The sequence below is a fragment of the Cibotium barometz genome, chromosome 3, assembly GCF_041138505.1.
Source record: "Cibotium barometz isolate CiBa-2024 chromosome 3, ASM4113850v1, whole genome shotgun sequence".
Taxonomy (NCBI): Eukaryota; Viridiplantae; Streptophyta; class Polypodiopsida; order Cyatheales; family Cibotiaceae; genus Cibotium; species Cibotium barometz.
In genome coordinates, this window is record NC_141048.1 from 70112435 (window position 1) to 70184523 (window position 72089).

General features: G+C 40.7%; 1 protein-coding gene across 1 annotated transcript; it reads left to right on the forward strand.

Annotated features, from left to right (window-relative positions):
• Positions 1-5410: 5410 nt before the first annotated feature.
• LOC147640483 (uncharacterized) lies at positions 5411-29687 on the forward strand. Its single transcript, XM_086781199.1, has 7 exons — positions 5411-7225; positions 7350-7506; positions 7595-7671; positions 7758-7797; positions 28947-29010; positions 29101-29170; positions 29255-29687. Exons 1-7 carry the CDS (start codon positions 6509-6511, stop codon positions 29573-29575), a joined length of 1446 nt encoding a protein of 481 aa, XP_086637325.1. The 5' UTR covers positions 5411-6508; the 3' UTR covers positions 29576-29687.
• Positions 29688-72089: the final 42402 nt, after the last annotated feature.

A 72089-nucleotide genomic window follows, 5' to 3' on the forward strand; every position in this document is an offset into this window, starting at 1 on the left:
TAAAGTCACTAAAGAATTAATGTTGAAGCTTATGAAGCTTATAAGATATAAGGTCACCATAGAATATAATTACCCAATTGATTGTATGTGTGTTGGATTTGCAAAGACATATAAGACTACACCAAAATTTTACCTAATCATATTCCCCCCCCTCCCCCCCCCTCTCTCTCTCTCTCTCTCTCTCTCTCTCTCTCTCTCTCATCCTTCTAGCTAATAGTGACTTTGTTTTCTTGAACTCTTTTAGCTCACCCTTGGGAAAATCCACGATCCAAGCTCCATAGTCTATTTTTTCTCCACATTGAGAACTTAAATGAAATGGTGTGTAATGCAATAAGCGATATGCGAGAAGCAGTGTGAAGTGTGTGAAGCATTAAGCAATGTGTGAAAGTGTGAGAAGCATTGAGCGGTGTGTGTGAAGCAATGAATGGTGTGTGAAACGGTGTGTGAAGCATTGAGTGGTGTGTGAAGCAATTAACAGTGTGTGAAATGGTGTGTGAAGCATTGAGTAATGTGTGAAGCAGCGAATAGTGTGTGAAGAATTGTGTAAGAGAAATGTGTAAAAGTGGTATGTGGAGTAGTGAGTTGTATGTGAAGTAGTGTGCAAAGCAATGTGAGTGGTGCATGAAGTGTGTGAAACGTCATGTGTAGTGATGTGTGAAGTGAAATGTGAAGTGTTGTGTGTAGTGATGTGTGAAGTGGATTGTGAAATGTGAAGTGGTGTGTGCAGTTGTGTGTGAAGTGGATTGCGAGGTGCTCACTCAAGATTTGGGTGTGGCCCAAGTCAAGACCATTCCAATCTCTTCCTTTCTTCACCCTCATGTGCCATTCCTTCGTGTACCTATTCCTTCTCCCCAAGCTATAAGCTACTATTATTGCTCACTTCGGCCTCTCCTAGAAACACAATCACAAGAGATTACCTTAGCAAGCTACAATGGGGATCTTTCTAATGGTCGAGCTCATAACCCTTAAGGTCTCCAAGCTCCACACCTCCTTGGGGAGCAGTTTTTATCACCATCTCTCGTGAGGGTGGTCACCATCGTCACGTTGAACTATAGGTCCTCGTCCCTCCTCTCACCTCACAATGCACATATAAGCTCACTAGTATGCATTAGAGCAAGCCGAATCTAAGATGACACATGTGTATATGCCAAACAACTAAAAACGCACATGTGTTCAACCTTAGGTTTTCTTCTGTTGAACCAAGCTTCATAAGGAGTAATGGTTTTCAAAGCTTTAGTGGGGCACTAGGTAGTAGAAAGAACTGATTCTATCTAAAATTTGTGTGGAAGCTCGCTAATCCTTAACCATGCATCTAACCATCTCTATGAGAGTCTTTTTTCTTCTCTGACCAACACCATTTTAATGTGGTGTGTATAAGGAGCTATGCATTGACTTAATGCCTTTTTGTGCTAAAAAATATTTGAAAGCATTAACAAATATTCCCCCCCTCTATATGTATAGAGGGTTTGGACATTTATACTAGTTTCATTCTTAACCAAAGCAAGAAAGTGCTAAAAATGAGAAAATACCTCTGATTTTTCTTTCATAAGGTAAGACCATCCGAATTTGTTGTAATTATCAATGAAGGTCACAAAGTAAAGATTTCCTCCCACAGATAGAGTTCGCATTGGACCACACACATCACTATGTATGTGCTGCAATTTGTGGTCAGCTCTATTCGTTGCATTCTCTGGAAAAGGTTGGTGGGAGAGTTTACCATCCTTCACAAACATATCTAGGTGGGGGGATCAACTTGAGGAAAATCCTCTAACATCCCATGTTTCTGCAAAAGCATTAAACCACCAAATAGATATATGGCCAAACCTAGCATGCTACAATTGGGCATCTTTCATTACATTTGAAGCGTCTGCTAGACAAGCATCATCACACTTATCATTGTTAAATTTATATAAACCATGGCTGAGAGTTCTAGTAAGCACAATTTGCTTGTCATGTTCTCTATCACGAACAATGTATTTATCATTTGCAAATTCAACATAAAGACCCCCCTTTCCAGAGTGGGCACTGAAAGCAGATTCTTCTTTAAACCTAGAACAAAAAGTACACTTTGAAGACAAAAAAAGATCCTCACCACTAGTAGTAGTAAGGTAAATCTCACCAATACCTTTGACTAGATACGAGGCATTTCTGGCACACATAAAAAGTGTGACCATCTTAGAAGCACCGCTATCTAAAGCAGTTAGATATAAATCCTAGTCAAGATAAAAGTGGCACTTAGATATGAATCCTAGTCAGGATAAAAGTTATAAATAATCACAAGTGAGAAGTCTTCAACGATAACATTCATAGAGTCCTCTTTCATGGGACTCTGATTGTTTGGGATAGAAATGGTAGAAACTTTGTTTAGATTCCTTTTTCTTCTTTTTTTAGCATGTAATTTATAGTATAGTTCAAGTGCATGGCATGCTTCTTATAATATCAAAGTAACCATATTTGGCTTATTAGAATTATCCTTACCCTCAAAAGATTGGTTTGAATTGTTCTTTTACTAGAACTTCTAGCCTTTATCCTTGGTGACAAGAGCCTGATCACTACTAGAGAACTAATAGATGCATTCTTTTTGGGCTACTCCTCTTGTAATAATAAGATAACAAGCTCCTAGTAAGTAAGAGGGGATGTATTTCCTCTCAAAGAAAGCATAAGGGAAGTATTGAAACCCAGATAAGATTTATACAAAGAGTTAAGCTGATGTTAGCCATTTCCTCGTCAATGTGTCGGGAAGTTATTCTCTTAAGTCCTGCAACTTGGTTAAGTGCTCATTCATGGACCCATTCTCCTACATTTTCTCATTATCAAGTTTTATTTTAAGAGAAAAGCAACCCATGCATCATTTTTAGCCTGATACATAGTCTCTAAAGTGTCCCATGAAAATTTAGATGTTTTGTAAGAGCAAATGTGCAGAATAACTGACCTTTTGATAAACAAAGGAATTAATGCCAAAGAGTGTGCATCATTAGAATCCCATCTTCTTTAATAACTAGTAATTTTAGGGGCATGTGTTTGGGTCTATTAGCCTTAACTCCATTAAGGAGTTGCAGGAGAAGTTGTGGCCAGCAAGGCGGAGCTCATCACCACTGACAAGACCTCATAAATAAACCCTTGAAATAAGGGAATTTCTAACCAAGGAATTCTAAAGGGAGAAATTTGACCCATCTAACTTGCCTTCTTTGATGAGTTAGTGGCCATACTGTTGAATTTGAGAAAGAGAGATGCTAAAAAAAAGATTGAAATGAAGTCACCAGATGTTGATGACTAACTCGTCAATATGCTAAAATGTGCAGTTCAATTGGACAATTAAAGTCTATAGTTGAATCGAACGATTGAATTCTACAGTTGAATCAAATGATTCAAGTCTTGGATCAGATGTTGTTGAAGAAAAATTGACGAATGATCTAAATGGCAGTAGAATCGGATGGTTAAAGTCTTGGATGGGATGACTATTGAAGTAGAATTGAGTGATAAAAGAAGTCGAATCGCTCGATCGAAAAAGTTAAGTCATCGATCGAAGAAGTTGAATCGTCGATCAAAAGATTAAAATTGAGTGATAAAAGAAGTCGAATCGCTCGATCGAAAAAGTTAAGTCATCGATCGAAGAAGTTGAATCGTCGATCAAAAGATTAAAATTGCATAATTGAAAAAGATTAATCGGGTGATTGAACTGGCTCTGAATCACACGATTAAATCATGTAGAATCCCATAATTTATGCAAGAATTGGGAGATTTTAGAGGTTGGATCACCGATCAAGCCGGTGTAGGAATCGAGCACCCAGTAAGGTTGAAAAAGTTGGATCACTGATTGAACTGGACCTAGTCAATGATTGCAAAGATTACGTGCCACGTGTGAGCACAGGTTATCTTCCATATGCCAACTCGTGGAGAAGTGGTGTCTTGATGGAATGATTGAGGAGATATTAGCTGACAAACTATGGAGATGGAATCGGACGCTGCACAACGACTCAAGATGGTGAAGAAGATACCTTTGTTGGAGACAACTATAACAAATTGCAGAATAAACTTGTCGAACCCATAGTCGTTGGAGACGACTGTAACAAACAATTATCAAAGTCGTTGTTGGAGATGTTGCCGATTACACTATAAAAGATGCACGATAGTTTGCTACCATTGTTAGGTGAAGACGATGGACACGACCGCCTCCTTCAAGCTTTGAGTGAACAAAGTCACCTTTTTCATAGACCAAAGCCATAACCACCATTGTTAGGTGAAGATGATGGAAATGACTGCCTCCTTCAAGCTTTGAGTGAATAAAGACACCTTTTTCATAGACCAAAGCCACAACCACCTGCTCTTCACCAAATTAAACTGAGAGCTCCAATGGAATCTTGAAAAAAAACACCCAAGACTTTATGCCTGCTCTAATACCATTGTTAGCTCACAGTGGAGTTGAACTCTCTCACACACACACACACACACACACATAATGCTCAATGATAAGAACATAAGGGTGTAGAGTGTGAGATAGAATGGTAGCTTAAAGGGGAGAGAGATGAAGCTCTCCACACAAGGAGTACAAATGAACAACAACCCTAAATAATGGATGAGGTTGCTTATATACTAGCTAACCCTAAGTGCCCATTCATACTTGGATTGACTGAAATGTGAAAATTTTAGCCGTCCTTGGATTTTCACTGCCAACTCTACTCACTGTTTTGAAGCCTTTGATTTGATCAATACTCCCCTCCTTAGATGCCTTGGAGTTGCTAAATGTGATGTGGATGTATCATGTGAAGCTCCTTTGTGGTAGATGCGCCCAAGCACCTTGCTTCTTGATGGAGCGAGTAGCCAAAACATCACAGGATCCATTGAACTTATTAATCTTTACGAATCAATTTCACTATAAGGCTCGACAATGGAACTAAATGGAATAGCCTAAGCTCTCAATATGAAACAGAAAAGAAGGGGTGGGGGTGGAAGAGGGCATGTGCAAGTTAGCGAAGTGATGCTACAAAACTAATATGCTACTTTAAAAAAAGCACAACAACCAATGAGAAAATGCAAACATTGTGTTAATATGAGTTTTGCATAAGTTTGAAGCTGCTAGCTAAGCTTCTCACAAGTTCGAAGGTTCACCCCTTAACAAAGAATGCTCAAAGCATTAAAGCATTACTTGTTTTTGCAAGGAGGTTGTGGAAATGTTGGTAACATGATTCTAGGTGGCTACTGTTCTATGGCATAACCACGAAAGCGACTCGTAACTGTATGGCAATTCGATAAGCACATGCCATTTTCAAGCACAAAATTGCACTCCATCCATCAGGCTGCATGCATCGATCAATACTTGCATTGGATGATAGGAAAATTATGTGGGTTGACAATGTTCCCAAAAAGAAAACGCCCATGAGAGAAAAAGGCACCCATGCACTTTTTGCTAATCTGGACAAGCTATGTTGTGCTCATCCTTGTCACCGGGACAGAACAATATGTATAGGCACACTGTGTGTGTGTGTGAGAGAGAGAGAGAGCAGACAAGGTCCTAGTCCTCGGCATTTTTGGCCGGTAGTGGGGGCACGCGAAGGCCGGCTTTATCGTCAATCGCCAAGCTCTAGTCGTCGTCTCGTAGGTGCACATAACCTCGTCTCTTCAAGGCCCTGTAGAGGCGCCCTCCAAACAACAAAACATTTCCATGGCCGCTCCGCCCATTTTGTACAGTAGGCCCGTCGTCCCCCCACGACAGCCACAAGAAAAGAGAGTGATGGGGTTGAGGGCCGTAGTTGGGAGACAACACAGACAAAGTGCGAAAAGCCTACATGAAGAACAATTGCTCTTCATAGCTTTTCCGCCTACAGAATCTCACTGGATTCTCCCCATGCCAGCGCTCTCTCTTTTACCTCCTCCTCCTCCTTCGTTGACTGTTAGAATCTTCCCTCCCTCTCTCCTTTCCGTGGAATCTACGCAATTCCTTGATTTGACCCCCTCAGATTGAGTAAAAGGATGCGCAATTGTTTTAGGGCTGGATAATTTAGAGGGAATAAAGCGGCGCCTCCCCCCCGCCCAATCGATTCTCTAGTAGTGGGCGAAATGCAATGAGTTTTGAGGAACAGTGAGCTCGATTTTGACAGACACATGGGCTGATATGAATGGGGAACCTTTGAAACAAGGAAAAAGGGCGCTCAGCGTCAGAGAAATGCAATAAAAGAAAACCAAGTCTTGAGCAGAAGGGTATTGCTTAGTTTTGGTTATGGGCAATGGCAAAAGTTATGTTCGGCATAATTTTGTGATGGGCGATTAGGTGAAGGGCAGAATTGTTTGATGGGCGATAAGAAAAAACTCAGTTTTGGGCAGAAAGGCAGATGGGCGACCATCAAGAGCTCTACTAGGCTGGTGGGCGACGAGAAAAACCCCGTTTTAGGCCGAACACAGTGGAGCTTGTGATGGGCGATGAGAAAAGTAACCTACAGTGTGTATTGACACTACGACAGTGTAAAAAAGACTCACAGCTTTAAGCAGGAGGACCTGCTGAACAAAGAAAATGAACAGAGTTCCTTCTTCCCAGCAGCACCTGCAGAAGCAGGTAACTTACTTGCCCAAACAGTCTTTCCCCGCTTTTTCTTCTTTCCTCCCCAACATCCCTCCCATAACAGCATCCCTTCCCCCTGACCCTTTCTCCATACCAGCAGCTCCACCCTACACCCAATCACAGCATCAGTACATGCATCCCCATCCCCCTCCTTTTCAACAACTGCAGCAGCAACAGAAGCAGCACCAACAGACCCAGGTCTTGCAACAACACTACCAACAACAACATTATCATCATCATCATCATCAACAACAACAACAACAACAGGAACAACAACAGCATCATCATCACCCCCAGCAGCGGCAATATCGCCCTCAACTACAACTTCAACAGCATCAAGAAGGGCCACCACAACAGCAACAGCTTATGCACCATCGCTATCAACAACAGCATCATACCTTGCAACTCCATACCCAACCCCAGCATCAACAGCAGCAACTGCCTGTGGACCTTCAGGAACTCCTTGACTTTCCCGACAGCTCCTCTCACAACCCTGCTTGTGCATGTCCTCCAGACAAAAATGGCTTTGTTTCATCCCTTGCTGAAGCTGACCATAATTGTTCTAACTTGGAGTGGTCTTGCTGGGGCCAATTGCCCGAAGACGATCCAATTGCCTCGTGGACAGAGGTGCTCATGTCCAGTTCAAACAAGGATCCAACCCTTTCTGCTGTAAGTCCAATAACTCTTAATTTTTCCTGGTACAAGCTTGTCTGTGAATATTTCTACTCTGAAGCATTCATCATACATTCTGGCTGCACGGGTCATGCTCTCTCAACGTGTTTTCTTATGGCAGCAAGAGCAGGCCTCAAGTCAGGTGACACATTGCTCTGCTAATGCATCAGGCAGCCCATCAAATCTGGGCAGTGGAAATCACAAGCAGCGGCTAAGGTGGACACCAGAACTCCACAAATGCTTTGTGGAGGCTGTGAACGAGCTGGGTGGCGCAGAAAGTGAGTGATACAGCAATAGGTTTATGTTGCTGTTTTATTTCAGGCATCATAATTGGTTTTCTAAATAATCTGATGTTTTTAAATGCAGAGGCAACCCCCAAGTGTGTGCTAAAGTTGATGAGTGTTCCTGGGCTACAGTTATCTCATGTCAAAAGCCATTTGCAGGTTGAGAACTTGTCCTTTACATTTCCTAACAAAAGTTGAGAAAAGAAGAGAGGTTTAGCAATAAGAATTTTGGATTGACTGTGCAGAAATATCGAATTACGAAAGACATTCCAGTGCCATATAAAGGTGAAGAAACCTCTCTAACTCCTCTAAATCGTGTTTTACTTCTAAAATCAAACTCTGAATGTGTGCCGTTATAATCTATACACATACAAAGAAAGATGAGAGCATGATTGTTAATGCTTTCTCACCAGGGCCGAATTCATCTTGAACACTATGTTTTCTGGCCATATGCATGAAGAGAAGTGGATCATTCTGTTTGTTTATGCATCAGAGGTGAGATCTCAACCCCGGGGCCCAAGATTTTGCCACAACAGTTTTAGAGGCAGTCACAGTTTGATGTAGGGAATTGTGGTGTAGGGAATGGTCACCTGGCTGCATGGCCTGGAGCCCTTTACCATGGTGATGGTGGAGAGTAGTGTAAGATTCCCTCCTTCCAAAATAGGGGAAACACTTAAGATAGTCTACTAAGTCTTAACTTGGAGAAAATTTCTTACTCGTCGACACCTTGACCATGCAAAGATTCAAGAATATGATTTGTAGGTAAGACCTAGTCCTATCTCGCAAGGGGAGCGTGGTCTTCTAAAAATCAAATCACCCATAGGGTAATTGATCATAATTTGGGCAACTTCTAATCTTGATTCCTAGAGACAACGCTTTTTTCCTCATCCATGCAAGGCACAGCCGCTGGCCTAGTCTTCTAGAATAGAGTTGCCCGAAAACCTATTTATCTAGCGTAGGGCTTTCACTTAATCTGTTGGAAAGCTACCCGACTAATCGGGTCCACCCGTCCGTAGGATGGTGCTGTGGAGGTATTCCATCCTTCCACTTTCCACCCTACTCACGCGTCAATTTGTTTTCTAATTAATCCTACCACACTGTTTGACATAAATAAACATGTTCCTTAATTAGGGCCCTTTTATAAGGTTCGTTAAAATAGTCTCTTTCCACAGCATAATAATGCTAAAGACAAGATATATATATATATATATATATAAAGTTTATACAAGAATCAATTCCATACAAGCCAAACCGGCTCTCTTATTCTTTTTCTATATACTGCCGATGATCTAGAATTCGGCCTTCCAGTCTCTATAGAGTGGGCAAACCCTACGTGACCATACACCTCGTAAAACTGGTGCGAGGACTCAAGCCGGCTTGTCGCTCCCTCGGGCTCCGTCGCTCGATCCTCCCGCCCCTCAGAGAGATGTCTACGCGCTAGGGTGGGCTTATTCACCGCACTAGCCTGGGCCCTCAGAACTAGGCAACATCACAATTACTCGCCTCAATCGGCGAACCTCATTCTCCCAATGGTATAAGAGATACCATGGGCTTAAACTGAATTTGCAGGGAGATGGCTGCAACAAGAGGGAGAAGAGGAGGAGTTCCTAAGTCTATTCACACGCGGGGGGGGAGGTGGGTGGGTTGGGAGACGGGGGGAGGGAGAGCAGTTAAGGACACTCTAGTCTCAAGGATGAGAGGAGGCAAGAAATATCTTACAGAGGTCCTACTTAGAGGTGGTCGAAAATGGCTTGCGAGAAGGCTACCGGGTACAGTATGACGGTTCAATACCGCACAGGGAGCTGGGTGCAGACGCTGGCAGAATGACAAGTATAGACACCGCGGTGGGCTAGGGTCTGTCGGCCACAAGGTACTAGGGGGTTTATATAGGTGCAGGTAGGGGTATGGGTGCAAGGAAAAGGAGAGCAAAGCGTACGTGCAAAGGACGGTGTAACACCGGTCTGCATGAGCCTGGGGAAAGGTACGGTGGTAGTGCACAGGCAAAGGTGTGGTACGCATGCAGCATGGGTGTTCACATAGCGGTACGTGTGGACCATACAATGGGTGGTCGGCCTTTGGTCCTTATGCGACCATTATACGAGCATCATGGTGAGTGTGTACAGATTTTTTGGGCGGGGTTCCCAAATTTGGGACGCTGGCCTCGATTTGTGTGCCGGAGTGTCCGGGGGGCGATTTTGTTTTTTATAGCGAAAATATCCGGGATGTTCTCTTGGTCGCCCGGTCGTGCATTTATTAAGGTTTAAAGGTCGTCGTTTTTAAAACTAAAAATAGCTAAAATTCGTGTATAAGTTTGATCAGGTGTCTGTTTTGTATGTTGTAAAATCCTATATTAGGATAAAATCGCGCGCAGATTCCAAATTTGGACTCATGATTTTAAGATTCTAAGTGGAAATGGCTCATTTAATAAAATCATTGATTTTTACACCATAAAAACTCATAAATTCATCTATTACAGGGATATTTTTTTTAATTAATGAAGATGAGCATGTTATATCCTGTCAAAATACGCAGCGGAGATGATAACCAAATCTGAGACCACAAGAGCAAGTAGAATGCAGAAAATAGACAGCACAAGAGAAGGAGAGAGATAGATGTGTAACTATACTCTATATACACAAGATCCCGGAATGATACAAGATATATGACAAGGGAGCAATGGGGCCATTTTATATGGCCCCCATACTACAGTCGGCGGCCTGCATAAGAAGCAGCCGACAGGCCCTAAATCTCCACGACTTGTTGAAGATACCCAGTCGGCCAGCTACAATGAGTCGGCCAGCTCATGGGTGAAGTCGTGGACCTGATGCACCAGTTGGCCAGAATTTGTGAGCTCCAGTCACCACAGGGCAGCCACCCAAGCCATAGAAAAATAAAAAAAATGGAAAAAAATACGGGGAGTGAGGAAAAATGAGAAAAACACCTACGAGGACGGGCACACCCACAACAGAGGCCCTGGTGTCTCAATAAAGACAGGAAATGACTTCTAACACCCTCTCTCAACTCCTGGCTGTGAAACCAACCCTAGGGAGCGGGAGTGCCGCCTGAGCATAGCCTGAGGTAGAGACTTCATGAAGAGGTCCGCCGCATTGTCTTCCATTGAACAATAAAGTAGCAAGATGTCACCAGCCAAGATCTTCTCACGTACAAAGAGATACTGTATCTCTATGTGCTTGGTCCGGGCATGGAAGACTGGGTTCCGAGCAATAGCTATACAACTCTGGTTATCACACTGGATGACTGTGGGCTCCTTCTGTGGAAACCCAATCTCGCCTAGCAGCCGCCGCAGCCGCACAACCTCACAAGCAGCACCACAAGCAGCCTGGTACTTTGCCTCTGTCGAAGATAAGGCAATAGTTGGCTGCTTCTTACTGCTCCAAGAAACTGCTCCTGAGCCAAGGGTAAAACTGTAACCTGAAGTAGATCTCCTCGTGTCTGGATCTCCTCCCCAATGTGAGTCACTCCAACCTTGGAGTCTGACTCCATCCCCTCCTGTGTAGAAGAGTCCTAGATCCTTCGTACTCTGCAGATACCTCAAGATCCGCAATCCTGCGTCCCAATGAGACTTCAATGGTGTGTGCATAAAAGAGCTCAACAGCCCCACGAAGAAGCTCAAGTCCAATCTGGTGTTCAACAACCAGATCAATGAACCAACCAGCTTCCGATACTACGAGGCATCAACTGGCTCACAAGGATCATTAACAGTTAACTTTGTATTCGAGTCCATCGGCGAAGTAATAGGCTTGCAGTTCTCCATCCCAAAGGCCTCAAGCAACTCATGAACATATCATTGTTGCTGAGAGACGAAAAACCCCCTCTGGGTTTGCCAGATCTCCAATCCCAAAAAGAAGTGGAGTAAGCCTAGGTTGGTCATCTCAAACTCCTTTGACAAGGCAGCCTTCGTCACGCCAATGTGTTCCACATGACCGCTGGTGAGAATGAGATTATCCACATAAAGGATGATAATCGTAACCATGCCGCGTTCCCGAAAGAGATATAGGTTGGGATCTGCAGCCGATCTCTGAAAACCAGTCCGAACAAAGAAGGAATCAATCTTTTGATTCCAAGCCCTGGGAGCCTGTTTAAGACCATACAAGGCCTTACGTAACTTGTAAACCATCCCTTCTGATCCTGGAACAACAAAGCCTGGAGGCTGCTCAACATACACCTCCTCCTGCAGGTCACCATTAAGGAACGCAGATATTACATCCATTTGATACACACAGGCCACCTCTGAGAAGAAGAAAGGGCAAGAATGGTCCGAATCGTGGTCATCCTTGCTGTCGGTGCGAAGGTATCCTCGTAGTTGATGCCTGGCCGCTGAGCATAACCCTTAGCCACAAGCCTAGCTTTGTGTTTGTCCACCGACCCATCTGACGCATGTTTGGTCTTAAAGACCCATTTGACACCAATGATTGACCGTGTCGATGGCCTCGGTACCAACTCCCATGTGTTGTTCTTCTCAATGGCGTCAAGTTCCACCTGCATGGCTTTCCTCCAAGTATCTTGTGAAAGGGCTTCCTTGACAGAAGTGGGCTCCTTGTCCTGCATGATACGAGACATCAAAGCATAGTTTACCTGAAGAAGCTCCTCTGAATGACTTTTGTCTCGGACTCTGTGCAATCTTCGAGGGCCGTTCTCTGTGGTCCATTCGGAGGGAAGCTCCTTGACACCTGATTTCCGAAGGGTGTCTATCAACCACGTGGGTACTCGAACAGACCGCTCCTGCTGATGCGGGGGCTCTACTCCAGCTGCGGGCTCAACCTAAGCCCGTGTGGAAGCCTGCTTCGAAAAGGATTCCCTATGCTGCTTACTACGTATGCAAGAACTGCAACGTCCTTGCCTGATGCCAACATCTGGCAAGCCAACCACCATCTGGTCCCGGAAAGCTCGCCGCAGTGTATCCACATTTAAGTGGCCAAACCGAAAGTGCCACAGATCTCCGACCTGAGAACCTGTTAATGAGGAGAGTGCGGAGAGCTTATAGATACCATTCTCCACACCGCCTTTCCAAACAACTTGGTCAGTCTCACGGTCCCGTAGAGCAACTGAATGCTCCTCAAATTCCACTCGAAAGCCAGTCTTGCATACTTCATGCACTAACAAAAGATGAAAACCAAGAGCAGGGGCGTAAAGAACACGGGAGGAATGCTTACCCCCCTTGCCGTCGGGAATAATGTCCATCCGGCCCTCACTGTGTATAGGAATGGTGGAGTCGTCGCCAATGAAGATGTGACCTGAGTGTCGTTTCAGATCCAAAAAGAAGTCTCGGAAAGGAGTCATGTGCTTGGAAGCACCACTGTCAAGAATCCACTCCCGGGTATCCTTTGTGGTGAAGCCAACTGCCTCCTCGCTCGAAGACAATGAAGCATTTGAGTCCATCATCTCTAAGTGCACAAATGCTGGAGTCTTTGCAGCTGAGGCTGAATAATCAGCACTCTTCCCAGTCCGCTTAGGACACTTCCTCCAATAGTGGCCTTTTTTGCCACAATCATTGTAGGACCTCTCGGCCTTCAGTTTCTGTCGATCCGTGTCAGGCTTCTTCTCAGAAGACTTCTCCGATGAAGCCTTCCCTTTGCCCTTGTTGTTATTCCGGCCTTTTGACCGTTGGCCAGTTAAGGCCTCCGAACCTCCGCTGTGAGGAGGATTCGTGAATCGTTCCTCCTGGTCCAAGACCATGGGCACAAGCTCCTCCCATGTAATGGTGCTGAGTCTGCCACTAGTAATCAAAGAAGAGTAGAAAGCAGAATACTAAGAAGGCAAGTGGGACAGCAAAGTGATGGCCATATCTTCTGATGATATCTCCTTCCCAGCTTGAAGGACTTCCTGCTGAAGGACCTGCAACTTGTTAATATGCTCCCGCATCGTCAACGACTTGCATAACCCGCATCTGTACTTCCAAGGAAATCCTCTTCATGGGCGATACCCTGTTATAAAGAGAAGCCAAGTGCTGCCATATGCCTGTGGCCAGCGTCATATACTTTACATGATTGATTACCTGCGGTGTGCAGTTGAGGAAGACGGACCGTGGCATTGACACGATCCCACAACTGTGCCTGTGCCTCGCGGTCCTTTTTGGTTGACTGTAACTTCCCTTCCTCTGCTTCCGACCGTGGAACCCCGACAACGATGAAATCAACAAGGTCATATGACTCCAGCATAGATTCCATCATAACCTTCCATATGCTGTAATTGTTCCCGTCCAACTGACGGTCCACCGGGAACGTGGGGAGTGTTGGGATCTTCACATGCTTCTCAGCCATCTGAGTAGACTAAGAGTCATCAAAAAAGACAAGCACAAATTCATCCAAGTAAGGACAGAATATATCTTGCATTAGGCGGTTGAAGGTTACAGGAGCATTGGTTAACCCGAATGACATTATAGTAAACTCATAGTGGGTGGCCATAATGGGTATTGAAGGTTGTCTTGGGTATATCTGCTTCCTTGACTCTGATCTGATAGTAACCAGACCTCAAATCTATTTTTGAGAAAACTTTGGCCCTATGAAGCCTGTCAAGAAGCTCGTAGATGCGAGGGATAGGATACTTATTCTTGACAGTAACTTGACTTAGCCCTCGATAATCTATGCAAAGGTGAAGAGTGCTGTCCTTCTTCTTTTGGAAAAGAACAGATCCTTGAGTACAAATCCTTGCTCAATGAGTTGGGAAAGTTGCTCCTTAAGTTCAATGGCTTCAGGGAGGGACATTTTATAGGGCGTTTTTGAGATGGGTTGAGCTCCAGGGATCACCTCGATTTCATGATCGACTTCTCGAGGAGACGGTAGCCCTGTAAGCTCGTCAGAAAAGATATCAGAGAATTCTTGGAGCCAAGAGGGTTCTGTCTCCTTACTAGGTTCAACGGTTTTGTTGAGCTTGACTAGGAAAACTTGCTGTCCCTTACGTGCTCCCTTGAGAAGATGTTTTGCCTTGACTACCCTAGATTTAGGTTTACCTGTTTTTCCCTGAACAGATACTACTTGGCCATGCTCATTTTCAAAAGCGATACTCCCCTAGTTACAATGAATACTAGCTTTGTTTGCAATTAGCCAGTTCATCCGAAGGATTCCATCATAAATTCCTAATGGTAGGACTCTAAAGTGTCCATGAGTTTGCTCATTACCCAGCTCAAAATCAAGGTTTCCTACATAGTGGCAAGATATGAAAGAATGGTTGTAAATCAGAAAAACAGCAAATAGATCTTGCAAAGAAGCACATGTACAAAAGAACTGAAGTAGAAAACTTGTTATCTGTTGAAGTAGAGCACGAGGGCTGCCCGTAGGTGCATACAACCAACAGTAATGGCTGAATAATGAAGTGCTAATGATGCAAACCCAAGCCACCTATATATAGGTTGGACAAGAGCTGGTTGGCTAGTATAAAAACAGTGGGCTGGCCGACTATGCAAAAAATACTAGAATAATGTCTAAAAGAATAGACAAAAATAGCAGAAAAATATCTAAAATAAGATGAATGCATGGCCTCATAAATCTGGCCAGATACAGCATGAAATATGTACATATATGCCCAATCTGGAGATGATAATGCCAACACCTCCTCTTCAGCACCAGACGGACCGACTCCAGCACACTGAAGAAAGACCTCCAAAGAGTCTGAAGGAACCTCCTCCTCATAAAGGCACAAAGCTCGCGAAGATATGGTACATTTGAATACCGAGAAGGTCTTCGAAAGAAGCCACGAGAAGATCGAGAAGATATCAAAGACGAAACAATAGGATCAATCTGAAGAGAGAAGCCCTTAGGAGATGGAACCATAGATGGTACCTCCTCTGCATCTGCAACAAGTATCGGGACCGAAGTAGACTTCTCCTCTGAAGAAGAAGGAAATGAAACAACCATTGGAACAAGCTGATCATCAGTGATAGTAGAAGTTGTCAGGTTCAAAGTCCGGACAGGCTCCAAGATAGTGGAAGATGCCTCCTCTGAAACATAGGAAGGAGAAGCAATTGCCAAAGTAGGAAGCTCGAGAATATGTGAGGATATCTTGGCAAAATCATCCACCTGCTCGGTAGAAGAACCACTATCCTCCTCTGAAAGAGACGAGAGAAAATCTGCAATAATAGCATCAGCATGAAACAACACAAGGGAAGGGAGATACTCATCCAAAGGGATTAGAGGAACTGATAAGGTCTCTATCAGAAACTCCTGTAAATAATCCTTTGTTGCGGATAGGGCACTGACTTCTGAAACAGAAGTCTCCTTTGTGACCACCAGGATGGACTCATCTTGCTCTTGTGAAGATGAAAGAACAGGGGGATCATAGACACCAAGAAAAGCCATCTTAGCATGAGACTTCGTACCCTCCTCTGTCTTTGGCGAAGTATGTGAACCATCTGTTGTGGGTGAAGTGTCTGAGCCATCGGAGGAGGAATCCTGTTTTGCTTTAGCTTTGGCTTTAGCTTTGCGGGAAAAACATTTGGCCTCAGAATGACCAAGTCGGCCACAAAACTCACAAGATTCCTTCATCCTGGAACCCTTGATGCTGTCAGAATCGTCGTCGTCAGAAGATGACTTTGTGGTGACTTTCTGCTTGTTGTTGTTGGAGTTCCCTTTTCCGCCTTGCCTTTGTCCTTGCCCTTGTTAGAGGCAACAAAAGCAGACTCTGACTTGCCTTTTCCGTGAAGCATGCACTTGTCGTGGAGATAACTCACGACTTCCTCAAAAGGGGGGAGAGGCTCACGGAAGTAGATGTGATCTTTGAAAGAGTCGAAGGATGATGGCAGCTTACCAAGCAGTTTATGGATCGGGTTGTTGATTGAGCTCCCATACTCCTCAAGCTGCCTCTTGATCCTTGTGAATTCCCCAATCTTATCAATGATATTATTTGAGTCACTGATGGTAATCTTCTCAAGATCCGCCTCCAACTTAGCAATCTTCACAGAAGATACTCTCCCGAACCTCCTTTGAATCTCATTCCACATCTGACTGGCATCACTCCAGGAAGATATAAATTGTGCCTGGATAGATGGTGTCATACAATGGATGATGATGAGACGGGCCCGTGCATTCAGAACTCCACGAAACGCAGGATCCACCAAGTGAGGAGTGGTGACAGAGGGCCACACACCTGCTCCTTCAAGAAGCAATTGCGTATAAAACGACCAAGTATGGTAGTTGGTAGCAGTCAGCTTCATGGAATCACTCACTTGAGGGGGTGAATAGGATGGCACATGGGAAGGGGTTGGGATGAGGGTTTGTGGGAGGGGAGAAACAAGAGAAGTGGTGGTGGTGGGGAATATGGAAGGAAAAGAAGCAGGAATCTGGGAATAAGGTAGAGAAACAGGAAGCTGGGAAGAAGATCCGTGTGAATTTGGGGCTTGGGATCGGGGAGAAGAAAAGAGGATCCCCAAGTGAGAAGAATGACCATGACCAGAATCCATATCTCCGATAACGCAGCAAAATCCTCCTCTGCAACAAAGCTGATCAGAAAATCAGCAAACTCCTCGAAAGCTGAGTGCAGCCAAGAGAAAGGAAGGAGAAGAAGGGATGGGAGGGTGGGAAACCAAAAGGAGAGGTAAGAAATGACTCCCTTGGGTTAAAACCTTGTTGTAGCACCAAAATACGGGGCTGAGATCTGAAAACGCAGATCTCAGGCTGAAAACGCAGCACCTTTGTGGAAAATGCAGGTACTCAACAGAAAACGCAGCTATTCAGTGGAAAAAAAACGCAGCTCCTCAATGGAAAACGCAGGTCCACAGCAAAAATTGTAGTGTAGATGCGGTGGATCTTTGCCTACAGTAGTAGATGTAGAAAACGCAGGTCCCTTTGCAACACTGGGCTCAGATACCATGAAAGAATGGCTGTAAATCAGAAAAACAGCAAATAGATCTTGCAAAGAAGCACATGTGCAAAAGAACTGAAGTAGAAAACTTGTTATCTGCTGAAGTAGAGCACGAGGGCTGCCCGTAGGTGCATACAACCAACAGCAATGGCTGAATAATGAAGTGCTAATGATGCGAACCCAAGCCACCTATATATAGGTTGGACAAGAGCTGGTCGGCCAGTATAAAAACAGTGGGCTGGCCGACTATGCAAAAAATACTAGAATAATGTCTAAAAAAATAGACAAAAATAGCAGAAAAATGGCCTCATAAATCTGGCCAGATACAGCATGAAATATGCACATATATGCCCAATCTGGAGATGATAATGCCAACAAGATACTACTTCTTTTCCACTAGCTAACTCTACAATCATTCTTCTAGCTGTTTTTTGACCCAAGTTTAATTTTTGCAAACACCTAGGAGAAAGAAATGAATGGGTACTGCCACAATCAATCAAAAGCTGAAATGGCTTACCGCGATGAGTGGCTGGGGTTTGGATTACACCAAATTGTTGATTTGGACCTTGATGTTCTACCGCCACGTGGACAGTGGCGCGCTCTTCTTCAGCCATTCCCAAGGTCGGTTCTTCACTTATAGCACAGGCAGTTCTAGCAACTGCTCCCCTGCGGCCTCTGCCATGTCCACCGCCCCTTGTACCTTGGTGGATAGGGGTTCCACGGCTTTGATTTGCTTCCTTGGGGAAAAGATGTTGCTAACTTGGGACAGTTGGTCCTAAAGTGTCCCGGCTCATTGCATTCAAAACACAGAGGGTCTTCTGGAAGAAGCAGCATACGAACAAGGAACAAAAGAGTTGGTTTGCCGCCCTCGGTTGTAGTAGGAAAAATTCTGTTGGGGTTTCTTGTAAGGCTGATCTTTAGGGTTTGCCTTAGAATAAGATCTCTTTTGAGGCTTAGCTTTGTCGGTCCTCAGTTCTTTCACAAGAGGCTTTGCTCGTATGAGAGTATCCTGTAATGTGCTTGGCCTCATTACTTCGAGGTGGGAATCTAAGGGTTCATTTAAACCTTGGCAGAAACGAGCCACTTGCTGGGAAGAAGTCATAGCTAGGGCATACTTCCGGAGAGTGATAAATTTGGAATAGTAGTCTTCGAGAGTTAAGCTACACTGCCTGAGACTAAAAAACTCATTCATCTTTAGGGATTCATGGGATGGGGGAAGATATCTTTCCTTCACGGCTTGCTTGATGTCTTCCCATGTTTGAGAATGCTTGGTGACTCCCTTGTCATGGCACCATTGTTTCCACCAGAGTTTAGTATCTCCGGTGAGGCGAAACCGTATAAGCATAGACTGGTTTGCTACTCCAGTACCGGCAGCTGAGAAATAATCGTTCATTGCTTTAATCCAAACTTCAGCATCCTTCTCAATCTTTGAACCTTCCCCCCTTAAAGGAGGGAGGTTGCATTTGCTTGAGCAGGAGCTTCTTCTCTTGGACATCGTTGTATAGCGCTTGGAAAGTGGAGGCTGATCGTCCTGGCCATCATTGTAAGATTAAATTTTTAAGATTACAAGATTCATACTTTGCACAATACGTTAGCTTTTTTAAAAGTAAAACATTGAAATCATTTTATTTCTCAAGTATTTACAAGGACAAGTTTTATTACAAAGATTTGAGACTAATATAATTAGTCTTATTCGTCATGAAGGGAAATCCTAAGCTCAACTATGACATAAGGCTAGGGCGGTCCACACAGGTGAAATATGGGGGTTCCGCTGTAGTTTCCAAGAATCGAAAAACTGATGTTAAGAGTGGTAAACTCTGGATTGGGCTATGTCCCATCATGGCTACTCTGTCAGCAGGTAAGACCTGCATCACTCGGTCATACACCCAACGGTCCTGTGGTATGCGATTCTCATCTATAGTCACAGAGGTGTCGGGCCTGGGAGTACCCACCACGAACCAAAATAAACGGACCATCTTCAACTTTTCAATCCAACGAATCCGCTTTAGATCGGTGGTAAGGTTCCCAACTCGATCCGCTCGGATGAAGAAATATCTCGGCCCGCGACTCCAGAAATCTCTACCCCATCCTCTTTCGATACAAGAGAAACGGGGGAGGGACATCTTCTCTAGTATCTGCACCATGGTGTCACGGAACTCAAAATTTGAGTGACAAGCGGTCTAGAAGATGCACTGGAAAACTAGAAATCTCGAGTAGGCATCTCCCTCTTCCTACAATCATTCAAACATCAATTCAATTTGTTCTTAATAAGGTATTTTTATTAATTAACATTATGTTAGGTAAAACATACATTGCAAAATAGTCCTTAAATGGCAAGTCCTAGGAGCTAAGATCGGCTCTGATACCAATTGTAAGGTTTCCCCTTTTCCAAAATAGGGGAAACACTTATGATAGTCTACTAAGTCTTAACTTGGAGAAAATTTCCTACTCACGACACCTTGACCATGCACCTAGTCCTATCTCGCAGGGGGAGCGTGGTCTTCTAAAAATCAAATCACCCATAGGGTAATTGATCATAATTTGGGCAACTACTAATCTTGATTCTTAGAGACCGTTTTTTTCCTTATCCATGCAAGGCACAGCCGCTGGCCTAGTCTTCTAGAATAGAGTTACCTGAGAACCTATTTGTTTTTGGGCAACTCTATTCTAGAAGACTAGACCAGCGGCTGTGCCTTGCACTTAATCTGTTGGAAAGCTACCTGATTAGTCGGGTAGCTTTCAAACAGATTAAGTGAAAGCCCTACGCTAGATAAATAGATTCTCGGGCAACTCTATTCTAGAAGACTAGGCCAGCGGCTGTGTCTTGCATGGATGAGGAAAAAAGCGGTCTCTAGGAATCAAGATTAGTAGTTGCCCAAATTATGATCAATTACCCTATGGATGATTTGATTTTTAGAAGACCACGCACCCCCTGCGGGATAGGACTAGGTCTTACCTACAAATCATATCCTTGAATCTTTGCATGGTCAAGGTGTCGACGAGTAGGAAATTTTCTCTAAGTTAAGACTTAGTGGACTATCTTAAGTGTTTCCCCTATTTTGGAAGGGGGGAACCTTACAAGTAGGGAGGCTCAGCTGCTGCAGCTTACCTTTGTCATGCTAGCTTGATGTCTTGGCTGGTGTTGGGGTTGTTATATGAGGCCAAAGTCACACCTTGTGTGTGCATTTCATAAACGGATTGGCTTGGTGGTTGCAACCATAAAATCAGAGATGTAGCCATTGTCCTCTATTTGAAGCTTATTTGTTCTAGGTAATCTTTGTAGGTAATTGCCAACTTCCCAGGAGTGTTAATGGAGTGTAGGCTAGTGCATTTACATCGTAGGTGGTCACGATTTAACGACACTTGCCTTAAGACGTGGAGAAACCGAACCACCTGGAGTAGAGATTTACTTACGGAGTATATCCTACTTCCAACTTCGAAGTTTATGATTAATCAATGAAACCGCAATGTGTTTTAGACAATTATGGCCCAAGTTTACCATTTCATGGGATACAAACTTAACATGCTGGTTTCTCTATGAAGATGCTGACAAATCACACAAATCCTTTACTTTCTTGGGATGTGCTATTGCATGCTTGGAAGCTGAGACAAAATGGTGTATATGTGGATTATCAAGATCAAAGTGTTGAAGTGTTGCAACACTAGGGATAGTTCAACACAGCCAGGGATGGCAAAGAACCTTTTTGAGGCGAACAGAATTCATGTCCATTGGAGCAAACAGTGGAGTAGCCAAATAGACTATTGGGACAAACATGAAGCTACAAAAGAAAACACAGCAGCCTGAAGACATTGGATACACGAATCTCCCCTGCTCTCCAAAAGGGTTTCCCTTGGGCTAGAGGGAGACCCATTGATAATGCAATTTGTAGACTTTGACCACCGTGTGCTCCTTTGAGACTTCTTATTCAATTGTGGTTTTGCTTTGAGTACAGATCTGCCTGCGTGTTGACTTGCCTGAGGATCCTTGACCACCGTGTGCTCCTTTGAGACTTTGACCACCGTGTGCAATTTGTAGACTTTGACCACCGTGTGCTCCTTTGAGACTTCTTATTCAATTGTGGTTTTGCTTTGAGTACAGATCTGCCTGCGTGTTGACTTGCCTGAGGATCCTTGATTTTATAAGTTTTCTTTCTCACCTTTAAGTAGAGGGAATTTTTTCACCATAGGTCGTGTTGGGAGACATGCAGGGGTCAGATTAGGGCATGCATGTGTAGTCTAGGGGTAAACTTTTCTGAGCTTAGCTGTGTGCCACTATCAAGAGCCAGGTGCTATTTTGGCCGGAGGTAGTAGGCTATGTAAGCATGGGTCTAGTTGTGCGTGCTAGCACAGGTACCATAAGGCTGCTTGAGTATGGAACTTCAATGACCTGCTGCTATGCTAAAATTGATGTGTCTTGACTGCTAATGGGTGGCCTCACATCTAGTAGAAAAGTGAAAAGTGATGCCAACCATAAAATTGATGTGTGCTGAATGCTAATGGGTAGCTTTTGAGGGTTGACTATTGAAGCTTTGTGAGTACTCTCATGGAGTCAAATCGCACTTTGGTTTGTAGCAAATGAACTTTTCATTGGTATATCTTTCTGCCATGTTAGTGGACTCGCACATTTCTTTTGAAATCTGTAGGCATATGCTCACTTATGGTAGTGCTATGTGTGAACAGGGCTTAACCAAGGGCACTTTTTCCCATGTGGTTTTTCCACTTGGACATCAAGTGTGAAAGAACACATATAATATTTTGTAGTTCTATATTATATGGATGTGGCACACATGCAAGGGTTGACTTGCATTTTGTGGATACCACACTTTTGGCTCTCTCTCTCTCTCTCTCATTTCTGTGTGTGAGCTTCTCAACCTTGCACCTAACCCTAATGTGCAGGTTTGTGTGTGTGAGTGTGTGAGTCCAACACCCAACATTTGGTATCAGAGCTGGGAGCTGGCCCTGGAGTGGTGGCTGTGCAGAATCTGCTGAAAAAACTGCAAAATTCCGTCGACGCTGTGTTTTTTCCGTCGACTGCGAATTTCCGTCGACACTGTGTTTTTCCGTCGACGTCCGTCCGCCAGTTCCGTCCAGCTGCTCCACCATCTGGCCGCCTAATACGGGCGGCACTAGTGGGGAGCCCACCACCTCCGCCCACCTCGCGGGCGGTTCTGTCGACTCCAGCCGGCGCCTGCTCCTGCCGCCGCCCAGTCCCCCCTCCGCTCCGTCACAGCACCCGCCGGCCGGCCACTTCTGTCCACGGCTCTCCGTTCCAGTCGCCGTCTGCTCACGTCCGGCGTTTCCGTCAGCGCTCCCCGTTCCGACCAGCGTCCGTCTCTGCTCCGTCGACGTTCCGTCCCGTTCGGCCTCCGTCGCCGTCCCCTCGCCCAGCGCTACGAGCCCGCCGTCGCTATTCCGTACCCGTCAGCTCTGTCGGTTCCGCTGCCGCAGGGTCTCCAGCGCCGCCTCGCCTGCGCCTGGCTTGGCAGTTGCGTGCGCATCTTCCACACCTGCTGCCTCTACTGGTCCGCCATTGCAAGCGACTCTAGCTCTCCAGCACCCGACTCCAGCGCTCAGCAGTCCGCTTCTTGCCCGCACGACACCTGCACAACACCTGCACACCTCCCACTCGCTTGACTACTCAATATTCCGCCTGCTCGACTCGACATTCCGCCTGCTCGCCACCTGCAACGACTTCCTCCATCGCCAAGTTCTTTTTCAAGTTGTCTGCTCCAAGCCTGCTGCCCTTGCCTGGAGGTATTTTTCTGTACAAATTTCTAGGTCAAATACAAAATCTGCAGCCATTGCAGGGCAGGTCATATACCGATTTTGCAGACAATAAATACTGTGCAATCAGATTGAAAAGAAAATTGCAGATGAAATTTGGGGGTTTTTGAAATTGAGGTCAAAATCAGCAAATTGAACCTCTCTAATTTGCAGAAATTTGGGGGTTTTCAAAATTGGCAAATTGAAGCTCATACATTTGCAGAAATTTGGGGCTTTTAAGGAAATTGGCAAATTAGATGCACATTGAAGCGATTGGAGTGCATAAAAATTGGGGATTTTCTGATTGGAGCATGTAATTGGGCATTACAGCTGCGATTTGTCGCGTATGTATACACATTGTGTGTAATTGGACAATTTGGTGCAAGTTTACACTTGCTTTGGTTTGCAGGCATACATTTGCGCAGGACATTTTGGTTGCCTGGCAGTGCACATTGGTGCTTGGTTTGCTTGCAGATATACTTTGTTGACATGGCACAGAATGCTACGGATGTATTTGGTGTGCTCACCCAGGAGGACAAGCTGGATGGATCTAACTACTCCCTCTGGAGTTTTATGATCCGTAATTTGCTGGTAGCCAAAGGCCTTTGGGGCATCGTGTGTGGTGATGACACACGCCCACATACCATTCAGCCAGCCACGCCTCAAAGGGGAGGTGCTCAAAGAGCTCCTGATGTAGATCCTGCTCCCACACAAGAGCAGAAGAGATGGGACTCTAGAGATGCACAGGCCATGTCATTGATAGCCCTTTCAGTGAAAAGGACTATTATACCGCACATTCGTTCATGCAAGACATCGAAACTTGCATGGGACACATTGGAAGCAATGTATCAGGTACGCAACGAAGCAAGAGTTGCCTACTTGAAGAGGCAATTGGATCTTCTTTCTATGGATGAGGGTGACTCCATGGCAGATCATCTCACCAAAGTGAAAGATTTGCAGGAACAATTGCTCAACATTGATGAGGTTATCCCAGACAGACAGATGGTCACCAACACTCTTCATTCTTTACCGCCTTCCTACTTGGGCTTTCACACCTCTCTCAACCTCTCGATGAGAGGAGGTGGTGATCCCGTCACTTTTGAAGAGCTCGTGGGTTTACTCTTGCAGGAAGAGCAAACAAGAGCAAACATATCGAGCAACCGTGGTGGAGAAAAGGCATTTACAGCCAAGGATAAGGGTAAAGCAAAGAGCTTTAAGCATGGGGGACAACAGTCTAGCAAGGCTGGTCATGGACAGCCCTCTTCTAGTGGTGAAAAGTCTGACAAAGGGGATGCAAACAAGCCCAAAAAGAAGGGCAAATGTCACTACTGCCATAAGCCTGGACACTACATCAGTGAATGTAGGAAAAGGATTGCAAAAGAGAAAAAGAAAGAAGCAGGCAATGCAGTAGCAGACTCTTCGGATGACAAAGCACAGCAATCAGCTAATGTAATCCAAGAAGAGTACACTTTTTTGGTCACATGCACTAGTGACACACCAAGTGCTTCGGACACTGATATGTCTTGCATTGCATCTGACAGACAGAATGCATCATGGTATTTTGATAGTGGTGCTTCGAGCCACATCACTTCATGCAAAGATGTATTTCAGCACTTGGTTTATGCTTCAAATGGCCGCACTGTATCATGTGCAGATCATACCACATATCCAGTAAAGGGAATTGGTAATGTCATACTTATTGCAGCCAATGGTGCCAATATATGTATGAGAAATGTATTGTATGTTCCAGGAATAAAGAAAAATCTGCTCTCCGTCTCAGCCATAAACGATCAAGGTTTAAAGGTTGAATTTGAAGATGGGAAGTGTTTGGTAAAAGACCCATCAAAGGGTTATGAAATAGTCACTTCTGGAACACGATACAAAGGCTTGTATAAGCTGGACAGCTATGACAAGCGCACTTATGATGCAAATACAGTGGCTGCCCACACTCCTGCTATGCATGATGCAGAGCTAGGGCATGCTCGTTTTGGGCATGTAAATTTTCAGAGTCTGATGCTTTTGCAGAAGCATCATATGGTTGATAATATGCCGCCTCTTGAGTCTCCGCCAAAACATGTATGTGAGGGGTGTATTTTGGGAAAGATGCAACGAAAACCATTCCCCAAAGATGGAGCTGTTAGAGCTGAAAGTAAATTACAGCTCATACATAGTGATGTATGTGGTCCAATGCGGACACAATCCATAGGGGGGCATCTTTACTTTGTCACATTCATTGATGACTACTCCAGGTTTGTTTGGGCTTACCCTTTGAAAGCAAAAGAAGATGTGTTTACATGCTTTCGACACTTTGTAGCAATGGCTGAAAATATGTGTGCATGTAAAGTCCAAACACTCCGCTCAGATAGAGGTGGAGAATACATGTCAAATGCATTCAAGGATTATATGCTTCAAAAGGGCATCAAACACCAATGTACTGTGCCTTATACACCGCAGCAGAATGGTGTAGCTAAAAGGAGAAATAGATCTCTCATGGAGATGGCAAGATGCATGGTGAAAGCACAAAAGTTGCCTCACAAATTCTGGATGGAAGCTATAATGTGTGCAACTCATGTGTTGAACAGGTGTCCAACAAAAGCTTTGAAAACCATAACACCATTTGAGGCTTGGTATAGCCGAAAGCCAACAGTGGATTATATGCGTACATTTGGGTGTTTGGCATATGCACATGTGCCAGAACAACTTCGAACAAAGCTTGATGACAAAGCCATTAAATGTATTTTTGTGGGCTACAGCAATGAAAGCAAAGGATACCGTCTTTATAATCCAACTACACGAAGGATTTTTGTGAGTAGAGATGTGGTATTTGCTGAAAATTCAGAACAGCCCATGGTCAGCTTGTATAAAAGCAATGATACAAACATACAGAACATGTTTGATGGACTTTTACCCATTGCAATTAGGGGGGATTCAGATCAGCCAGCCCCTACACAAGAAAATCCACATGTAGAACATGTGGACCAGCCAGCCATTCAGCCCCCTTCTGTGGAAGAAGTGGAAGATCTTGTCAGGGAAGAGCAAACAGCCATAGACACAGCCAAGTCAGTGCCAAGATGGTTGCTGAAAACTTTGCAAGAAAGCAAACTTGCAGCTCCACTCACAGGTAGAACAAGGGCTAGTTCCAGCCATGCTTTGAATGTACATCGTGGGGAGTCTGCATTCGCAATGGGTGGTCTCTTTGATTCAGAAGAGCCTTCTTCTTATGAAGAAGCACATGAGAATGAGCATTGGTTGCAAGCTATGCAAGCTGAAATTTCTTCTATCATGAAGAATAATACATGGGATCTTGTGGAATTGCCTAAAGGCAAGCATGTAATTGGCACAAAGTGGGTGTACAAAGTCAAAAGAAAGTTTGATGGTACTATTGACAGGTACAAAGCAAGACTTGTGGCTAAAGGCTACTCCCAGAAAAAGGGAATAGATTATGAAGAGACTTTTGCTCCTACTTCGAGAATGACCACAATAAGATCTGTGATTGCATTGGCTGCCCATAAAGGATGGAAAGTGCATCAATTGGATATCAAAACTGCATTCTTAAATGGGGATTTACAGGAGGAAGTATATGTAAATCAGCCCATTGGTTTTGTAGTTCCTGGTGAGGAACATAAAGTATGCAGGTTGCATAAAGCATTGTATGGGTTAAAGCAAGCTCCAAGAGCTTGGTATGATAAGATACATGCTCATCTAACCAGCCAAGGTTATGAGAATAGTCCAGCTGAAAGCACATTATATGTGAAGAAAACCAATGCCGATATTCTCATAGTCATCTTGTATGTAGATGACATGCTCATTACAGGTACAAGCAAAGCACAAATTTCAGATTTCAAAGCTGATTTGAAAGCTGAATTTGATATGTCAGATTTGGGGCCTTTACACTACTATCTCGGCATACAGTTTATGCATACAGATGATGGCATTGTTATGCAGCAAACTAAGTACATAAAAAGTTTGCTAAAAAGGTTTCACATGGATGAATGTAAGCCCATTTCTACTCCGGTAGAACCAGGTGTAAGGCTTACTATGCATGATATTGGACAGCCTTTTGAGGCCGGCCTTTATAGCCAGGCAGTGGGATGCCTCATTTACTTGTGTAACACGAGGCCAGACATATCTTTTGGGGTGTCTTTGTTAAGCAAATTCATGCACAGCCCAGGCACAAAGCATTGGCAAGCAGTCAAACGCATTTTTCGATATCTTAAGGGTACCCTGGATCTTGGTTTGTTCTATCCCAGGGGGGGCAGCTTGCAGCTTTATGCATACAGTGATTCAGATTGGGCTGGTGATTACGATACCAGGCAATCCACCAGTGGGAATTGTTTTTTTCTTGGCAGCTCATGCATATCTTGGATGAGTAAAAAGCAACCCACTGTTGCTACATCTACTTGTGAGGCTAAGTACAGGGCAGTCTTTACAGCTACAGTAGATTGTGTATGGTTGAGGAGACTATTGGCTGATCTTCGTGAGTGTCAGCAGACACCCACCACCATTCTCACTGATAGCCAGAGTGCTATGGCCGTGGCACGAAATCCAGTATTTCATGCACGTACCAAGCACATAGAGATTCATTATCACTATGTCAGAGAGAGGCTATATGCAGGGGAGATCAGTTTATCTTATTGCCCTACACAGGATAATGTTGCAGATCTATTCACAAAGGCTTTACCTCGAGAAAAGTTTGAAGCTTTTCGCAAAGCTTTGGGCTTACTCTCATACAGAGAGTGATCTGCTACCTTGTACAGGTTCACACTTCCACTACAGGGGGGATTTGTAGGCATATGCTCACTTATGGTAGTGCTATGTGTGAACAGGGCTTAACCAAGGGCACTTTTTCCCATGTGGTTTTTCCCCTTGGACATCAAGTGCGAAAGGACACAATATATTTTGTAGTTCTATATTATATGGATGTGGCACACATGCAAGGGTTGACTTGCATTTTGTGGATACCACACTTTTGGCTCTCTCTCTCTCTCTCTCATTTCTGTGTGTGAGCTTCTCAACCTTGCACCTAACCCTAATGTGCAGGTTTGTGTGTGTGAGTGTGTGAGTCCAACACCCAACAAAATCTTCATCCTAGTTGCTTCCAGTTGGTTTATGATTATTCTTTCTACCCAAAGTGGTGCAATAGCTATGGCATGTGTGTGTGTTTTTTCCCTCGAGAAGTGGTAGAAACTCAATGTGGTGGTTTATCTATGAAGATTTGTCGAGTAAGGTGGACACATCTTTATGCATGAACCTACACCTTCTCTTGGGCATGGATGGCATGAGTGGGGATGCCATAGCACGTAGTCTATGCTATGCATGAAGTTGATGATTTCAAACTTCCTCAGAAAACTCTCATGGAATCAAGATTGCAGTTTGGTTTTTTAATGTTTGGGAAATAACCGATTTGCTTTGGTATACCACTTTTAGTAGACCCTGTTTGGTTTGATGACATTCATGGGATCCATGTTTAACTTGAGCATCTAGTCAAGCCCTCACCATGGCTGAGTCTGCCTTCACCATTGAAGAATGGATCAAAACTCCATATGGTGGTTTATCTAAGAAGACTTGTCCTCTAAAGTGGGTTTTACATATATAAGCTTTGACCCGTGCACCTACATGTCGGGGTCTTTCATATGCACGAGGATGTCACTGCATGTAGTATATGCTAGGCATGATGAAGCTCACAATTTCAAGGCGGCCCTCTTGGGTTTGCTGGCATTTATGGGTTCCATGTTTTACTTGAGTATCTAGTCATTACCCTTTTTCAATAAATGCACATTTTGCTGCCAGAGTCTTGATGATGAATTGAACCCAGTCCTCAATGTTTATGTATCTAGTGTATGTGTATGTCGCAGATGAACTTGGAAGGAAGAGGAGCTCAAATTCTATGGAAACCATCACAGTGCTGGATGGATCTGCGTAAGTTTGTGCAACCCTTATATCTGTACTTTTGAGTATTATTTTTTTAGAGGGAGAACATCTCATGGTTGATGAATGCTTATGGGGCAGGGCATTGCAAATGACAGAGGCTTTACGACTGCAAATGGAGATGCAGAAGGAGCTTCATGAGCAGCTTGAGGTAAAAGTGCCTTGCACACTTTCAGACAGCAATCGACATTACATATAGGCAAATTTGGAAAGCTGACAGATTCTTTTTTTTCAGATACAACGTAACTTACAGTTCCGCATAGAAGAACAGGGCAAGCATCTTCAGAAGATGTTTGAGGAGCAGCAGAAGGCAGGAACTTCTAACAAATGCTTGCTTCCTCCTACTCCCCCCGATAAAATTGTGGGGTCTGGTGAGGATACTTTGGATGCAAGTGTGCCAACTTCTAGCGAAATGAGCGATGTCAATATTGGGCATTTATCTTCAAGAGAAAGGGGATCAGAGCATTCATATGCAAAAAGATTGAAAATCGATAGTGGATTAAAAATAGATACTGTATTAGAGGTCTTAGCAGGACATCACGAGGTCAGAAATTAACAAACAGTTAGATTTACATAGATAGGACTTTGGTTTTTTTTTTGGGTGAAGAAGTTGTGGTTGTCACCTCAACACAAACTGTACATTGTACAAAATTGAGAGCCACTTTTTGCATTTGGTGTTTGGAGTTTTCTACGGAAACTGTATTTGATTGTTTTACGGAAGAACATGAGCAGACATGCCGAGGTAACTTGTAATGATGTAGAGAGGGTGGGGAGGATATGTTGGAAATGTGATCTACATACATGTGTTGTATGGGCACATATAAATCCTTACTGGTAGGTTACATCAAATTATAAGCTAAAGGCTAAGGTTCACATAACTATGGTTACTTTGTGGTACCATGGTCAGGCAGGTCAACCATGGCACCTCTATTTGGTAGAGGGCACATGGCCAAGTGCCCTCTTTATGAGAGCCTGCATATTTGAGGTACTCACACTACAATGAGTGTGTGTGTGTGTGAGAGAGAGAGAACTCTAGCATTTTTAATCTCTCTTTGTGAGCAATTTTAAGTGGTGCTTTGTGGAGATCTTGGTTCTTGCATTGTGTTAGGCTTTAAGTCTTTCAACGTGTGATGATTAGTGTTAATCGTGCATCTATGCTTGATTAGTACAAGTTCTTTGTTCTTCAATAGATGGCATCTCTTTAATAAAGCTAATCAAGATTGTTAGACTCATGATCAAACTATGATTGGGTCATCTAGCATATGATAATCTTGGTGATTATATTTTAACATGGTATAAGAGCTTCTTTTGATGGGAGTGTCATCATTTGTTGAGAGATGGCATCTTTGTGGGGTACTCTATGTGAGTGTGTGTTTAGCGAGAGTCATCATTGGGTCTCTTTGCTGAAGCTTAGTGAAGTTTTAATCTTTTTATTTGGACTAATCTTCATCTTCTCATCATTATTGATAAGTGTCATATTAGAGTGAGAGAGATGAGATCTTCTTAGTGGAGTCCTTGTGGAAACTTTTCTATGTGGGAATGAGAGCATTCAAGAGTGTTCTATGTGGGTGAGCTTTCCAGCACCCCCTTCATCCGCCTTGTGAGATGAAGAGAGGAAGTTCTTGCACCTACTTGTGAGCACTAGGCTGTAAACTCTGAGTATAAAGAAAGGAAGGGATACTGAAACTGTGTGTAGCTTGAAATAGAGTATTTGTATGTGAAGAGAGGGAAAGCGTGTGATTTCTATTGAGGTTTCAAGTTTTCTCATCATTTCTATGCCTGGCTGCTTGTAACACTTGTGCCTTATATCAAGGGCGGCCAGTGGTTGGTTGCAAGGTGGTGAGAAGCGGCTCTCTTAAGGAGCACTAATAGATAGATATAGAGAGAGAGAGAGAGAGAGAACTATGGGGCATTGTAAATGGATATGATAGAAAAATTTTACTTGGGGCTTATCGTACATACACGAACAAGCCTTTCCTTTTATATGTTGGATGATACTTCTTTATCTAACCTTAAACCTTTTTTAAGTCCCACAATTTATCCTTTTACCTTACAACCAACAGGGGCTTCTCAATTAAATCAAAGGTGCATACACATCTCAATTTCCAAGCTTGGAGGTATAGTTTGCAGATCTCATAATTTATGGGGTCCTCAAAATGTATGGAAGATAAATTTTAAGAGGTTACATGACCGACCCTAATCCAAGTTCAAATGCTTATTTTCCATGTTTGCTTCAATTTCAGTTTCGTTCACATGGGTTTCCATCAAGTCCAAAACTTTAGGTCAAATGGAGTTCGAATTTGAAATTGAGCATATAGATGAGTTTCTTAAACTAAGGAGAATTTTTCCTCATCAATACTTTACCTGATCGAAACTTTCTTTCTCTAGACTTATTTTCTCTCTCTCGAGTTGTTAACTGAAAGAAGGGGACATAACCCTTTTATTTACCATTTTCTACATATTTGCGGTAACGAATCGAAACTTTCTTTCTCTAGACTCATTTTCTCTCTCTAGAGTTGTTAATTGAAAGAAGGGGGTAAAATCCTTTTATTTATCATTTTCTACATGTCTTGGATAACCCTTTAGAGAGGGATCTTACATCCTCTCCCCCTTGACGAACTCGATATGTCCTCATCTTGATAAGGGGTAAACTTTTAGTAGATCTTCTTTCAAATACGTGGCATCTTTTGGGAAGAACTTTCACTTGACTAGGCATTCCTTGAGTATTCTACTTTTGAGTGGGTTTTCCCTGATATCAAGAATAGCTTTTGGTTCTAGCTCAACATATCCATGAGTAGGAATAATCACTTGTTCATCATTAAGAAAATGCTGAGGATCTGGTACATAGTTCTTTAGGAGGCTAATATGAAAAAAATTATGGATCTTGATATTCTTGGGAAGCCACATTGCTCCCCAATTCTACGAGTAACCACATAGGGTCCATGTGAGACCCATGTCCCTTACACTCAAACAACTATAGTGGAAGACTAGCATAAGGGTAGAGTATCTCACTCGGGGCCTCGCTAACATTGTCCTAATGTGAGCTTTTCCTACAACTTTTTCCACAACTCATTTGGAATAGACTTCATACTAGGAAATGCATATTTCTCTAAGGAATTGTCTCTCCATAATTGTCACAGATAGAAGTCCTCTATCCCTCGACTATATAGAGCATATGATTCTACTTGGATATCTGCTTCTTCTAGAAAAAAATACCATTTTTCCAAGTTTACTAAGTTTTTCAAATAATTTTTGGTTTTTATTTGGCAAGCACCCGTGTTTATTCAGGTCCACCCTGCCACACGCTTTCCCAATGGTGCATCCAATTTCTACTTTGACCAGATCCATAGACCTTTAAAGCCTAGACCCCATCCAATCCTATGGGTCTAGCCTGTCATCTTACCATTGAACCTATGGAGCCGGTGTGAACTCACACACCCATAATTGATATTCGTGATTCATTACTCACACTCTTAACTAAAATGCATTGGAAGATAGTTCTCACACACTCCCCGACACACAAATCTTTTGAAAACTGACATTACACTTAAAACCTTTATATATATCAAAAGTATGGAAAATACATACATACTGAAAACACTAGAATATCATCCAACTAGCAAATAATAATAATGTCACATGTATCCAAAATATGGAAAATACATACATACTGAAAACACTAGAATATCATCCAACTAGCAAATAATAATAATGTCACATGTATCCAAAAGTATGGAAAATACATACATACTGAAAACACTAGAATATCATCCAACTAGCAAATAATAATAATGTCACATGTATCCAAAATATCTCTTCGCACAATGTCTTTGCTTCTTGAACCAAGAAGATATGCACCACTTAGCCCGAGCACTCTAACTTGCACTATTGTCTAGCAAGGAGTCCACAGGTCTCATATCCCAGATTGTCAAGAGCCACTTCTGATGGCCATATCACTCCCAAGGCATGAACACTCTAGGTTATATTTGCACCAGAGTCTTGTGTGACCAACAAAAAGTCCATGCCCAAACCTGCATGGCATAGTAGACACTAGAGCCACCTCTATCCTCACACTAGGCGTGTCAGGAACACACCCACATCTAAGATGGGTCAAGATCTCAAACGACTGTCTTCACCACTCAAATGACATTGGCACAATAGCCTGTGAGGCACCTTCACAAGCTTCACACAGAAAACAATATCTCATCAAACAGTATTCCAACTAGTATCCAACCTGATCAAACAACCATGCATCATGCATGCATTGCGAAACACAAATGGGCTCAAATTGTCTTGGGTACATCCTAATTTATTAATTATCCTAAGGTTTCTAAATTAGAGGGTTTTTATGCCTACGGTTATAAATATTTTTGATTATAAGACATAATTTCCTACCCATATTTGCTACAAAGGTTTATCTAAATGAACATGCTTTAGTAGTCTACATGGACTTGATACTTGTCTTTGGACTAGGATGAAATATCAATTGTAAGGAAGACTACATCAATAAATTACCCATCTAATAGAGACTATAAATAGCCTACAATATGGTTAACTTAAAGATTTTTACATATTTAATGGTTATCTTAAGCAAAATAACATAAAGGCTTGATTAATTTTCATCTTTTTAATTTACTGTAATATGTAGAAAGACTAGAGAATTCAAATAACAAGGAAAATACAAATACAAGGGTTGAATTGCATCAAGGGTACACATGTACTTTAAAAAAATGACTAAGGGATAGATCACCTACTGGAGTAAAGATGTTTGGGCTTGATCTTAATGTGTTGTAGGTGTCGTATGAGGTCTCCAACTCCTCCGAAAAGCCACAAATTTTCCTCCCTCTATTTAATGTCCACACAAGCTCTAACAAGTGTAGTAAATGCCTAGAAATCAAGGTAGAAGTACCTAGACTAAGTAAGGATATGTAATACATAATATAAGAAATAATATATAGGGATTATGACAACCTTGATACACTAAAAAAAATTCATGGATATCTCGCTTGGGAAGGGGGGTTTTATAGGTATTCTAGCCTATGCATACTATGCATGCTCCACTAGTGCTTTAGGAGTTAATGCTCAGTTTTTGTTGGCTCGTGCATAATGCACACATGCATACCTCTCATTTAGTGGGCTTGAACCTTAGTGACATGATACTTACTACTTGTTAACAAATAGAGACAAGCATCATAAACCACCAATGAAAACCATGGATTGTTTTCGACTTTCTAACCTAACCAAAACCACTTGCTAAATACCATGTGCATTTTACCACTTACCTCCTCAATCCCACTTGGTTACCCTTAGAACCTTAGGCCTTCTTATTAAAATTTCCCAAGGATACACACACTCAGGCTACTCCTATTTAATTTATTTTTTTGTAAATGAGCTAGTATTATTTATGCCCATGATCTTGGTCCTAGGGTAAATCCCACATTTCGAATATAATTTTGGACTTTTTTTTTTGAATTCATATGGGATCTAAGTGCTTTCACACATGGATACATACACGTATGTACACATGTACACAAACACACTTTTATAATTATTTTGAGCATATGAACCTTATGAAATTTCAAGATCATCTAAATTTTCATTTTACTTATTTTTGAGCAATTTTCCCATGTGCACATTTCTTCTCCAAGAATTTATCATTTTTTAGCCAAATTTTTCTTTTAACACGGGTAGGAGAGATCATACATCCCCCCCCCCCCCCCCCAACTTGAGCATCAAGATGTCCTCATCTCTCACGAATTAGGATAACCTTTAGCTAGATCCTCTTCTTTTACTTATTTTTGAGCAATTTCCCCATGTGCACATTTCTTCTCCAAGAATTTATCATTTTTGAGTCTTTTTACATCCCCCCACCCCCCCCACCCACTTAAGCATCAAGATGTCCTCATCTCACAAATTAGGATAACCTTTAGCTAGATCCTCTTCTTTTCCCAAGTTACATCTTCAACAGGAAAAAAACTTCTATTTAACTAAGCATTCTTTCAGAATCCTGTTTTGTAGAGGTTTCTTACGAACATCTATGTTCTCTTTAGATTCCAACTCCATATGTCCTTGTATTGGCATGACAATGTGATCATCTTGTAAGATCTACTCATGTTTTGGATGATACTTCTTCAGTAGGCTGACATGGAAGACGTCGTGAGCCTTAAGATTTGGAGCAAGAAGCAACTCATAAGCCTAATCTCAGATCATCCTTGTTGTAATAACATAAGGTCCACATTATCTTGGTAATAACTTGTTAAAGAACTCTTCTTGGGGCGTACATGAAGAAAAACCACACCATGTCGCCTTCTTCAAACTCATGGCTCAACCTCTTTGGAGCTGCTTAATTGTCTGTCTTGAGCAGCTTTGATATCTTTTCTTATAGACTTCATTTGGTTGTCCATCTCATCAAGATTCTACTTTAAAATCTCTACTTGATTAGAGGATTGGACCAAGTCAAGTGTGTACTTTCTTGCATCAATAAGGCGATAATTGGAGAAAAGAATATATATGTCCTAATCTTTTCTTTGATTTCTATTAGGAGAACATTTGATGTAATTGTCATGGTAAGTAAAGATACTTTTTAACTTAAGGCATCTGCAGGCTGCATTTTCTTTTTTCCAGATTTGTACTTGATTTCAAAATCAAACTCTTGCAATATCTACATCCATCTCCTTTGAGAGGCATATTGAGATCACTCTGCATAAGTATCCATTTTAAACTCTTGTGATCTATTACCAAATAAAATCTTTGTCCGAGAAGATAATGTCTCCACACTTTTAATGCATGAGTCACTGCTAAAAGCTCTAAGTCATGGACTCCATAATTTCGCTTGTAGGTCATGAGCTTTCTTGACTCATAGACTATTGGCCTTCCTTCTTGTATAAGGATTCTGCCAATTGCAAAGGCACTTGCATCAGTGATCACTTCAAAAGGCTTACTAAATTCTGGTAATTTTAGCACATGACAATTTTGAGTTTATCGAATGCACTTTGACACATCGACATTCAGTCTCTAGCGTCCAGTTGAATGGTATATCCTTCTTTAGAAGAGCTATCAAAGGCAAAGTAATTTTGGCATATCTTGGGATGAATATGTGATACCAATCCAAGAAATCCTCAAGATTCCTTTACAGTTTTTTGGTTTCGGCCAATCTATATCTTGTACTTTAGTAGGGTCAATTGAGATACCATCCTTGGATATAATAAATCCCAAGTATTCTATGTAGTTAGTAAAGAAAATAAATTTACTTTTCTTAGCAAAGAGTTTGTGCTTCCTTAAGATGTTCAGAACTTTTCGAACATGATTTTTATTGATCAACTACATTCTTGGAGTAGACCAAGATATCATCAAAGAATACTACAACAAAATCATTCAAATTTTCTCTAAAGATGTCTTGCATTAGTCAGTTAGAAGTTACAGGAGCATTGGTCAATTCGAAAGACATAACTATGAACTCATAGTGCCCATATCTAGTATTGAATGTTGTCTTCGATTTGTCTTATTCGAGGATCTAATAATATCTAGACTTCAAGTCAATTTTGGTGTAAACATTTGTGCACCATGTAATCGTTCCAAAACTTCATCAATCTTGGGTATTTGTGATAGAGTGAACTAATTAAATTATTTATAGTCAATACACAATTTGAGAGTTCCATCCTTCTTCCTTTGAAACAGAACTAGCACACATGGGGATACACTAGGCTTAATGAAATTATGTTCTCAAAGTTTCTTTAATTGCTCCTTCAGTTTGATTGCTTCAGGTACATCTATATTATAAGCCCTTCTCATAACTAGTTCTTCTCCCAGGTACAAGATCTATCTCATGATTCACTTCTATGGTTGGGGACATTTCAATTAATTTCTCACGAAAGACATTTCCATATTCACTCAGTCATTTAGGTTCAAATGAACCCAAGTCTTTCCCAATAGAGTTGAGCTTAACAATGTAGATTACTTCTTTTTTTCTAAGCCCCTTCATCATTTTGGATGTCTTTACCAATTATTATAACTTTAGAGATCCGGTGTCTCCAATACCTTGGATCTTATTTCAATAAAAATCTAAAAAAGAAATGGTTCCCTTATGGTAGTGTATATTTGCTTGATTTTGAGTAAGCCAATCCATTTTGAGAATTTCTATCATAAATTCCTAAAGCTAAGACCTTGAATTTGCATTCTTTGATTTCCATCTAGAGTAAATTTAGGATTGTCCGTCCATGGCATGTGAGAGCAAGATTTTCGCCCACATCGCTTTGCATTGGATAAGTAACTGAGGTCCCACATCGCTTTGCACTGGATAAGCAATTGAGGTATTGGGACATTCACTCATAACTTGTCCTGGCTAGTGACACTAATAACATCTTCGTTCTCTCCTGAGTTGTTACAGGGATCCAGCGGCGGGTACTTGGAAACTCCCTCTTCTTGGCCCCACATTTTAGAAATCTTGGTTCAAAATTTGAATTATGTTTTTCTTTAATTTGGGCAAATTTTGGTTCTCAACCAGGCCAACAATTGGGAGCATTGCATAAATAGCATTTAGATTTCCTCCCCAGATGGTGGATTGGGAGGCCCATGCCACCTTGGAGAGGATGGTCGAAAAGGTGGATGCAAGGTTGTTCCAATGCACAATGTAACAGTCCAACTCTATTTTTGGTTGTAACTTGTTATTAATCGTATTGTTGGTTATACGATGGTCACACACCCCTTAGCCAACTGTTATCCAAATCCCATGCAAATGCCCATATTGTGCCACATGATGGGTATGCTCGTAAAGATAGATATTGTATAATACCTACAAACATCCGTGATGTGCCGTACAAATTCACTACTAGGTGCCTATACAAGGGAACTATACAGAGTGCTGGCCATACAGTTCTGATGTCATCATAGACAAGGACCTGCTTTTATGGTTAGAGAAGAGAGGCGCACCTCTTTCTTTTGTAGATAATCATGATCATCATAGGTGAATTGTTTAGATGGTTCATCTGTGGTTTCAACTGTGTAAGTACAGTGCAAGAGTAGGTCCCCCATCATCTTGCCAAATGTAACTATACATATTTCCCCTTAAGACCTTTGAGTTCTCAGGTGTTGTTCACCTTGGTGTATCTAGTTAGAGTGATTTGCATAGATAGCACCCTGGTGTGTCTAGTTCAAGGTGTTGTTCACCTTGGTGTATCTAGTTAGAGTGATTTGCATAGATAGCACCCTGGTGTGTCTAGTTCAAGAGTGATTTGCACAGATAGCACCATAATCCATTAAACTATGTAATTCATGATTCTCACCTTGTTGGTAGTTTGAGAGCAATACGATATAGTGCAAGCTAAATGCTCCCACCTCCTTAACTCCCAAAGAAGTGTGACAGATTAATGATGGGTATATACATGTACAAGTCTTATTGTAAGGGTCAATACATTCAATTCTATTTGAAGTCCATCCTATATAAGGAGACGGGTACTTCTTGAGAAGAAACATGTGTATATGTTTGCCATTTTGCACTATTGTTTGATGGGAAATCCTCATAACACAAGCATGGTGGCAACCATCAATCCTCTTAGCATCTGAATGAAAGAAATGACAGCTTTCATATACATAGGTCAAGAAACCATGTGTTGATTTTGCAAATTACATTACCTACAATGATGATTCATGGGTCTTTTTTTAGAGCTTTTGCAGGCAATGCCCACTACTTCAAATCCAATCCATGATAACATAATAGCCATAGATGTCTACATGTAAAAAAATGCATCAAGATTCAACATCAGTAGCAAAATGCAGTGATAAATTGATTGTAGATGGATATGCAACTATGCTTGTAGGCAACTTGGCAAAGCATGCAGCGATCACAATAATGCACAAAATCTTATGAGTTATGAACACTTACCATCTCCGGAGCAATAGTTACTTGATTCTCGATTATGTTGGAAAGCTAGAAGCTATGTGGATCAATGAGACATCTCATGTAGTTGGAGAAGCTTTGTCTACAGAAGCATCTACAACAAAAAACTACCCATTTGGAATCTATAAAAGCAGAAACCTCACATAAAATCTTTGATTTTCTTGAGCAGTCCTCTATTGAGCACTCCCACACAATTGGGACTTGACTTGGGCTCATAGGAAATTTTTTAGAGCTTTACTAGGCGAGCTTTTTTTTCAATCCCACAAATTAGTAAGCTTTTTTTTAAATCCCATTGTTTGCTGTTCAAAAATGTTAGAAGGTTGATTACTTCGCCAACAATAGTATGCTCAATTGTCCATCGAATATCTTCACACTTAGGGCATTTCTTTATCCCAAGGTCGCAAATGGTATGTAACATAAAAGGTCTAGTCCGATTCTAGAGGAACTGGAAAAATGTCCAAGTATGATAAAATAGTACACTGCATACAAAAAAGGATTCACCATTCAATTCTACAAAATTATTGACATATCATAGGTAAATAACAGAAAGATTCTATAAATGCAAAATGTCCATCTTTAACATAAAGTTTGATTGATGAGTCCATATCTATAAGGGTAGGTTAAATACAAAATTTCTGCACTACATACCATCAAGGATTATACAACCGCATACTTTAAAAAAATGATTATAAAGGTGCATACAAAAAAGGATGGTCACCATAAAAGATGATGGTGGTACTACACCTTCTTCCTAGGATAGCCAAGTAAGAAGAATTCAATGAAGGTCGTTGCTATAACCTCTCACATATATGCTACTTTTATAGTGACCTCATATTTTTTTTGAAACTCTTGAAGCTTTACTCTCTTCTCCCTTTTTATTTTAATGTAGCTTGATAGAGGTCATGGGTCCTTCACATGGTACGTGTGAGGATCCATACATCAAATAAAGAAGATCAATATATATTGTGTTTCATCAATTACTTAATCTATTACACACACACGCATGCGCACGCACACACACACACACACATTCACCATCACTCACTATATATATCTCTCTCTTTTTGGCCACTTTTAAGTAGTCTCTGATAATGATTTTTCTTTATATATACATTTTAAGTTAATCTTCAATCACACTCAAGGCTATATTAAACTGCCTAATTATTTCTACATTAAATTACATAAAAATGTGTTGCCTATTACATTCTTTCCGTTGCTAGCCGTCCCTTCTCCCTCCTTTATAAAAATTAACTTCTCCACTATATATTCCTTCATAAGCTCGCCTTCATTCGAGCAATCTTTCCCATGCACAAATTGGCTATTATAGCTCCTAGTGGTCATCTTGGTAGTAAGTGGGTACAACCGCTTTTAATGAATTCTTATAACCTAAGCCAATCTAACCTTAGTGCTACTCTAGTTTGAAATCATGAACTCATGAGCTCTAAAAGAGTTAGGATTGTGTTTCCTTATTTGTGTGGTTTTTTTTGTGTGTTCTATAGGTTTTTAACTCATGAGCTTTGCTAGAGCTAGCGTTGAGCATAGAGAACCTAGATATCCATATACAAAAGTTGGAGCAAGCATGGAAAACCAGCCAACAGAGCTAAAACTACCTTATGAGCAACCAATTTGAAACCTATAAGGAGATCATAGATGCATTCCTAAAGAGGTTGAGACAAGTTAAAACATTAGGGCAACAGCTAACTGATATCCTTACGGGAGATGAAATAGAATGACACGGATATCAAAGCCTATGAGATAAAATTTAAGTCTCTCAGGAAAAGACTAGACGAAGCCAACATGCCCTCCAAAGAATTCATTAGGAAAAATTTGGACTAAAACCCCCACATATGACATACCATTGGAAAGCCCTTAAAAAGTAGATTCTACATCTACCACCTCGACAACAAATTTTGAATCGATATACTCAAGTTATGCCTTTCCCACTAATGATAAAAGGTAGATTCTAATGATTGTGACATCCATACCATTGACAGCTCCCTGATGCTCAGCACGATTTCCTAACTCCTTGATTATAAAGGTGATCAATTCTACCAAGATCTACAATCCTCTAAATCTAAAACTAATTCTAAGTTTTTAAATCTACAATCCTCTAAATCTAAAACTAATTCCAAGTTTTTAAATAGATTCGGTCTCGTGTTTAGAAAGCACCTATAATCTCGGGTCCACCCACATGTTGCTCCTATGTTTGATCCCATAATTGTTGGAATCTACCATTTAGTGGAAAAGGCATAACTTGCATAATTGTGGAATCTACCTTTTAGTGGAAAAGGCATAACTTGAGCATAACTCTAAATTTTTCAAAGGTGGTAGATTTAGAATCAAATTTTCAAGGGCTTTCTAAATGGTATGTCACATGTGGGGGGTTTGACATAAGATACATAGGGTTCACCACATAAGATACATAAGGTTCACCACGTCCCCCCTTTTTTCTAGAAAAGTGATGACATGGCTCTCTTAAAAAACCCTTTTTTAGTCCAAATTTTTCCTAATGGATAGGAGAATGGTCCATCAATGGATTGAATCGGATCCAGAAAAGCTGTCAATCCATTATGGATGTAAAAGATCTTAGATTTGATAAACTGACAAAACTGGCTAAGAGGGATGAGAAGAACTTGAACAAGGCTAATAAGGCCAAGAAGAAGAAGAAGGGAGGAGGCAGTGGTCGAAGAGTCCTTGATAAGTGAGGTAAGAGAATTGGGTGCAGGCTAGGTCAGAAGAGGAGTCCAAATCGAAGAGTGGTCAAAGAGTCCTTGGTATAAGTGGTCAAATCGAAGAGTGGTCAAAGAGTCCTTGGTATAAGTGGTCAAATCGAAGAGTAGTCAAAGAGTCCTTGGTATAAGTGAGGTAAAAAAATCAGGTGCATGCTAGGTCAGAAGAGGAGTCCAAATCATGTAGACTTACAAAAGAAAAAGGGTAAGAAGAGAATGGTGAGTGTAGAGGGAAAGGCACTAATCCGTGAGATGAGAGACCTTGTAGCAACCATGTCCAAGTCTACCAAGAGGAGTGTCAAGAGTCCGAATGGCTCTAAAATCTAGGAAGGAAGGAGTGTGTTATGGTAGGTAAGCACATAAGAAGAAAGGCATCTCAAGGAAGAGTGCACCGTTGAGTTGACATAATAGATATGTCCTAGGCATGGAGCTACACACACAAAACTACACACATAATGGAAAGAAAACAACCCCTGCTATAGACGGTAGCCCCTAGTACAGTGAATTAGATGGTGCAATGTCATTCACTGTATTACGGAAGAGATTGAGGTAGAGGAAAATATGGCCCATAGGGACAAAGATGTATGCTACTTTTGTTGATTTCTGAGTCATAGGAAAAACAATTATCTAATCTTCTTAAAGCATCAGCAAGAGTTACAAGGGAAACTGGGTGAGTTCAAAGAGATCAATTAGTTGTCAGGAGTGAATATGGTTCAGCTCGTACTACTAGAAGAGGAGAAGTCACAAGTAATGACAGTTAGATGACATCATAGAAGAGCCCACCAAGGTAGTTCAAGAAGCCCAAGGCATGGTGGGAAGAGCCAACATGTGAGGTGCTAAAAGCAGACCCAGAGTGAGGGTTTCTAGCAAGGATAAGGAAAAAGCCAAAGTATTTGAAGACTGTGAGTCTTAAGTTAGCCAAAATAAAAGGTGCTAAAAGTTTCATGATCTAGCGGATGTGTATAACACTTTAGAGTTATCAACACGCTTAGCAAACACACAGGATGTCCCAAAAAGTTCAGAGGCTGTTGCATAAAGATACAACAAGAGCACATAAAAATCACAAGAATATGGTGCCACTGTATGGAAATTCAGTGAGGAAGCCAGCAAGGCCAAAGGAGAGGATGATCTAAGGAATTAAAGGATTTGAAGATGAACACAACCGTAAGCCAACTGCTAGGCTTGGTCTTTTCGTAGTTCCTAGCCAAGTTAATGAGTTAGCCATGTCAAAAGGAGAAGTGGCTTCACCAAATAATCTGAAAATTGGAAAAGTGGAAACTCTCCTAGAGGTGGACAATATGGTCTCTTAAGTGAGTCACATTTCAGGAGATGAGATACTCAAAATTTTGTTGGATGGTGGTTCCGAGGTGAACATCATCTCAGAATAGACAACTAGGCATCTAGGAATAATGGAATGGCAAGCAACATCATCTCAAAATAGACAACTAGGCATCTCAGAATAGACAACTAGGCATCTAGGAATAATGGAATGGCAAGCAACATCATCGAACACCCGAATGGTGGATCGAAGGGGTAATAGAGCTTCTTGGAATTCTCAGGAATGAATAGATGATGGTAGCCTTTCCCCATGGCATTTGTGGCCCTAAGGATGGAGTCCATATTGTGCTCTTATCTGATGCTATTGGAAAAATCAAGTAGAATTGGGAGAAGGATGCAATCTCCATGAGACGACAGAGAAAAAAATAAGACCACGCTATCAGTTCAAAGATCACAATGGTCAAGTAGAGTGTCCAACCGTTGCATGTACAAGGATATTAAACTTGGGAAAGGATACAATCTCCATCAGACAGAGAAAGAAGAAGACTTTGGCTATTAGTTCAAAGAGCACACTACTTCATGTAGAAGGATATTAAACTTGATAGATGGGAGTAGATGATGAAGAAGAAGAAGAACAGATTCTCAGGGAGAAATTTTGTGACATTGTTTATCATGGATATATGGAACATAGAAACTCAATACGTTTCTCACACATCATAAATATAAAATAAATGGACTGTAGAGGACAGTCCATAGGGAGGTCACTAGCCGCCAACTAAGAGAGCCGAGAAGAATGAAGACCTACATGAATCCTAAGAACTTTCATTAAAGAGCTAAAAAAGTGGATGGAAAATGAGAAAATGAGCCATAAGCCTATCAAAGTGCAAGAGGATGAGTGCACAGATATCAACTTAGGTCTGTAAGATGATCCATGGAATGCCCGAGGCAATGGTCAACTAGACGAGCAATTGATAGAAAATCTGATCATGATGCTAATAGAATACACGGATGTCTTTTCTTGGAGCTACACGTACATGGAGGGTATTGAACCAAGTTAGTTGTGGTACACAAGATTTGGTCCCTTAAGTAACGTTAAACTCCAATGGACATGAGAGAGAGAGAGAGAGAGAGAGAGAGAGAGAGAGAGTTGTGATTACAACACTGTAGTAATTGTGATTACAACACTATAGTAATTGTGATTACCATGTCATAGTAATTACCTTAGAAAAATTTTGGATTTTATTAATTGTTTCAAATTTTACTCTTACTGACGTAGATTTTTGGGCATCTTAGGCTCATTTTCCCTATATCTTTTTTCTTTATGTAACAGTTATCTCGATATAATTACACTTTCTTTCCAACTTTACTATTTTCTTCAATATTTTTCCATAATTCCTTTGATATTTTGATTTTTATTTTTGACTCTTTGCGCCAACACTTATTTCTTTTGACATTTCACTTCCTTTGAGGTTTGAATCTTGAATGTAAAGGTCATTACCTTTTGCCTCATCTAAATACGTCTCCTAACCACATAGTAATAGCGACATTTTGTGTAACAGTCGGTACCTCCAATTTATGGTGAATGAATAGAGGATCCAATTCCCATATATAGCACTTGTTTGATGTTTGTTCTTCTCCCATTTTAAATTTTTCTTTGATTTTAGCACTTTTAATAGTTGGCAGTTAGGCCTTCCGATCGACTGGAGGGCTCTTTCATAACTTGTGTTAAAGTAGAAGCCTAATCCAATTCATTCTTATCTAGATTCCTTTGTGAGTCTTGAGAAAGTTTGTGATTCAAGGAGATTTTTCTCTTACTTGGCAATCTAAACTATACCTTTTGATCGCGTATATAATTCCATTGGATGCTAGAGTTGTTTGGTACCAAGGTCAAAATCCACTTAATTTCCCTCATGAGATTTCTTGTAATACTATTGCTTAACCTCCTATCATTCCACTTGGTTAGTTACAATTCCTTGCTAATGGGTTTGGCTGGCACTCATTCATTTGTGTGCCAAGATTCCCTTTTGATTCTTTTGAGGAAATTCTCTTGACCATGTCAAGTTGTGTATGGAGGCAATGATTGGCTTGAGGAGACTATTCTTCTTCTAATGCCACTGGAACTTCGACCCAATGGCTAAAGGACCTTGCAACTTTTATCCAATATTTCTCAAGTTTCTTGGGTTCCTACATATATATCTATTGGAAGTTTTTGGCTTCAATAGGGTCAACCTTTGGATAGGTTTTGGAAGTCCCCGCCCTTCCAGAGACACCTTCCACGGTTACACAATAGCTATCAGGGTTAGTGTTGATGGGGTTCCATAATTCATGATACTCATCAATGACCCTTATTTACAGATGATCATGTGATGTTGCCAAGACCTGATTACTCTTTATACTGGTGGATGGAGATTGTTGGTAGCCTGGACTAGTGCCATGTCTATCAACAACAACAGGGCCACATTGCCAAACACTGTTTGAGATCCAAGGATTTCCCTAGGAGACGATATAACCCAAGTGACATAGCTGACCCCTCTGATACGCCTAAACCTCAACTTTTTTGGGTTTATAGATGGATTGATAGATATGCACCCACTCCCAATCCACCTCAGGATCATGTGAGATCCCATTATAATGGCAAGATGCAGATGTCGACGCATCACCTTCGTAATATGATGCATTACATATGGATTTATTGCATGAGGATGTATTGTGCATGGTGATATATATAGCAAAGTGTGCATGCTACTGATGAGTTAGATATGCATGCCTTGTATAGTACAGTGTGTAGGCACATGAGGATTTATTGCATGGTGATGTATGGTAGAGTGTGTAGGCAGATGAGTTAGCTCTAAATTCCTTGTAGCATCCAAGTGATGATTGTTGAAATATACAAGTGAATAGGGTGTGTGTGGGAACAAGCTCTTGGATAGAGGCTGTAAAAGAGGAGATGTAATTGTGAAAGAACCTGTGAAAAGGTGAGAAGAATCTACTGGGAGAGAATAATGGGTAGCATGAGGGAATTTAGGAGTGAGGAGTTATTTTGGGAGATAATCAGGGAAAAGAGAAGAGGTGGAGAGAATCAGGCAAAAGGTGGAGATATTCTGGGAGTGAATCATGGAGAAATCAATGGGATTTGATGCTTGATGTAAACTCTATAAATTGAGGCATAGCCCTAATGAGAATTTGCTGGTTTTTGAGTATCCATGCCTACATTAATCTATGTGCTAATTATTCACTAATTACGTCTTAATCTTTTGCTAATCACTTTGTTAATGATGTTGATTCTAGTGCATGATCCACCATAGCTCATCATTATGCTCAAATTTCAACAATGATGTTCATGTTGATAATGATGTCTTATGCTCTTCAATTGTTGCCATCACAGAGCTGATAACTTTATGCCCCTTAAAGGGGCAATGCAGACCTAGGAGAGGCCCCAATTTGGTGCCATATTTTTTGCCTCTTTACCATGAGAGTTTTCTCATGGAATGTGCAAGGCCTTGGTGGCATCTTTCCTCACTGCCGAAAAGTAGGTGATCAGGAACCAGCTTCACCCTATAGTTACGTGGCCCCATGATATTTTGCTCATGCAAGAGCATAACGTTGATGTTAACTAGTGCACTAGATGTGGCAAGCTTTATCTAGGCATTCTTTTTGGTAGGTTGCATGGAACTAAAGGTGGAGTATGTACTTCATTGACACCTATAATTATTCCTTGTATGATTATTATCCCTCCCAGATCAAAATGGATTATGATTATGCAGGGCGGATTGAAAATTGGTGTGCTAGACTTCAACATGGTTGAGCAACCCACAAATAAAAAGGGGGGGACACGAAGGCATCATTCATCTGCATGTTTTGTTGAGAGGGCATCCTAGGAGAGATTTATCTTTTCCTTTCATGGTAGGGACTGTTGGTTAGAGGATGACTTCCATAGGAAGTTAGATCCACTCCTCTTTTCTTAGAGAAATCGCAGGAGTGGTGCACATCAAATTTATGCCTACTTGGACTGATATTATGTTGATGATTGGGCACTTGATAGAGGTGGCACTATCTCCATTACCCTAGATAGTTCAAAGTCAAATTATTATCCTATGGTTTTATGCATCAAAGATCTACCAAAACTCTCCTCTCCGATTACACATACCAGAGTTTCTTTACTAAGATGTAGAGTATCTCAGCAGAGGACGTTGCATTTATGCATGCTTGGTGTGCTATTATGTTGGAATAATTGCAGGAGTGGGGTGCATGTTGCATTTATGCCTACTTGAACTGCTATTATGTTGATGACTGGGCACTTGATAGAGGTGGAGCTATCTCCATTACCCTGGGTAGTTCAAAGTCAAATTATTGTTTTATGGTTTCGTGTAGGAAAGTCCTTGAGTACACATACCAAAGATGCACTTCCCTCAAAGGGATAGGGCACAACAGAATGTTTGGGAGTCCCTATCTAAGCTTATATTGGATGACATGTGTGCATTACTTGATGCCCCTTTTTTGGCAAATGAGCTTAGACATGCAGAAGCTCCTCAACGGAGGCTAAAACCAAGTGTTGGGAACTTGTGTATCGCTCCCGAGAGCACACAAGAGCTCTAATTCGGACCTAATCTACCACCATAGGTAGCACACAAAGAGTCAGCGGGGTGTGTCACTCACCTTGTGAACACACTTGCGTTTGGTCAATCCTTGTTGTTGTAGACTTGTAGATCATGTTAGGAAGAAGCATATGCGAGCTCGACCTTCATGTCACCACAAACACCTCATAGTTCATTCGCACTCACCTCACTACTCAATCTCACCTCTCACACACACGCTCACACATGCATAGATGATCACACAAGAGCTCAAGCCTACACTAGGCAAGCAATATGCAAGAAGGTGAAAGAGTAGAGAGCAAGAGCACACAATGTATTTACATAAGAGCATACAAGAGAATGAGGTGTGAGAGTTACAAATTGGCCTTTATACCTAGCCCATAGTGTTTATACATGGCCGGCCATAGTTAAAAAATAGGTTCTCGGGTACCCAAGGTCACCTAGGCGTGTGCAAGCACCTATTCTAAAGTATGTACTCTCACTAACTAATCCCATGGCATGCCTTTCATAGACAATCAACGATTGTGCACACCAAATATACAAATAGGGCTTATAAGAGTGAAAGGTGGCAATCTCGATGCCCGTGTCTATAAGAGGTGGAAATCGGTGTGGTGGTCGGCATCGATGTCTGAAAGGTGATCAGGTGGAAATTGGTGTGGTGGCCGGCTCTCCATAGATTGCGGAGGGGTCATTTCTGAGTCAAGAGAGTGCGGGGTTATGGTGGATGACAAGTCAGGAGAGTGCTCCGGGCCCATAAATTCCAACCTATGATGCAGGGCCAAGCGCTCCTCTGTTAATAACCTATGTGGGGTCATTTCCAAGGTGGCCGAGTCAAGCAAGTGCTCTTCTAACCTATGTGGGGTAGACGAGTTGGGGTCAGGAGAGTGCTCCGGGGTCAATTTCAAGTCTATACTCTTGCTCCCTATGACATCCAATCATCGAAGAGGGTTAACATGCCTCCCTTCCTTATGTAGATTCTGTCCTCGGAATATGTCGATGAAGAGAAAGTTAATGCTGTGTGTGGGTTGTTGCAAGTTTGTGTCATGCAAATTGTGTGGTTGTGGTGAGACTACAACATGCATAGGACACAGTCTAGCAAGATGTGCATAACAAGACAATACCAAGCAAGTAAAGTGTTGCAAAGAAAACATTAAAGCTTTAACACTGATTTAACAAGAAATATGCAATCTCAAATATTTTATATGACTAGTCAAACTCCATATAGTTGCTAACAAAGATAATTACTAAAGCCGATCTAACTTAGAAATGAGGACTACTTGTCTATACATGAACTTGTTTTATGATTATGCCTATGGTTATGACCTTAGTCTTCATACCTTTTAACTTCTTTTTTTGAAACCATCTCAAGCAATATTTTAACTCTATAGGGAAAATTGTGAAGTGATAAGATTTTTATTTATGTACCTTTTTCTCTTTTTTATTATTTTTTTAAAATAAATAAGTATAAGTAGGAATAAGACACCACCCCACAGAGACCAAGAGAATGGCCTAAAGGCCTTTGGCAAGAGTATCTTAAAGCTGCCACAAATCTCCTGATTTTATGACGATGGCTTATTCTCTTTCTTTGATTAGACTTATTTGAGATCCAAGGTTCCACCCCATGAAGACCAAGGCATCGGTCTCAAGGTACCATCACTACTAGTAACCAAGAATTCTACGAGGATCCTATATGTCAATAGTTATCTTCTCGTTCTTTTTTTTTTTGTAATTCTGTATTTTTGTATTTTTTTTATTTTTGTATTTTGTTTGTTTGTTTTTTCACTCTCTAATCACTCTCGCAACCTACCTATAAAGCGATAATATGACTAGATTGATCCACTAAAAGTAAAGGTTTAATACTTGGCATACCCCCTCGACATATCTTAATGTCAATCTAGGTATAGATAAGGCTAGGCCCATTTCTAAAAAAAGGATGCTAGCATTAATGGCCGTCTACCTAGCCACTAGAGGAAATTAGAACTAGTCATAATTGAAAATTTTGAACATGTAGGCAATCAAACATTAAAACCAAAAAATTAATAGCATCTGAGAATTAGTTTTGAATACACATGTTGAATTGGAAGAGACTACTTTTTGTTGTCGTCGCTTGTCCTCTTTGTTGTGTCCCAAAGTCTTTATGAATCCTAACTTGTTGTAGCATTTGGTAGACTTCACTGTTGCATCCTGTTAGGCATGTAAAAAACATTTAATGATGTTACTTGTTGGTTTTTATCACTCAACCTTTGGTGACGAAGGTCTTCATTCTCCAAGGATGTGAGATACATGACTATTCTAGGTTCTTATGCATTCTCTTTCTTTTGATGTAGTGTGCTCTCCTTTATTTTCTTTTTCTTTTATATATTTTTTGATTTGATTTTATAATTTTCTTTTGTGAGTATAATTTCTCTATTTCTATACAATTTTTGGACAATATCATTTTCGTGGCATTAGTTTTTCTTAACGAGTTCCCTTTTGATGCAAGCATTGAAAGATGTCGAGGATCAAAAATATATCTAGGGGTACTGATTTGTAGTTGATGTGCACTCCCCCCTTCTTGAACTGGGCCATATCTTTGCTTCTCTTAACGTTTGGTAGGCTTTTTGTAGCCATCCTTTCTAGTCTTCGCTTTGTGGTAAATCTTACTCTGGTGCATACTTGACTTGAAAGTATTGACATTGAGCTCTAAAGGTGGCATGGGGCTTTCGTTGGAGCGAATCTTGATGATTGGTTCTTGGAGAGGTATTGATATTGATGGAAGAACTTGTGTGGAAGTACCGATCTGCACATGTTGAGGCTATGGATGAAGCTTTTTTAGGTAAATATGGATTACTATTGGAACTTTAAGATTTATTGGCTCTCCCCTCTCATGATATGTCCTTCAATATTTAACTAGTCTTGGGGACCCAAACTTGTTTGTTTGATGGAGGCAATGGATCTTCAGTTTGGATCTGTTTTCCTTTGTTGGTAGCCTTAGAATGCTAGTTTCCATATCGAGGCTTTAGTTTGGATGCAAACACTAAGATAGACGCTAGAGACCTTCCTTGTGTGGAAGCATTGGTGACCTGTTTCAGCTTTGGAATCCATATCCAAGAATTACCCTCATGGTAGCCTTGTGCTGCTACTAGAAGTTTCACTAGGACCCAATGAGGGGTAATTTGTTGTTTGGATATTTTACCGTGGTTGTTTCTCCTTCTTTATCTGGGCATGTTTACTGATGTTGAGCAGGTGGAGAGACTATAGATGCCTCTTGAAAGGCAGGTTAAGGTGGCCTTTTTTTAATCTTCATGTGGTTCCTCTTTCTTGGAGAGCTAGTTGTGGACGGGAAGGCTAGTGAACTGCTAGGCAAAGTTGGTGTGGGTGGATTCGATGAGGTGGCATTACATTTTCTTGATGTTGAAGGTTCCTCCTTGCAACTCTCTTTGAGAGTTAGTTGCGGCAATTGTTTTTGTGTGGGGTGTTTAGGTTTAGAGTTAGAATCTTCTATCATACTCCCTGTTACCATGACCACGTCATTTGTAGACTCAACGCTCGTCTCCCAGACACTTTTAAGTATAACAAGCTCCTTTAGCTTTCCCATAAAAAATCTTCCCACCAAGAGTTGGCTATCATGGTGGATATGAGTTTTCATTTAACCACACACTTTTAGGTTCTTCTTATCAAGAAAATTTACTTTCACATCACTTGGTTCAAGAAGATGAGGTTTACCTAGTTGATGCCATGCTGCGAAATATGATTAGCCTCCTTATTTAATAAAGCATTGTAAAGGATGTATCCAAAGGGGGTAGGTAACTCAATAACTTTCCTATTGGTTGTTGTCGTTGTAGAGATTGCAGGTTATTGTGGTTTCACACACTTGAGGTAGTAGTAGTTATGAAGTCCATTGAATTCATGGGCATGTTGCTATTGTTAGTGGTGGGTTCTTATTAGAGGTTGTGGCAAGGGTAGTTGGTATTGGAGCTGGCAAGAAGGTAGCAACCTTTGCATCCTTTGTTTTAAGAGATTGAGAAGCAATCTCAACAAAACTTAGGGGTGCTTGGTTTACTATTGGTCTTTGCAAGGGTGCATTACTTTCTGCATTTGTTTTTCATGTGCTACTTGTGTGAGAGTTGTGTAGAATGGGTGTTCTCTAACTCTTGATTTGTAAAGTCTAATGGTGTTTTTGGCCTAGTATCTAGTTAGGGTGCCGAATCCACTAGGAATGGTGTTTGGCCTAGTATCTAGTTAGGGTGCCGAATCCACTGGGAATAGGGTAGAGTTGGTTGGTGTATTTCTTGAGCTCGCATAAGAATTGTCAATCGTTGCCGCTCACTTTGTACTATGCTCATGAGGTAATTGGCAACCTCTCTAGCAAATTTTAAACACCTTTTTTGGAGACACCAATAAGATTTTTTACCAATTAATACTTAAACAATAAGATTTTTTACCAATTAATACTATATAGTTGTTGGGTAGCCAAATCCATAAGACCTTGCTTCTTAATATTGTACTGCCAGTCTTGGGCGTTGAACAATCCATTTGTCCAAGTGCAAAGGAAAAATTTGGGGCAAAATTTAGTCCAAAGACTAATAATTATTCAAGTGTCTTCCAAAAGTCTTGGGCTATTTTAGACTTTAAAAAATGGTGACTTTTTTAATATATTAGTCCAAGGTAGCATTTTTGGGATAAATTTTAGAGGAAAAATCACCAAATTTACAATAAAAGTGAGCATATACCCTGGAAAATTTCAAACATTCGCCACCAAAGATTCCTATAGACTCTACGTTCTATCAAAGAAAGATTCACCAACCCATTTCTACTTTGACCATAGGATACGCTCCTTATTTTTTACCCTGCTAGGTGCTTAAGGGTCCTCCAAAATTTGGGCTAGGGTTTGTCTTGGGAAGGTTGAGCTGCTAGCCTTTGTTGAGCATTGTAGAAACTTTGAGCATTTTCCTTCTCTCCAATGCTTAAGTATCTAGCTTAAGATTGCCACTGTGCAGCACCAAGGAGGGTTGATGTTTCTTAAGGCATCTTGCTCATGTATTTGCTCATTTTGCACTATCTTGGAAGAGTTTGGTCTAGTTAGCAAGCATGAACCTTTATAAATTGGCATAAGTCTGTCAGATTTTGGGTCGGTGACCTTCAGAGGATTGATTGTTTGGGACACATATGTTGGCTTCACATGGATTGAGAGAGGACACTGGCCTAATTGGTAGTAGAAGTCGAACCACTTGCGTGGTATGGACAATCCTTGATCAAATGATCAATCCCACATTTAGTAAAAGTGAGTACTGGCATGTCATTGGGCATAGCAGCCACTTGTTGGGGTTGGTGCGTAGTATGAACCATGTTCTTGTTTGGTCACTCGGTGACTCGATGTGGCCCTCCGCCCAAAACATTGTAGCGGTCCTCTTCTCAGGTTCGAGTTCATGTCATTGCCCTTCCACTGTACCATGGATTGAAACACAGGTACTGGTGTGTTATTCTGTAGGATGTAGAATTTAGGCGTGACCTCCGTCGTTTCCTCATAGTACTCTCCGCTAAGTTCTACTTCACGATATCGACATCTTCTAACGGCTCTTTAATCAATACTTCACGATATCGACATCTTCTAATGGATCTTCAATACTTGATTGATTTTAGCCTCCTGTGGTGATTATGGTGGTAGAACTGGTGGTGGCAGAGGTGAAGCATCTTGTACCTGGAACATCCCCCTAGGTAAGTAGGAAGAGTTGGTTTGTCCTATAGTAGTAGCGGTGATCTGTACAGGTGATGTAAGTAAAGCCAATGGAGCTCTAAGTGCTGGTAGCTGTGCAACATTTTTTAATCTTGGATATCTGTACATTGAAGTGTCATGATTCCCTAATTTTACACAGTGGGCACAATAGAGTAGTGGCCTTGCTCTTAATTATGGACATTTGGTGGTAGTGTGATTCAATCTGCACATAGAGCACCACACCAATTCCCTGCGGGGATAAAGATGATTATGCCCATGCCTAGATATTTCTCTTCCCTCCTTTACTTTCAATTTCTCTAATATAGCATTACTAAGCTCATCCGCATTCATGTTTCCAACTTGCTTGCTCCGAGTTTCAATTTCTTGGTGACTCGAGACATGCAAAGTCGTAGTTGCTGAAGATGTTTTGACATCTCCAGGTTGTGGAAATTCTAGCATATTATCTTCATATTCAATTGCTAGTTTGCAACATGCATCAAGAGTAGTAGGTTGGGCTAGTACCAGATAATCATGCATCTTGTGGTCTCTAACCCCTCTCTAGAAGCAAGGCAATAACTGATTCATCAGTTAATATCTCTTGCATAGTTTGCACCTTGAATTTAAGTGCTTAAGTCGAGACACATAGTCTCTCATCGACTCAACTTCCTTTTATTTGATATTATGTAACTGTGCCACAAGGCCCAGCAAAGTTGGGCACAAACACATTCTTGAGTATTATGAAGTTAACCTTATCCTCGGGCTTTTGAGGGTTCAAAACCACTAATGCACTTTCCCTTCCAGGGTCAGTGAGAAGGCATGAATCATTGTCACATCATTGACAGGCCCGCAAGATTCACATGTGGATTCAAAAATCTCTACATGTTGGATAGGATCTCCGTCCCCAGAGAATTTTTGGACGAGTTTAAAAATGATATGTGGCTTCATCTGGGAGGGTCGAGATTCTAGAGCAGGGCCTAGTTCTTTGACCATTCCTCGACCCATCTCCGCCGCCATATTTAGTTGATCTGTCCTTGTGGCTGTATTCCTTTGAGGAATTTCTCTCTCCCCCCCTTCCTAGACCTCATCCCCTTTCTGTATTGGCTCTTCTAGGTATCTCCGGTCCATGGGATGGTCCTACCGCCGCTGTACCTTGGAGTGGCTCATCATTAGTCGCCTTTATACGCCTTTGCAGAATTCAAAGTTCCATGTCTTGTAGGATGAACGTAGGATGATTGATCATCTACTCAATATTTTTTTTGGTATACAGACGGTCCTCCACTTCATCCGCCACTCTTGCTAGGTTATTCTCTTCTTCTATGGTTATAAACCCTTCCTTAGCTCTGGGCTCCTCATTTATGGGTTCCAAGTTTGGAATTTCTCCCTCACTTCTTCCCATAACCAATTCTGGTTCCTTACCCCGTGATTGGAGTAGTTTTAAACTTCCCATTTCCTTTTGCTTAGCTCTCGTCCTTGGAGTATCGAGCTCTTGTTTCCTTAAGCTCAACTCTCGTAGCTGTCGTTCCACCTTGCTCCTTCTGAGATCTAACTCTACTTCATCCGAGGTGGGGAAGAATATTTGACTCGTCTTGCCCGCACTTTCCATGTCTTGTCTCATTCGGGGGGTGCCGGTTGTTCGACAGCCTAGAATTCGACTTTTGGATGTACACTTCTTGTCGTGGAACGAGTCCAACGCTGGTTGATGGACCCATGCCCGCAGATTGCGCTTCTTAGTCTCATGACTAGTTTGGAGACCAAAAAATCCCCGAGTGATATCAATGATACCACTGGATCTAGTTGGGGAGGGTGGTTTCTCCTCTTCCCCAATCCCAAAGTACCTCAGCCCTTCTTCCCTGGATTCTTCACTACTAGTTTCAATGGTGGTCAGGTTCCTTAAGACACTCAAGTGTGTGCTTGCTGAATGACCTAAGCCCACAATTTTTGATGGAAGATCCTGGGTGATTCGATGCACTATCGTCAGGTGTAAGATTATCTCCGATGAGTTTTCTAGATCTTAAGTGCATGTATGTATGATTTGATAAGTTACTTTGTTGACCTAATTTAGTTTTGATCTGATTCTATTGCTCCGTTTTTTAGGCCTGGCCCATGAGATTGCAGAGAATAGTTCATGGCGTGAAGTGTCAGAAAACGGTTCACGGCATGAACGTTTTTCTGAACTTTCACGTGTTCAAAAATTTTTACGTTTAGGGTTAGAACCCCTCTTCCTTGTTGTAGGCGTCCCTACCATACCGACCTTTGTGGTCTTGGCCTGACTATTTGTTGGATTAGACTAAACCGTGAGTTTGCAGGAAAAGTTCGTGTCGTGAACAAAAAGGATCCATGCCATAAGGTTTTCTAATTGGCTCACGTCGTGAAGAGTTCTGAAAAAGTTCACGACATTGACGTTTTTCTGAACTTTCACGTGTTCAAAATCTTGTCAGACCTCGTGGCATCAGAGGTGTCCGGATAAGGTTACCTATTTTTGGCAAGGAAATCCTGTGATTTGCGGCGTTAATTATGGTGCTGATGTCGGGAGCGATTCGCGGCATAACGTTGCAAAAAAAGTTCATGGCATGAGCATTTTTATACAATTTCACGTGAAAACTTCCCGCGTCGAATGTTATGTTTTTGGGTGAAAAATACTTATCCAATGGATCCCAAATTGATTGTGCCACGCCTAAGGAGTGAAATACAAGTTCACGGCACAATCAATGGCTCCTTATGTTTTTTATTTTTGTGAATTTTTGAAAAAGAAGAAAAACAGAACACTGACCTGTTCATTCCGTTGATGCTTCCAATGATGCAAATATCAAAATTAACAAGAAAAAACAGTGAAGCTCTATTCTAAGACTACTCCACCACACACATACACAACAACATAACCAATTTCACACGATTTCTTACTTCCACACAAATCTTATCCATCCATTTTCTACATAATGCACTACCAGAATGCAAGGGCAATCATGAATCTTATGCAATGAGAGCTGAAACTCCAAGAGAGTGGAAGAAACAAAGGTGTTTCCCTGGCAGCGGTGCCAGAAATGTTATGGGCTACCACACATCCAAGAGGGAACTCAATGCATTCACCTAAAGGATGAGCAATAGATCACAACTATCGTAGGGCACTTGCAAATGCTTCGAACTTGAGTCCCTTGAGGCCTCCAAGCTCACTTGTTAAGCTCCAACCTCCACCTCCACGCTGTTATCGTAGAGTCGCTCGCACCGTCGCATAAGGCAATCACTCTCTCTCACTCTCCCACACAAGCATGAATCATATAAGCATAGAAGAGGAACAATGCTAGAATGCTCTCTCTCTCTCTCTCTCTCTCTCTCTCTCTCTCTCTCTCTCTCTCTCTCAAGACACAAGAAATAGCTCTCTATAGCATAAAGGATATTGTGTCTTTTCATTATGAGAAAATGCCTTATATACATTTGGCCCTTATTCACACTTGGATGCCCAAAACTTACTTAACTAGGCCTTGGGTGGTCAATATCTCATAATGTACAACTTTTATAGTGCCGTTTCATGACACTTATTAATGTCCTCAATTGGAGGATCATGTTTGTTAATCCAAAATGGGATTAACACTCCCTTGAAGTGATCACCCACTTGGCATCATTCCCACTTCTTCTAGGCGCCTACTTTTGGCATCTACATGGGTTGGCCATTCTACATATTCTTCTATCTTTGGGCTTCCTTTGAACCTTTGATCAAATGTTTGATCATCACATACCACTCCTCATTTCTCCTAACATTTACCCAACTCATACAAATGCTTGAGGGTCACATATCACTCCCTCTTGCTCCTAACATTTGCCCAACATCACTTGTTATTTCAACACTCCCCCCTCAAGTGATGAACTACTACAACCATACACACAATGGATCTACACTCTTAGTCATTATGAGAGTGTTCTATCACATGTGCCTCATAGGCTATAATGTTAACTTAGAGCTTGTAGTTTTACATAAGGGTAGGAATATATTGAGTGGGTTTAAACACAAGGTGAGAAGGGTGCCCTCTTCCATCAACTAGAATAGTCTTTTTTATGATTGGCCTCCTTCTTGGAAAGTCCCTTCATTTAGCTCTTCTTTGGTCATGATATAGGTATTCTTCCGACTCCAACAATCTCTCTATGCACTTCACTCTGGCTTTTGGTCCTTCGATGAAGAATGCTTTCTCCTCATAGTGTGATAAAGATCCACCTGCTTTAACTTTGAGTCTTTTTTCTTCTTTGATTAAGGTCTCTTCAATGCCGATGGTTTGGGTAGATTCTTCAAGGTAACTACCAACACGAATGATCCCCACCTTGTACATGGAGGTGAGTTTGTATCTAACCCTTCATCGTTGTACTTAGACCTTCGTGATTGTTTTTCATTTGGGAAAAAAAACTACAAACAGGCTAAATGCTTCCAAGGTTATGCTCTTGAGAAGGAATCCTGTAGTGAGAATTCAGTCTAAAGTGTTTAGCAACAACCTAATGATAAAGTAAAACCATCAACGGCTCTAAAAATTGATGATGATTAGCACTAATGACCTTGTTAACAGAGGTATTTTTTTGCTTACAGAGTAAAAAACCCTCAATGGCTTTGAAAGCTGACAAAAAATATTAGCAATTATGCTGTTAATAGAGGTTTTTTTAAACTAATAGAGTAGAGAATGATTTGTCAATTAAAGCTCTAATATTTGTTGTTTGTCCTCAACAAATCTATGTATACATCCTCTACTACATATATAGTGAACCCATGAATAAAGTGCTTGAGAGTTATAATGAGAAATGTGAGAAATTTACCACTCCCTACTGGATTTTTCCAGTTGTTATTGCTAGACTATTTTGAAGCCTTTGATTTGATCAATTACTTCCATCCCTAGATGCATTGGAGCTGTTAAATGTGATGTAGATGTACCATGTGAAGCTCCGTGTGATGTGCCCAAGCACCTTACTTCTCATCATTTTAAAGCTTGAGAAAGGGGAAAAAAAGCTTAAAAGTGAATTAAGAAAACTAATTGTTTTCCTAATCTAGCCTATCCTAGTGTGTATAGCTACTCAAGAGATGATGGACGGCTCTAATACCAATTTGATATTTGTGTCTAGAAAGGATTAGGGTGTGTAGAAATGGACTAAAATCAATATCTTAGCATGGTAGAAATGCAAGAAAGATATTAACACTAATGATAAAAATGAAGCATAATGAGAAGGCAAGAGGTTTAGCATAAAAACTCGTGTGTTTAATCCATTAGATAGAGTGGGAGATTAATCACTTCCATTCTACACCAAATATTTTGTATTTTTTTGTTTTATAGTTACAAAGATGGTTATTATAAATGTATTTATAATCATGATTATAAACACGATTAGAAGGTGGCCCACAGTTACAAACCCATAGCCACATTACCAACCGTGTTTATGACACCACGAAATGTGATTTTTTCAATCATGAGATCTTTTGATTACTACATGGATAGAAATGTGGCTGTACCCCCTATTTCTTGTAGTGTATGTGGTCCCAGTACTCAAGTTTATCTCAAAAGAAACTACTCTTCTCTTAAGATTAAGATAGATTCGGTGTCTTTTTTTACAAAAGAGAGAATACTAACTCCATACATCTCTTATGATGTTTAATATTTTTGCAGAAAGACTAGTATGCCATTAAAGAATACAACCATAAATCTTGATGTTTGAGTAATATGTGATTCATCACATACCAGTGTAAACCACTATCTGAGACACAAGTTTTTGGTCCACCTATTCATGGTGATTTCTTTTTTCTCTAGCATATTGACTCTATAAGGTGCTTTGCAAGGTATTGTATTACTTGGGAAAACTTAAATCTTGTGGTTGAGTCAGGTCTAGAATGCAGTAGTCCAGGAGGTAATCCTTCTAAATGCTTGTTTTATGAGGGACTAGTACGTGTAGTCTCAATGGTTATAACCTTGTTTACCAACACCATATAAGTTCTCTCTCTCTTATGCAAATATCTCTTAGCTTGGGTGTGGCTAAGTAAAGAGCTAAGCTCTTCTTTAATTGACCCCCTAGATAAGAATGCTTACCATCTTTGTGATAATCCACATAGTATGTGTATCATAGTCAATCTGAGGGTTATATCGATATCTCTAAGCCCTATCTAATATGATGTCTACCTCTGCAAAGGTGCTCCTTCAAAAGTGCTACTAGGACATCCCTTTTCTCCTCATAAGGTTTAATGTATAGACCTACATCTTTTGTAACCTTGGTGCAATTATAATTTATGCTAGTGAAAGTAGCTTAAACTTTATAATGTGAGGGAAACTACTCTATATCATAAGCAATCTCATAGTTCTTTTAAAAATAAAGTTTAATGTGTGTGAGGTCCCCCCGCCCCTGCTCTGGGGCTTCTGCCGGCGGCGGCGGAAGCGGTGTCGGCCTCCTGTGGGGGGGTGGGGTCCACACACTCGGGGCCTCGCCCGCGGATGTCCGGGGGACGAGAGGCTAGCCCGGGCGGCCCCTTCGAGACTGGGCCCGAAAGACTCCCCTCACCTGGAAGGCACGGGCGATTCCGCCAATTGGGAAAAATCTTCTAACAGGGAAATTACTCTAACGAGTCAAGTCTTAACTAGATAAACTGATCTGACCAAACCTGAAGTCACATGGTCAGCAGATCAAGAAGAGACTTGCACTTGGTCCATGGAATCACCGCTTTTTTCCTTATTTTACGAGGCACAACCGATGGATCCCCTCCCACAGAACAAGGTCTTCTCAGGATTTAAAACTAAATAACGTAACTAATCATATCTAGTTGTTTCTCAGGAATCCTCCGATCCAGCCTAACCCCATCTGGAGGATTAGCCAACCACCCGACCACTGAATTGGTGGGATTCTTTTATAAAGATTTGGTTGGGTTTTTGCCCAGGTAGTACCGAGGAAAAGAGTTCCCATGCCCCCTAGCCGGTGATTCATGCAAAAATCAAGGTAGGCATACCACGTACACACCCAATATGAAATTGCCATTTATAACAGATCCAACTGGCTTTAAAAACAATCCTTCAATAGAAATCATAATATTTTTAATCATCATTTTCCAAAATTTTGAGTCCATTGTATTACAAAAATGTATCCTCTGAACTCTCCGTTGAAGACCATCTGGCCAACCAACGAGATTTAGTATCAAAATTTGATTCTCAAAAATCTTTCCTTTTTGTCCATCCGAAATCTTCCTCGACGTACGCATGGGTGTCCTAGCAACCGTAAGCGTGTGCATCGCCTGGTCATCAGGACCCTCTAGGATCCTCTTTAGGTGTCCTAGCACTTCACTCGGGGACCGCTTCATCGGTCCTCGCCCATCGTACCGAAACCGCACCATTTTAACCGTACCGAGGCTGGTCAAGACCCGGCAGGCTTTGCCGTGAGCAACGCCCCTTGATGACTCCCGGGCCAGCTGTTCCAACAACGAACCTCCTCTTAGAAAAACATAAGCCAAATGCTTTCTCTAGCATTCTGGCATAAAACAGTCCTTTGAATGAAAAAACAGAGGTTCCAATGCAAGTAAAATTCTAGTTTGAGATCGGTTCCGACAACCCTTTTTCCATAATTCCCAGTTTCATAATGAGGATCCTTGATCTCTCATGAGGGTAATCTACACATCATTTTGTCCATTTGTCCAACTAGATTCTTGGTGAGTTTGGTCAAGGAAAAACTAGATTAGTTTCGGTAGTCTATTCTTTGGACTTAGTAACTGGAATTGGTCATGATATTGTTGTTTGATTTATCAAGAGAAGGACAATTAGGTTTACTGTCCGTCCCTCACGTAGTCTAACCAAATTCATTCGGTTTAGTTCTACAAGGATTCCCTTCAACTAAACTTCTAGATTTTGGGTAAATATCAATTTAGTGATTTCACTAATTAAATATCCAAGGATATTCCTTCTATCACATAATTTCTCAACCTTAATTCATTAGGTAGAATTATGGTGGAAATTCATTTTTTTGACACTAAAATTTAATTCAAATCCATCTTTTCTTAAATATCATAAAAATTCTTCTTTTAACTAAAATATCAATACCTATTTTTTTTAATAAACTTAAAATCCTTCTTTTTCTCATTTCAATGAGTGCAATCCAATTATCATGGGAATTCCTCTTTTACCATAAATTAAATCTACTTAAAATTCTTCTTAAAAATTACATAAAATATCCATTAATTCCATTAAACTAAAAATTCCACTTTTCTCATTTATACATTTGAATTCCAATATGGTGGGAATTCCTCTTTCATCATTTAATCTTATCTATACAAAAAGATAAATTTAACTAAATTTTCTCTTAAATTTTAAATAAAAATCTTCATTAATTCCTCTACACTAGGAATTACACTTTCCTCATTTAAATATTTAGATTCCAATATAGTGGGAATTCCTCTTTCATCATTTAAAATTTATCTATGCAAAAAGATAAATTTAACTAAATTTTCTCTTAAAAATTTAAATAAAAATCTTCATTAATTCCTTTACACTAGGAATTACACTTTCCTCATTTAAATATTTGGATTCCAATATAGTGAGAATTCCTCTTTCATCATTTAAAATTTATCTATGCAAAAAGATAAATTTAACTAAATTCTCTTAAAAATTTAAATAAAAATCTTCATTAACTCCTTTACACTAGGAATTACACTTTCCTTATTTAAATATTTGGATTCCAATATAGTGGAAATTCCTCTTTCATCATTTAAAATTTATCTATGCAAAAAGATAAATTTAACTAAAATCCTTCTTTAATTTTTAAATAAAATATGTATTATTTTAGCATCACAATTTTTCTCTTACTTCATTGGAGTACATGGGTTTCCATTGTCATGGGGATTACTCTTTTAACATAAAAATGGATTACTAGAAATTTCTCTTTTTCCTATTTAACTATTTATGTATAAATATAAAAATTAATTTTTCATGATTATAATGAGAATCATTCAATTAATCTAGGATGATTAATCCTAGAATATGGTAGGAAGTCCTCTTTTCATAATATAAATGAAAATGATTTATGTGTTAATTTTACAAAAAATTAACCATAGCTTCGCTGCTATTACTGATAATTCTCAATAAATTTGAAAGAATAAAGTTTAGTATTATTCATGTGATTAGAATAACCACTAATTGGATCATTATCCAACTATGGATCGATTCTTAATTTTACTATAATTTAATAGCATAAAAGTATTAAAAAGCTATTATTTTGGTCTCCAATTAGACAAGCATAGAAATTACTTTTAGATTAGAGAAATGCTTCATGAGAAGCTTCATTCGAATTGAGAATAGGTCATAGGAATGACCATTCTTTGGGGGAGAGAGAGAAATTCTTAAAAACCATTATAAATTAAGCATAAATGAAAATTTATGTGTTTCTTCATTACAATACATTAAAGAACTAAAATAGTATTCAAAAGCCATTCAAATTAATGCTTCTCAAGCTTGAGAGGGGTTGAGAAGAGAAACATTTGTGGGAGAGAGAGAAATTCTTAAAAACCATTATAAATTAAGCATAAATGAAAATTTATGTGTTTCTTCATTACAATACATTAAAGAACTAAAATAGTATTCAAATGCCATCCAAATTAATGCTTCTCAAGCTTGAGAGGGGTTGAGAAGAGAAACATTTGGAGATTTAAGAAAAAGAAGACAATAATCCACACTTTACCTCCTAAATTACTTGATTCTCTGATCACAGTAGAGGCCCCCAACCAATCAATTGGTTTGGTATGTTGTTGGAATCTCCAAGGAAGATTGAAGAGAGAGAGAAGCTCCAATCTCTTCAATTTGTAGAGGGTTTTTAGAGGATAATAGAAAATAAGCTTAACTTAGAGTAATACCGGCATAGTTTAATTCACAGATGAGAATACAAAGGAAGAAGGGTCTATTTATAGGTGAGGGAGGCCACTAACTGAGTCCAACTGAGTTCTAGAATTTTTTAGCTTCAGTTTGGCTGAATTTGGACAAGTTTTGGACCAGTTTGGCTCTCTTTTTTATTTGGTTTGATTTAGGAGAGAGGAGAGATTAAAATATCCTATTATTTTTTACTTTAAAGCATGTTTGGGTACGATGGTATGGGGAAGAGCGAGATTTTCCATGGCCTCTTAAGCACCAAGAGACTTGAAAAATCCGCACCGGGCGCTAATAACTCAAACATGCTCCGATTGTGACCAAACTTTGCAAAGCATGTGGGGGTGGGTCATGCTTGCAAAGTTTAGTTGCCATTGGAACATGTTTGGGTACGATGGTATGAGGAAGAGCAAGATTTTCCATGCCTGAAGGGCCCCCTTTTCCTTAACCATGTGTCAAAAATGAATGATTACTCCAAAATATCTCATTTTTTATTAATACTTCATAATTTTTAACTAATAAACCTAGTACTTAGTCCACTCTTCATCTTATGTGGGAATTTACTCATTTTTGGGTATTTTCTTTTATTCTTTGGATTTATCTTGTCCCAACACTTGGATTAATCTTATTGGTCCATAGAAACCTTAATTGGACCACAATAAAAAAAAATTCAAAAATCTTGACCGTTAGGCTAAGGTCTTCTAAATCAATTTTTATTAATTCCAATTGCACCTTGGAACATCTATTTTGATTGTCTGTTTCAAGGAAACATTTTTTTGATATCTATAGAATTTATTTATCTAAAAATATCCCAATATTGATTTACCACTCTCTAGAAAATTTTATCTCACTAGACAAAGCAAGGAATAATATTTTCTTGTATTCAGAAACATAGAATGATTACAAGGGATTGAAGTAGAGGCTTAATCAATATTTAGCCTGAGGAGGAATCTTACATCCTCTCCCACTTGAAAAATGGGAGATGTCCTCATCTCACAAAGTGGGGGTAATCCTTCACCAACTCTTCTTCTTTCTCTCAGGTGGCATCTTCTAGAGGGAAGAACTTCCACTTTACTAAGAATTCTCTGAGGACTCTGCTCGTGAGAATCTTCTCCCAAACGTCAAGGATTTCCTCAAGTTGGAGTACCATCTAGCCTTGAGTCGTCAGAGAGATCAATTATTCACCATCCAGCACCACGTGGCTCGGGCTATAGGTACATATTTCTTAAGCAAACTGACATGAAATACATCATGTACCTTGAGATGGGGAGGTAGAAGAAGTTTGTAGGCTAGATCGCCCACTTTCTTTATGACAGCATACGGCCCACAGTATCTAGGGGAGAGAGCTTCTTGTACTTCCCTAAGGATAAGAAACTTCTTTTTGGTCTTACTCGAATGAAGACCATATCTGATTCTTTGAACTCTCTCTCAGACCTCTTTTTATCTGCATACTGCTTTTACCTATCTTGGGCTGCCTTTATATCTTTACGGGGATTGATTGCATCTGCTGGTCCATGTCGTCAAGCATTTGTCTGGACATTTCGACTCTGATCAATGGGTCAGACCAAGTCAACGGTGTAAGGCAATCTTGTCCATACAAAGCTTTGAAAGGACTCATCCCAATGCTCCGATGATAAGAAGCATTGTAAGCGAATTCGACCAAATGCAGATGACTTAACCACTTCTTGGGTTCCCTGCTGCTGTAGCATGACCGAAGGATATCTTCTATTACCTGATTCACCCTTTTCATTTGGCCATCAGTTTCAGGGTGATAGGTTGTGCTGAGAGCCAAGAAAGTTCCTACTGCTTCAAAGAACGTAGTCCAGAATTTCGATGTGAATTTGGGATCTCTATCACTTACTATCCTCCTGGGTAAACCATGCAATTTGGGATCTCTATCACTTACTATCTTCCTGGGTAAACCATGTAATTTGAAGATCTCCTTAAGGAAAACTCTGGCAACATCCACTGCAGAGTATGTTTCTTTCACTGTGGAATCAGATGGGCAACTTTGGTTAGCCTGTCAACTACCACAAAAATGGAGTTATAACCTGATTGCACTGAAGGTAATCTAGTGACAAAGTCCATACTGATGCATTCCCACTTCATCTATGGAATGTCTAGAGGCTGCAGTTTTCCTGGCATCTTGACTCTCTCTGCCTTGACTCTTTAGCACATCCAGCATTTCCGCACATGATCAAGTATATCCTTTTTAAGTCCTGGGCTAGAAGAAGCTTTTCTTCACAGACATATAGGTTTTTATAAACCCTGGATGTCCAGCTATCAGGCTATCATGGGCTTCTCTCAGAATTCTTCCCTTTATTCCTCATCATTGGGGATACATAGCCGATTATTATAATACATGCATCCTTCATCCAATTTGTACCCAAGAAATCGACTCATTTCTTGAGGAGTCTTGCTTTCCTGCAAACAGAAGGGTAGCAATAGGGGCAAAGAATTTGTCCTGCATGATTTTCTCCTTTACTTCATTTATCAATGGATTTGACACCACTGTAATCGCAAGCAAGGAGGCTTTTCTGCTGAGCGCATCTGCAACCACATTTTCTTTCCCCGACCGATACTTTATTTCAAAATCAAATTCCTGCAGGGTCTACATCCATCTCCCATGTTGAGATCACTTTGGGTGAAGATCCACTTCAAACTTTGATGATCTGTCATCAAGGTGAACCTTTTTCCCAAAAGATAATGTCTCCACAACTTCAGAGCATACACTACTAAGAGTAACTCCAAGTCATGGATGACATAATTCCTCTCATGTGTTTTGAGTTTTTTGGATTCATAGGCCACTGGATGACCCTCCTGCATTAGAGCACCGCCTAAGGCAAATCCACTGGCATCAGTAACTACCTCAAAGGGTTTGGTAAAATCTGGTAATTTAAGAACAGGGTTGGTTACTAAGGCTGTCGTCAAAGGCACTCTGACACATTGCAATCCACTAAAAAAGTGTACTTTGCTTGAGAAGGTTGCTCAAAGGGGACGCTATCTGAGCATACCTAGGTATAAAGATCCTACACCATCCCGTTAACCCTAGGAATCCTCTGACTTCTTTTACTGACTTGGGTTCTGGCCATTCAACTACTTACGAGGTCAGGAGAAATCTCATCCTATGACACTATGAATCCCAAGTATTTAACCTGGTCAACAGAGAAGGAACACTTGCTCTTCTTTGCAAAGAGTTGGTGTTTCCTTAGGACTTCCAGGACTTTACGCACACGATCTTCATGGTCTACAGCATTCTTTGAGTATACTAAGATATCATCAAAGAAGACAAGAACAAAATCATCCAAGTATTCTCTGAGAATATCCTGCATAAGATGATTGAATGTCGCTGGGACATTAGTCAATCCAAATGGCATGACTGTGAACTCATAATGCCCATAGCGAGTATTGAATGCTATCTTTGGGATGTTTTGCTCCTTGATTCTGATCTGGTAGTAACCGGATTTGAGATCTATCTTTGTGAACATTTGGGTCCCACTTAACCGACCCAGAAGTTCATCAATCCTATGAATAGGATACTTATTCTTAATTGTTAATTGATTAAATCCTCTGTAGTCAATACAGAGTCTTAACATTCCATCTTTCTTCTTTTGAAAGAGAATGGGTGCACCCCAAGGTGAGACACTGGGTCTGACAAATCCTTGCTCTAATAGTTATCTTAATTGCTCCTTAAGTTCTATGGCTTCAGGGACTGGCATTTTGTATGCACGCTGGGCTACTGGCTGAGCTCCGGGGGTTAATTCGATCTCATGATCTACTTCACAAGACAGAGGCATCTTAGTTAGCTCTTCAGGAAATACATCGGCATACTCACTTAACCACTCTGGTTCTTTAGCCTTACATTTCATGTCTACCGGGTTCATTTTAACGACATACACAGTTTGCCTCTTTCTAAGCCCTTTTAATAATTTGGAAGCCTTGACTAATTGCAACACTGGGGATCTGGAAATTCCAATTCCTTGAACTTTACTCCCGTGAAGGTCAAGGAAAGAGATGGTTCCTTTGTGACAATGAATGTCAGCCTGATTCTTTTGGAGCCAATCCATTCCAAGGATTCCATCATATATTCCCAAGGATAGGACTCTAAACTGGCACTCTGTTACGTTCCCATCTAGGCTAAACTGAATAAGGTCAGTCTCAAGGTGAGTGAAAAGAATCTTCCCACTAGCTAATTCCACTTGCATAGGTTTCCCTGATTTTTGATTTAGGACTAATTTATGCAGACATCCTGGGGAAATAAAAGAATGAGAACTGCTTGAATCAATCAAAAGCTTGAATTTCTTACCCTGGTACTCCGCTGGAGTCTGGAGGACTGAGAATTGACGGTTATTCCCCTGATGCTCAATTGCTGCATAGATCTGTCCTTTCTCTTCCTCCACTTCCTCAGCTATGGTGACTGCTCTGGCTGCTGCAGTCTGAGATGGAACTCTCTCTCTTTGATTATTCCAATTCTGGGAGGGAGTTCAAAAACTGCTTTGCATGGAGGCTGCAGGCTGAGGTGGCACTCTTCTTGGGTTACCCTGATTCTGGCACGGGGGACCCTGATTGTGGACTGAAATGAAGGAGTTGGTCTCTGAACTCTAGGACCCTGGCTTCCTTGGCCCACGGAAGGAGATGGGTAATCCTTAAGCTGGTGCCCAAGTCCCTGACATCCGAAGCATCTGTTCTCGCTTCGAAGCTCTTCTCTTTGCATTCTGGAGAGTTGGAGTTCTTGAGAATGTACTTCGGGGAAAAGGTCTTCCTTCATTTCTAAAGCTTCCCATCTCCACATTCTGGTTAGGACCTTGGTGTCTCTTCGGAGGCGAAAAGTTGGAAGAACTTCTTGGAGTCTGAAATCTCTTGAAGGATGAGAGAGCTGGCTTCAGCGGGACTTTTACGATGAATGCTTTGGCAAAGTCCTTCGCCATTCTGACAGCTTCAGCCATGGACACTGGCTCGGCATTTTTGACCAGTGTGTCCAAGGGTTCCTTCATTCCTCGAATGAATCTGGCCATGAGTTGCTCTTCATCTAGAGGTGGTGAATATTTAAGTAGAAGAGTGAAGGCCTAGTGATATTCCTCGATGGTTTTGCTCCCCTGCTTCAGCTCTAAGAATTCGTTCATTTTGATTTCCAAAAATCCAGGGGGACAAAATCTCTTCCTTAAATAGGTTTTAAGGTCGTTCCAGGACTGAGTATTTCTGTCTAGACGGTTGGTGTCACAATGGTTCCTCCATGCCACCCTGGCTATTTCCACTATCTTCAGCCTGGCAAGAGCCATTTTTCTTTGCTCATTGTAGCCGGTGACGTCAAAATATTCTTCCATGGCTTCCACCTATTTCTCCACAGCCTCGCCCAGGTTCTCCCCTTCTCCTTTGAAGGGTCCTGGTTGAGTTCTATGAAGAGCCTTGCGAACGTCAGGGTCAAGCTCATCATCTTCAGAGAGAGGGTCTAGCTGATGGCCACGGTTTCCTTGTCTCATGATTCTGCCAAAAATGATATATTATTAAATTTTTATTTTTGATATTGTCCATGAGATCCTAAGACTTAAGAGGTTTGAAAAATAATTTCTAAAACAAGACAAATGATCTTATTAGAGATCTATGACATATGTTCGATAACAGATTTTTCTTTATCAATTTGTCTATAAACAATCACTTATACAGCAAGGAATTTTTCTCTAGAAAATATTTCCTTATTTATATAAAAGTTTCAATATGTACATAGAGCAGCTCGGCTTTAGAAATCAAAATCTCCTCGGGAGACGCATAAGACGGCGGTACTAGGCCATAGCCATGCCCTGATACAAACGTTCACTTACTACCAAGGGAGCTATTATCTTCTCCTTATTAGGAATAAAGCGACTAAGGAGTCTGTAGATTTGGCATGAGAGTCTGATATTTCGAGGCATTGAATGATATAGAATGACACCAAGAGGCATGGACATACTGCCCTGTAAACCACTTATGTTGTCGTCTCTTCGCTAGGTCAGGAAAATATAAATCCTCAAAATGGGGTGCGAGTCTGACTCAGCTTGTTTGAGTTGTAGGCAGCGGAAGAGATGAGATGCTCAAAGACGAACGCAGTCATGTCTTCTTGTGACTGGGTGAGGTCGGGAATACCAGATAAGTACGGAACTTCCATCTATGAAAACAATTTCTTTGATTAAATATTCTTCATTAAAGAAGCTTACGGAATGAAAATACATTATGAAAATGCTTTTTTCTGAGTTTTTGTTATCAATTTTTGGTAAGAATTATCCTTATTAGCTTTCAACAAAGCTTTGATACCAGCTATGAGATCCCCCACCCGCTGGGCTCTTGCCAGCGGCGACGGCGGAAGCGGCGTCGGCTTCCCACGTGGGGGCGGGATCCACACACTCAGGGCCTCGCCCCCGCGGATCTCCGGGACGAGAGGCTAGCCCGAGCGGCCCCTCCTAGACCGTGCCTAGAAGACTCCCCTCGCCCGAAAGGCACGGGCAATTCCGCCAATTGGGAAAAATCTTCTAATGAGGAAATTACTCTAACAAGTCAAGTCTTAACTAGATAAACTGATCTGACCAAACCTGAAGTCACATGGTCAGATCAAGAAGAGACTTGCACTTGGTCCATGGAATCACTGCTTTTTTCCTTATTTATGAGGCATAGCCGATGATCCCCTCCCACACACAAGGTCTTCTCAGGATTTAAAACTAAATAGCGTAACTAATCGTATCTAGTTGCTTCTCACGAATCCTCCGATCCAGCCTACCCCATCCGGCCCATGGGTTAGCCAACCACCCGCGACCGACCACTGAATTGGTAGGATTATTTTATAAAGATTTGGTTAGGTTTTTGCCCAAGTACCATGAGGAAAAGAGTTCCCATGCCCCCAAGGTAGGCATACTACGTACACACCCAATATGAAATTGCCATTTATTACAGATTTGACTGGCTTTAAAAACAATCCTTCAATAGAAATCATAATATTTCTAATCATCATTTTCCAAAATTTCGAGTCCATTGTATTATAAAAATGTATCCTCTGAACTCTCCGTTGAAGACCAGCTAGCCAACCAACGAGATCCAGTATCAAAATTTGGTTCTCAAAAATCTTTCCTTTTTGTCTACCCAAAATTTGGTTCTCAAAAATCTTTCCTTTTTGTCCACCCAAAATCTTCCTCGACGTACGCATGGGTGTCCTAGCAACCGCGAGCTCGTGCATCGCCTGGTCAAAACCCTCTAGGATCCTCCTTAGGTGTCCTAGCACTTCACTCAGGGACCGCTTCGTCGATCCTCGCCCATCATACCGGAAGCGCACCATTTTAACCGTATCGAGTTGGTCAAGACCCGGCAGGCTTTGTCGCGAGCAACGTCCCTTGACTCCCCGCCAGCTGTTCCAACAACGAACCTCCTCTTAGAAAAACATAAGCTAAATGCTTCCTCCAGCATTCTGGTGTAAAACAGTCCTTTAAATGAAAAAACAGAGGTTCCAATGCAAGTAAAATTCCAGTTTGAGATCGGTTTGACAACCCTTTTTCCATAATTCCCAGTTTCATAATGAGTGAGGATCTTTGATCTCTCATGAGGGTAATCTACCCATCATTTTGTCCATTTTTCCAACTAGATTCTTGGTGAGTTTGGTCAAGGAAAAACTAGATTAGTTTCGGTAGTCTATTCTTTGGATTTAGTAACTAGAATTGGTCCCACGAAGTTTTTGTCTGATTCAGATTGAGAGAAGGACAATTAGGTTTACTGTCCGTCCCTCACGTAGTCTAACCGAATTCATTCGGTTTAGTTCTACAAGGATTCCCTTCAACTAAACATCTAGATTTTGGGTAAATATCAATTTAGTGATTTCACTAATTAAACATCCAAGGATATTCCTTATATCACATAATTTCTCAACCTTAATTCATTAGGTAGAATTATGGTAGAAATTCATTTTTTTGACACTAAAATTTAATTCAAATCCATCTTTACACTAGGAATTACACTTTCCTCATTTAAATATTTGGATTCCAATATAGTGGGAATTCCTCTTTCATCATTTAAATATAATCTATGCAAAAAGATAAATTTAACTAAATTTTCTCTTAAAAATTTAAATAAAAATATTCATTAATTCCTTTACACTAGGAATTACACTTTTCTCATTTAAATATTTGGATTCCAATGTAGTGGGAATTCCTCTTTCATCATTTAAAATTTATCTACGCAAAAAGATAAATTTAACTAAATTTTTTCTTAAAAATTTAAATAAAAATCTTCATTAATTTCTTTACACTAGGAATTACACTTTCCTCATTTAAATATTTGGATTCCAATATAGTGGGAATTCATCTTTCATCATTTAAAATTTATCTATGCAAAAAGATAAATTTAACTAAATTTTCTCTTAAAAATTTAAATAAAAATCTTCATTAATTCCTTTACACGAGGAATTACACTTTCCTCATTTAAATATTTGGATTCCAATATAGTGGGAATTCCTCTTTCATCATTTAAAATTTATCCATGCAAAAAGATAAATTTAACTAAATTTTCTCTTAAAAATTTAAATAAAAATCTTCATTAATTCCTTTACACTAGGAATTACACTTTCCTCATTTAAATATTTGGATTCCAATATAGTGGGAATTCCTCTTTCATCATTTAAAATTTATCTATGCAAAAAGATAAATTTAACTAAAATCCTTCTTTAATTTTTAAATAAAATATGCATTATTTTAGCATCACAATTTTTCTCTTACTTCATTGGAGTACATGGATTTCCATTGTCATGGTGGGGATTACTCTTTTAACATAAAAATGGATTACTAGAAATTCCTCTTTTTTCTATTTAACTATTTTTGTATAAACATAAAAATTAATTTTTCATGATTATATTGAGAATCATTCAATTAATCTAGGATGACTAATCCTAGAATATGGTAGGAAGTCCTCTTTTCATAATATAAATGAAAATGATTTATGTGTTAATTTTAGAGAAATTTTACCATAGCTTCGTTGCTATTACTGATAATTCTCAAAAAATTCGAAAGA

Excerpts from the sequence above, each read along its gene's own strand:
- LOC147640483 (XM_086781199.1), top strand. The coding sequence starts at position 6,509 with ATGAACAGAGTTCCTTCTTCCCAGCAGCACCTGCAGAAGCAGGTAACT. Across the intron at positions 7,672-7,757 it reads ATGTCAAAAGCCATTTGCAG|AAATATCGAATTACGAAAGA; the intron begins GTTGAGAACTTG and ends TTGACTGTGCAG. Across the intron at positions 29,011-29,100 it reads ACAGTGCTGGATGGATCTGC|GGCATTGCAAATGACAGAGG; the intron begins GTAAGTTTGTGC and ends CTTATGGGGCAG.